Raw genomic sequence first — 72,089 nt, forward strand, 5'->3', positions numbered from 1 at the left:
AGGCCTGGCGTGCTGCGATTCATGGGGTCGCAAAGAGTCGGACACAACTGAGCGACTGAACTGAACTGAGTGTACATGAGTCAGGGCTCTGAGCATGGCTTAGCTTGGTGCCTCTGGCTCAAGATGTCTTATAATGTTGCAGCCAAACTGTTGGCTGGGACTGAGGTCTTATTCTCAAGTGGGGAGTTGGGGCAACAGAGTTCCACTTTCAAGCTGATTTCCATGGTTGCTCGCAGACCTCTGTTCTTTTCCACCCAGGCTGGCTTCCTAAATGCCCTTGTTATCTAAGATAACAAGATAGAAAGAGAGAGAGGGACAGAGAATCCAAGACCGAGAGAGGAACAGAGAGAGAATCCAAGACCAAGATAGAAATCAGTCTTTTATAACCTAACCTTCTAAGTTACACCCATCACTTCGGTTGTATTATTTTCATTTGAAGTGAGCCAGTGAATCCAGCTCACACTCAAGGGGAAGGGATTATACAAGAACTTGAATACCATACCAAGAGGCTGAGGGGTCCACCCTGTAAAGTTCTCCTTCAATTCAGTTCAGTTCAGTCGCTCAGTCATGTCCGACTCTTTGCGACCCCATGAATCACAGCATGCCAGGCCTCCCTGTCCATCACCAACTCCCAGAGTTCACTCAGACTCACGTCCATCGAGTCCGTGATGCCATCCAGCCATCTCATCCTCGGTTGTGCCCTTCTCCTCCTGCCCCCAATCCCTCCCAGCATCAGAGCCTTTTCCAATGAGTCAACTCTTCGCATGAGGTGGCCAGAGTACTGGAGTTTCAGCTTTAGCATCATTCCTTCCAAAGAAATCCCAGGGCTGATCTCCTTCAGAATGGACTGGTTGGATCTCCTTGCATTCCAAGGGACTCTCAAGAGTCTTCTCCAACACCACAGTTCAAAAGCATCAATTCTTCGGCTCTCAGTTTTCTTCACAGTCCAACTCTCACATCCATACATGACTACTGGAAAAACCATAGCCTTGACTAGATGGACCTTAGTCAGCAAAGTAATGTCTCTGCTTTTGAATATGCTATCTAAGTTGGTCATAACTTTTCTTCTTAGGGGGACTGAAAGCCAGTTAAGTATGGAGACATATTTAGGTTGGTAATATTTTAGAGGATTTTGAAAGTTAGATAACATAATTAAAAGCCAGAAAGAATAGCTATCATTGTAATTTTTTGCAAAAAGTAATTAGACAGCTTAAAGAGTTGCGCGGACAGAAAACAGGAATCAACAAAAGGTAAAAAAGTAAGAGTAAGAGAAAACTAATAAAACATTTAAGTACAAATGTAAATGTACAGCTTAAATACTGATTTTCATTGATCTCTTTTGTTCTCCTCTTGTGTATTACAGAGGGGTTATCCAGTTGTATGCTTGCTGGGAATGTCATTTGCATCCATCCGGAATATGACTGTGTACCCGAGTCAGTGAACAGTATTCCCTGGGACCACTCAGTTTATCTTACCAGTATTTAGGGGTGATGTGGAGAGTGACATTTCCTTTTAATGAGAGTACCATGTGTAATTTATAGTTTTTGAAGTATTTTACCTGTAACGTAAAATTTATTCATAGAGAGTACTGAAGGTATTTCCTAGTTGGAAAAACAAAATCCATGAGCTGTTAAAGCATTTGCCTTTTATCAAGGGAAAAATCTTGATCCAACCAGATTTGCCAACTATTATTAAACATATTTAAAGTTTTGAAGTAACTGAAATACTTAAATGCCTCAAGTCTGGGTTCCCAGGCTTACTCCACCCTTACCACTTTTCCAGATTATAATGAACTGGAGATAAAACAAGACTTGGTCCTCTACTGAGTTTCCCAGATAAAGTTTTTCAACCAATATTTTTGTAAATTTAGAACAAATTTGTCCCTGTTGTTTGGATTATTTTTTGTTATAAAGGTATTAAAGGTCAAGAAATATTAATAGTTTTGGATAACATCAACAAGTGTGAGAATTGTTTAAAATAACCCTTCTCTTTACCTTCCTCTCTCTGTCAGTATGGGGCCAATTTGTGGCAATTGAATATGTCTTTATTTACAAATTAGACTAAACAACTTTTTGTTTTTGTATTAATGAATGTAAAACCAGTGAGGGCTACTTCCTTATATAATAGATACTTTTTTAAGTTTTAAAAGTGGTATCTTTAGTGTAGGCTTTAATTTTATAAATTGAAATTTGCTTTAGATGTTAGATTGTCTTTAAGAAGCAATTAAATTTCTTTTTAAGGTTTTGGCTGGAGCATCTGAGAAAACCTCTTTGCTTTCATAGCTTTGACAACAATATTTTAGTAGCAATATTTTTCTTTAAATAGCCCAAATATTTAAAGTGTAAGACACAAAATACTTTCTCTTTTTTAGAAATATTTGGGTTTCTCTTATTTACATATACATTTTTAATCTTTATTAGCCAGTCAGGACAGAGCGTCATTAGATTTTGAGATATGTAGTAACAGATACAGGGCTTCCTGGGTGGGACAGTGGTACAGAATATGCCTGCCAGTGCAGGAGATGCAAGAGAGGTGGGTTCCATCCCTGGGTCAGGAGGATCCTTTAGAGTAGGAAATGGCAACCCGCTACAATATTCCTGCCTGGAGAATCCCAGGGATGGAGGAGCCTGGTGGGCTACAGTCCATGGGGTCTCAAAGAGTCAGACACGACTGAGCACAGATGCAATAATAGATAAAACCTGTGTTCTGATTAATATGGTGGATTACACTGATTGATTTTCAAATGTTAAACTAGTCTTACATTCCTGAGATAAACCCTATTTAGACATGATGGATTATAATTTACATATATAAATATCTGGACTTGCTAGGATTTTAAGGATTTTTGCATCTGTGTTCACAAGGGATATTGAGCTGTAATTTTTTGTTAAGTTATTGTCAGGTTTTGATGCCAGGGTTTTACTGGTCTAACGAAACTAGTTAGGAAGTTCTCTCCATTTTCTGAAAGAGCTTCTGTGAAACTGACATTATTTCATCCTTAAATGTTTAATAGAATTCACCTGGGAAACCACTGGGGGCCTTTAGTTTCCTCTGTGGGAAGCTTTTCATAATGAATTTCACTTGTTCAGTAGATAACACAGCTATGGCAGGCAGCTTCTAAAATGGTTCCTGTAGCAGAAAATAATCTGTCTCTCAGCTCTCAATTCACTCTTCTTGCTTTTTAAGAATGGACAGAATTCCTTTACGCATCTCTCCTTTGCAGTAAGCGCAATAAACTTTTCAGTAGTGGGCACTGGAGGAGGAGGGGCTGTGGTCAGCGGTACGGCCATAAGGACATCCAGTGGAGTTCTTCCCCAGACATGGGCCCAGCACATGTTATCCTGCAACCTCCCTCTGGTCTAGCACTAAGAGAGCCTGCAGCCCTCTCAACAGGGAAGTCAGTGCCCTAAAGGGCTCCTGCCTGCATTGGCAGCCAAAGGCTTCCTGTCTGCACTGGCGCCAGTTTTCCTCTGCAGGCTCGCTTGCAGTCCAGAACCTTGCTTTTTGCTTGCCAGGAACCAATCCCAGGCTGGGCAAACCAGCAAACTTTTCTGCCCAGTGGGCTGAACTTCACGGACTCCAATGAGGTCTGCCCCCCAGCCTTCAAAAGAGATCCCCTTTCCAAGTGTGTCCTTCATTTTTTCCACCAATGCATGCTCACCGTTTTATTCTTAAAAAAAAAAAACAAACTGGGACTTCCCTGGTGGTCCAGTGGCTAAGACTCCATGCTCCCAATGCAGGGGACCTGGGATTAATCCCTGGCCAGGGAACCAGATCCCACATGCTGGAACTAACAGTTTGCATGCCACCCCGAAGATTGAAGATACCATGTGTCACAACTAAGAGCCAGTGCAACCAAATACATGAATAAACATTTTTTTTTAAATCTATTTGGAAAACTTAAGTAAGATTAAACTAGGAGGACAAGTTTGTCCTTCCTTAGCTACTCTCCCTAAGCCATAAGGTACCATATGGAATTTTCGTTAATATTATAGTCACTCACTGACTAGATTGTAATAATTCTTTTGTATCATACAGCCTCTCTATGGTTTTTACCTCCTGATGGGAGTAGAGAAGTCATCAGGTCCGGTGCACACAGAGGTGAGGGGATCACACCAGAATATGATTACCAGAAGGTCTGGGTCTTTGGGAGCTATATCAGTCCCTGAGTGTGGTCTGGACCTAGTGATTTGTTTCTAAGGAATAATGACAAAACTGATGGGATGTTGCTAAGATTCAGTTCAGTTCAGTTCAGTTCAGTCGTGTCCTTGCAACCCCATGGATTGCAGCACGCCAGGCTTCCCGGTCCATCACCAACTCCCAGAGCTTGCTCAAACTCACATCCATCAAGTCAGTGATGCCATACAACCATCTCATCTTCTGTCGTCCCCTTCTCGTCCTGCCTTCAATCTTTCCCAGCATCAGGGTCTTTTCTAAGGAGTCAGTTCTTTGCATCAGGTGGCCAAAGTATTGGAACTTCAGCTTCCGCATCAGTCCTTCCAATGAATATTCAGGACTGATTTCCTTCAGGATGGACTGGGTTGATCTCCTTGAAGTCCAAGGGACTCTCAAGAGTCTTCTCCAACACCACAGAGTTCAAAAGTATCAATTCTTCAGCACTCAGCTTTCTTTATAGTCCAACTCTCACTGCCATACATGACTACTGGAAAAACCATAGCTTTGACTAGAGACCTTTAATCTCTCTGCTTTTTAATATGCTGTCTAGGTTGGTCATAGCTTTTCTTCCAAGGAGCAAGCATCTTTTAACTTCACGGCTGCAGTCACCATCTGCAATGATTTTGGAGCCCAAGAAAATAGTCTTTCACTATTTCCTCTTGTTTCCCCATCTATTTGCCATGAAATGATGGGACAGACGCCATGATCTTAGTTTTTTGAATGTTGAGTTTTTAAGGCAACTTTTTCACTCTCCTCTTTCACTAAGAGGCTCTTTAGTGGCTCAGATGGTAAAGCGTCTACCTACAATGCAGAAGACCCAGGTTCGATCCCCGGGTTGGGAAGACCCTCTGGATAAGGAAATGACAATCCACTCCAGTACTCTTGCCTGGAAAATCCCATGGACAGAGGAGCGTGGTAGGCTACAGTACACGGGGTCACAGAGAGTCGGATACGACTGAGCGACTTCACTTTCACTTTCATTCTTCTTTGCTTTCTGCCCTAAGGGTGGTGGCATCTTCGCATCTGAGGTTATTGCTGTTTCTCCCGGCAATCTTGATTCCAGTTTGTGCTTCATCCAGCCTGGCATTTTGCATAATGTACTCTGCATATAAGTTAAATAAGCTTCCATGATTAGGTTATAAAAGACTGTGACCCCACTGCTCCTTCCAAAATATTTGCAATAATGCTCCCATTCATTATTAGCCTATGAAATCACACAGCCCATAAAAACTAACCATGCCTTATTTCGAGGCCTCTTGCCCTTCTAAGATGGCCCACACCGTCTGTGGAGTGTGTTTCTCTCTAAATAAATCCACTTCTTACCTATCAAAAAAAAAAATTGTGACTCTTTATAGCTCACGCCACCTGGCCCCACCACCTACTTATTCCGGGCTCTTTTGGTCTGCTGAGCCAAGCTACCATTTATTTGATTGTCATCTCGCCTACAGAGAGGCTCAAGATGCACAAAACTGAGGGCAAGCTTCAGCCAATCAAAAGCTGAGGCCTCATTCCAACATTCAGGAGGAACGTGAGATGACTACAGAGCCAGTTAAGACCTAGACTGCAACCCCGAATTTGTGAGAGAGATCCAGAGCAGGGTACTCCTCTAAGTTACATGCAGACTCCTGACCTACAGAAACTATGAAATAATGTTGTGTTAAGCCACTAAATTTGAGGATGCTCTTATTATAATAGGTAACTAATAAAAGAATTATTCCAGTTTTCTTTTTTCATCCTGTATCTGTTTTGGTAAATCGTATTTTGCAGGAATTTGTCCATTTTTAAGTTAAAACCATATAGTTTAATTTATTCATTTCCTTCCGAAGTAGACCAAGTACACTAATCTACTTGGTCAAGAAATACTTCAGAAACAGAAAAAAAAGAAAAAAATATCCCCACAAAGACATGTACACAGATGTTCATAGCAGCTTTATTTGTAATAGTGAGAAAATCACTCAAATGCTCTCCAATGGGTGAATGTTTAAACAAAATGTGGTATGTCCATACCATGGTATACTTACTCAGCTATAAAAAGAAGAAATTACTAAGACATGCAACAATTTGGATGGTTCTCAGGGGAATCAGGCTGCGTGAACAAAGCCAATCTCCAAAGGGTATATTCTACATAATTTCACTTATATATATAAAGGGATAGGTAACATGAGGGATCACTGAGATGACAGAACAATTTTTTTTCAGTTCTGTTATCAAGAACTGTGGTGGGTCCACAGACCTACATGTGATAAAACTGAATAGAAATACACACACACACACCACACACACACACACACACACACACACACACACAAAATGAATGCATGTGAAAGCTGGTGAAATCTGAAAAAGTCCCATAGGTTGTGACTAATATCAATTTCCTGGTTTTGGTATAGTCTAGTTACATAAGAGACTACCACTGGGGGAACTGTATGAAGAGTACATGGGTACTCTATTATTTTTTGCAAATTCCTGTGAATCTATAATTATTTCAGGATATCAAGTTTAGAAACAAACTAGCAAAAAACTTCAGTTGATCTCATCCAGTCTCTTAGGTTAAAATATCTGTTTTAAATAGCACTCTGACCCTCACCCCCATTACTCTTCATATCATTTTCAGTGAGGTTGACTTTTAAGCAAAGACCTGAAGAAAGTGAGAGATCTAGTGAAGATTCTGACAGGCGTCAGGAAAGCCTTCTAACCTGAGAGGACAGCATGGGTAAAGGCTGTACGATGGGAGCAGGCCTGGATGGCCTGCTGAAGAAATCAGTAACCAAAGCGGCTGGAGCACAGTGAGTAAAATATCAAAAAAAAGGGTCTGGCTTTCACCCTGAGATGAGCAGCATTTGGAGGGTTTTAGGCACAAGAGTGAAGAGATCAAGCTGACATTTTAACTGATTTCTCTAGCTGTTGTGGGAAGAACAAACTAAAGGGAGGCAAGGAGGAAAACAGGAGGCTGTCACAGTCCAGGTGAGTGGTAACTGTGACTTGGACCTCTGTGGTGAGAAGTGGTCAAATTCTGGGTATCTGTTTTGGAGGCAGGCTGACAGGCTTTGCTGCTGGACTAGGACGAGTAGTCAAGGGAGAAATAACTGAAACGGGGAAGACTTGGAGGTACAGTTTGGGAGTTTCAGATTTGGACATGTTAATATATCTGAGATATTTACTAGAGATCTAGTTAAGATGTTCGGCAGATGGCCCTATCTAAAACTGTTCACAGTACTTACACTATAACCTAAGTTTCATGAAGTAAGGGATGAATTCAATCCTGTATCCCTAATGCCCAGTTTTTAGAAGATTCTCAAAAATGTATTTGTTGCATGAGTCTATCTGTAAACTACCTGAGCCTGAACACTTGATGATGGATATTTATCAAATGCACTTGGGCTAAGACAGGCTCCAAACCCATTTCATTCATGATGGCAGTGGTTCCCAACTGTTCCGCACATTGGCAACACCTGGGGAGCTTCAAAAGTAGCAGTGCCTTAATCCCACCTCCTCAGACTGTTTTAATTGGTCTGGGGTGTGTTCTGAGCTTTGGGATTTATTTAGACGCCCAGGTGACTGCAATATACAGGTAAATTTGGAACCACTGCACTATGGACTTCTCAATTATAAAAAAAACAAGTCTTTGTTAAACTGCATGATAATTACTTCAATAGGTGTTAATTATAAAGAAAATAAAATCTTGGGATTTCATTTCCTTCACTAAGTTTCCCCTCCTTTCCTCTCGTTTGAGTCAACTATCCATGGTTCTTCCCCTTCTTCCTGACTCAGGGCTTATACAAAATCACCTATTTCACCAATATTGATGTTTTCAGCAATGAGGTCTGGGATTCTAAGCCAGATTTAATCCATGATAACGTGGAGATGTTCTCCTTTTCAAATCCATCTCTTTTCCTCCATCCTTGCTTAGGCCATGCTCTAAACCCTTCTTACCTGGACTGTTGACTTGTTTCCCTGCTGGTCAATCTCCAGCTTCACCTAACACTACTGCCAAAGTTATCTAAAACCTCAAATTGATCAGATCATCTAACTTCCAAGACTCCCTAAGTCTCTTTAGTATTCAGTGTCCTTCACAGAGGTCCCCAATTACCTCATCTAGCTAGGTGACCATGGGCAAATTCTCTAAGGTCTCTGCCTCAGTTTTCTCATCTGTAAAATGGTGAAAATAATGGTCCTAGATGATATTATACCTATAGCACTTAGAACTGTGTCTGGAACATATTAAGTGCTACAAGATTTGGTTAAGCTATTCCTCAAACACTCCTTCCACTGTTTAACACTTATGGCTGAAATAGGTGCCAACCATCACCACCTCTGGAAGGTAGAATAAGACTTGAATCAGAATTCTGACTCTATTACTTTCTAGTTTTAAGGTCTTGGGCAAGTTTCTTAACATCTCAAATATAAAACAGGGCTCATAATATTTACAGTGAAGGACTATTAGGATACAGAGTGGGTTGGTGTGAAGATAGAGTAGGTACTTGGGTGTTTTCTCCCATTTAGGTCTGGATGGTGAAATATTATTGAGCCTGTGAAGTCTAGCCTGAGGTAATTTCGCAAAGAAGCAATTCCTCTGGCTCACTATCACTACCATTCACCCCATCATTTCCCTTCTGGAGTCTCCATATCCCTTATACTAGAAAATAGCTCACTGAGCTGGTTATTCAGATTTGTTTTTCCCATGTTCCAGGCTGAGAGCTTCAAGAGAAAGGGCTAGTTTGTTTCACTGACGTCCAACCTTACTGATCAGCACAGACAGGGAGTTAAAATTCATCAGTTGAGTCAATGAGTAAAACTATTCAAGGCCCAGTAAAAATGGTGTCTAGATCCACTGAGGCCATTCTCTGTTACATTCTGAGATTTCCCTGGACAGTCTTCATACTTCTTTAGTATACTACTTTAGATTCATTATTTGTGTATTTAGTCTATTTTCTCCATTAGATTGTGAACTGCTGGCATTATCTATGGCCTCATCTTCCATACAGAAAATACTCTACATTGAATGAATAAAGTGACTGATTGAATTAAGGAGTATTTCAACCTCCCTGGCCTAATCTACTTCTTTCAGATCCTTACCAGTGATGAATGCATGAGGCAGGTGATTATTTAAATCTCAAAGAGTATCCTGGTAGCTTGGTGAAACCAAAAAATTTGCCAATGAAGTCAAGATAACTAAAATGCACTATAAACTTAATATTGACACTAAACAACTTTTAAGGTGGACAAATAATTTTATTTTGTGCATGCAAATACATGTCAAGTACTGCAAACTTGTTCCATCAATTTTCTCTCAAACACTGGAAATCATGATGCTCTATTCTGTGAACAGCCAAAGCTAATATCTCTTCACTTCAGTGCTACAGCAAAAACACACAGAATTCACTCTTTGCTATTCACTATCATCACAACCCTCATTGTTCCATCTCTGCCCTCCCCCCATATACAGGCCTTATGAATCCTAGCCTTCCCCTGTTTAATCCTATTTCTATAGCACAAAGGGAAACATTACAATTTGGAAAATTCAAATTGAAATAAATGGAATAGAATTTATTCCCATATATATTCCCCATTTCATTGTACAGAATTATTTTAAATTATAGTTTTAAATAGAAGCTGAGTATATGCCTTAAAAATGAGCATTAAATCCATCTTAGAGATGGTGCCTGCTTTTTACATGATGGGTGTACACCATCTTTTAATTTCATTTACATTTCAATCGAACAATAGATTTGCAAAGAAAATGTCTAATACAGACGTAAAAATATTCACACTAGAGCTTCACAATCGGTTGTACAATTGACAAACAGGCCTCTTTTCCCAAACTTTCCAGCTAAGCAAATTTATAAAATGTAATCAATGCAACAAGAAAAAACGTTTCTCTTTCACTTCCAGGGAAAAGAATATGCAATAAACAGTATAAATGCAGACAGCAGTTGCTGCAAGCTAACCACGATACTCCCAAGTGGCTGTACAGTGGATATGTGCAGTACAAATAAAAGCCACATGTGTTGTATCACAACTACAGTATAATTGTTTGCCCAGCTAAGAGAATGCATGCACGTCCATGCCTTGGGTTATAAAGTGAGGCCTAATTCTTGACAGATTGATGGAATATATGCAAATGACCTTGGCTTTTGGCAGTACTAAGTGCAGCCAGTGTCTGTGTTCCACTGGTTTAAGGAGATTTAAAATTTTTTTATTAAAAAAAAGAAAAAAACTGCCAATTTCAGACTTCGGGGAATAACTGCTCTTGGAGTAAAAATAGGACTCCACTCAAATGTGGGCTGTTCTGATTGGTGGCCTTGACTCCTTGTATTCCCTTGCCAGCAAAGGGATACAAAGAAACCGCTAGTATAAAGGAATGACTAGCAAATTTATTCAATTTATTCCGAAGATGAGATACTCCTTGAGCATGTGCATTTGTGTTCTGCTTGCAGAAGGGGTTCTTATGTAGGAGTTACAGCAAGTGATCCCAACAACACTCTTCATTCACTAAGACACAAGGAAATTTCTTCCAGAAAAGCAATACACAGTTGCAAATGCAACTTTCCCCTTGAATTAGTCACCAATACTAGTGACAGTCTGCTCAGAAAATGAATCTAGCAACTAGGGAAGAAATATTCAGATTCAAAGCTGTAATCACATGCTCAATCTGATCATTACAAACTCCACGCCTGTTAACAAGACAACATGGGCTTTAACATCTAAAATGTACAAGCAAGCTAGATGGTTTTTAAAACAAATTTTCAAATGTTTAAATGATCCCATTTTAAATTCCTACAAATTATTGTGCATCCTGTAATTTTCTCAAAGCAACATGCAAAACTGAGATGTGCTTTATAAACTTAGAATCAACTTGAAATTTGAGTTGAAAAGTGACCAGATCCACACAAATAGAAAATTTCATTTCTAGTATAGGAGGTTTTGTTTATTATTCTGAGAGTAAACAGCTACTAGGAAAAGTATCAGTGCTACTGACCCACCGAAGTACCTCCTCTTGAAAATTACGATGCACAACTTTCACACATGACGCTGGTTTATTAGATGGTATTGAAAGTCATGGCAGAAAAGCAAAGGAATCTGCTTTGTTCAGGTACCAACTAGACAAAATACTTCAGTAACGTTCTCAGGATTAATGAGGTGAGATGGGACCATAAGGAAAGAACTACTGATGCTACATCACAGTATCTGAATGAGGCACATGAACTTCAGAATGTGACTCAGAAGTTTTAAAAAACACAAAAAGTCAAAACAAAACAAAAAAAACCCCACCGTTTCCCCACTTTCCAGACCTCAGGCTACTTTTTCCTAATTAGACCACATACCACATATGCAGTTTAGTTGACATTACAAACTTCCTCTCCTATTGCTTTATATCTTTTGATTTCAAATATATGTACATCATAAACATGCTGGTAAAAGGGTCAAATGTCAGGGAATATCCCCAATATAAAAGTCATACTCTAGGTCTGATTTGTGATTTTTTTCCTCTATGATACCATTAGGTACCTTTCAGAAGAAGGATCAGATAAACTGCTCTTTCTTCTCAAGTGGCAGAGAACCAATGTCTTTACTACACATTTACTTCACGCCATGAGAAACAGAAGATGGTCACTAAAGGATGCAATACAGAATCATCCCTACACAGAAACCGTTCCTATGCTGCTAGTGAGGAAGAGAGCAAGTTTTTAAGAACAGGGAATTACTGTTTTATGGGATCACCTGCTGCAAGACAAGCATTATTTTAATATAAGTGTTCTGAGACATACCAATAAAGTTGGCAGGTATATACATACACTGATGCAAATGTAATTTCACTGGACAAGTAGGCAAACACCTAAGCAGTTTATCCCAACCCCCTCCAGCAGAGCACAACCAAGTTTCAAAACTTCAATTTTAAAATTAAAAAGATAAGGTTAAATACACAAGATCAATTTATGTAGTATATATTCACCCTCAGAACGTGCTGAAGATGTTTTGCGTAGTTCTGTTGCACAGAGGGTTCTTTCCCTGAGGGCACATAAGGAGCTCTCAAACTGTTAATAGGTCTCTATTTTGTAACAAAATAGCAATTTTAAAATCTTAAAAAAAAATACATTACCTTCAACATGGAAGATCTCACTATTTAAATATCCATGAAATAGACATACTGGTTTGCATATCCTTTTTGGAAATACAAACAGCAAATAAAGTACATTGGAAGCATTTCAAATGTAATAAGCGCATATTTTATAGAAAGGTTCTGATATAAATTATATAACAATCACGTTCCTGTAATATCCTAGGCTAATTCATAATGTCGGAAATAAGTTAATGTAACATGGTTTAAAACTCTTGTTCCTATTCATTTCAGGTTACAGAGTGAAATAAATAAAATGTCTTTGTAGGGACAGGGGCACTGGCCATGGCAAAAAGGTACAGTACTAACCAAAGGAAACTAAGTCAAGGCTACTGTGCTGTTATGCTACAAACAAACACCTTCATACATCTGAGTATTAAATAAATGTGTAAGATCTTCCATACTGACACCAGAATATCAAAACTACCCCTTTGTTTCTCAGGTATATTTACAACTTATCAGTCACCTTATGAGCATGTTCATTAAGACAGGTATCAAACACCAGTATTTACTCATTCTGATCAAGAAATTTCAGGGAAATGTCAACCCTCCCGCCCCTGGAAATGTGCACAAAACTTTTTATCAAAATCTTATCTGATACAATGCTGTGGTTTTGTAAAACAACTAAATAGCTCAGACGACCAATAACATGATCCTGTTTAAGCATCTTGCTAGCAGGAAAAGCCCTTACATACAGTACACCTGGTGAAAGATCAGCTTGGCTTAAAATATTCCAGTACAATTTTCAGAGTAAACAACTTCACAGAAGTTAATTAAAAAATAATAATAAAAGTCAAACTAATCTGAAAGAAATAAGAGGGGGAAAAACAAAGACACAAACTATAGGTAAGATCACCAGGAAGGAATGCCCAGCTTTTGTTTTCAAATGTTGACTGAAATTTAGGTTTCAGTAAAATATCTCCCACAAATCTGGAGCACAGCTGGTTGAACATACTGCATACTTTCAGATGCCAAGTCAAAACACTTTTCAGTCACATTTTAGCAGGGCAGCAATCATTCATGTTTTAAGTATGAATAAAGGTTAGCCAATATTCTATTATTACATGGTTCATAGCCTTATCAACCTAACAGAAAACAAGGAAAATTAAACCCCAACATGAAGTAACAATAAACAATAGTTAACCAAGATAATGCAATGAACATCAAAATTAATTAAATTAAAAACCCAGCAATAACCATCTTGTTAGTCAGTGCAAACGCTACATACAGGGTTTTCTCAAAAAAGCTGAAAGCACCTGATTCTTTTGCCAAGTCATCAGATTCAATAATGTACAGGCTTAAATCTGCATTTTAAAAAACTGCCATTACATTAGTGCATAATTTATCAAAATTGTAAAAACGATTCTGCATAACTTAGGAGAATTTAATATCTAGTACATCAGCTGAAAGACTTAGGCACTTGGTTATATATTTAATTACTTACTTCAACAAGTAGCCTGTGTATAAATATTAACAAAGCAGAAACTATTCTTGAAAAATGGAAAATTGAAAAAAAAGTTAAATGCTACAGATAAAAGCACTGCACCACACTCCTACATATAATGCAGTAAAGAAAGCTAGTATATAACCCTGTAAAATTCTATGGTAAGAACGTCTAACTCCACTCTTCAAAATTTAAAAAAAAAAAAGAGGAAAAAAAATCCATGCAAAGTCCCATGAAAAAGATAAATAAAGCAGCTGGAATGAGATGGAAATTTCTCTCAGTGAAACATAAAATAGAAATAAATAAGTTAATTAAGTCTACTTTCACTAGATGTATCATTGTAGGATCCTGCTAGTTTAATAACTGAGTTGTTAATTTTCTATAGAAGCCATTTAAAATAGGAAATGGCTCAGTTACTGCACCGGATTGCTACAAACTCATAAAAAGCTGCTTGAAGCTTAAGTTAAATGTCCAAATTCCAATCACTTCTGGAAAGTGAACGTGTTACCCTAGTAAAGTAAATTTTCTTTTTTTTCATAATGCTAATGCAAGAGGGCTTAAAGTATCAAAGAGTCCACAGGAAATGGATGCCCCCAGTAATATCTTTTTTTTTAAAAAAAATATACATTATATAATATATATTATATATATAAAAAGCTAGTGTAAATGCTTCCATGGTATGGTCACAAATTTGAAAGATGAACCTCCTTTCAGCTATTAACCATCTTCCCATTTGCAACAGATTTTAAAAAGTCGTTTTTATCTTCAGACATAACATGAGTTTTCAGAATGAGGTTGCCAACACTGACAGATGTGGTGATGGGTAGGCCACTCGCATTGCTGATGGACACTGGGAGTGGCTGGCTAAAGCAAGAAGTTACCGGCAGAATTGTTTTTTGCTCTTCCCTGCAAGAAAAAAAATGACATTGAAAACAAATTAGCTTCCAGTGAAAACCTTTAAGAGTAAACCATGCATGCTGAATAAAAGCTATAACACACTTTAATAGCCCCTAGAAACAGCATGTCTTTTTCACTAAAACGTTATCAGAGGTCACTAAAAAAAAAATCCCATTTTTAAAAAATTTTAATAAAAAAATAGAAGATTGGTTCATTTAAGGCCAACAAACTGTCAAGTTCAAGATAAACCCATATTTTTGGCAGTAATTATACTAAAGATCGAGAATATCCTAACATGACTTTTAAAAAGGGAAACCCTTTATTTAGGTTTTAATTCTGCATTTTGTAGTTTTGATGCTTGCCTATCAGACAGAGAAAGTAAAATCTGATTGTTGTTCAGTCGCTAAGTCATGTCTGACTCTTTGTGAGCCCAAGAGCGGCAGCATGCCAGGCCTCCCTGTCCTTCACTATCACCCTGAGTTTGCTCAAACTCATGTCCAGAGTCAGTGATGACATCCAACCATCTCATCCTCCTGATGCTCAAGTATAAAAATAAACATTGATCCCAATAAAAAGCAAGTTTCAGGCTACTAACATGGAGCACTTTCATAGTGGAAATTTACCTCTGCTCTCCTAAAAATCCAGACTGACCAAATCCAGACTGACCAAATCATTGCCTTATTACATAAGGTTTTCCCCTCATAGGATAAAATAAAAAATGAATTTAATGGTGTATCTATTTTTCTTTAAATATTCATGGCTTATGCCCAGTGGTTATGAATCTTACATCTAACACTCACAGAATCACACGGTCTTCACCTAAACTCTGTCTCTTCTGCTCCAGAGGCTCCTCTTGGTGCTGCTGGACTGGATGCCCATTCTCTACTGCTGTTCCATTCAGCAACTGATCATTCTGAGAACTGATACCAAGCTGTATGTCCAGGATCTCCTACGAAAATAAAATGTTAATCCTTCGGGAGGAATGTGTTGTGTACTTTAATTTCCAATGGAGTAAAGCCTCCTGGATATCTAATTGTGGTACTTACTTCAATCTGTTCACCTTGTCCATCAGGTTCATCAGTATCAAGTGCTGACAGCTCTAACTCAATATCCCTATCAGGCTTAGTATCAGCTGCATCTTCCGTATAATCACTCTGTGATTAAGAAAAATACTGATTTCATATCTGTGGAAACTGGGGCTTCCCTTTTAAATGAAAATGGGAATCTCAATGACTGATATAAGAAAAGAAATCTGGGATTACAATTTTATTGAAGGGAAAGTCGCTCAGTCGTGTCCGACTCTTTGCGACCCCATGGACTATAGCCTACCAGGCTTCTCAGTCCATGGGATTTTCCAGGCAAGAGTACTGGAGTGGGTTGCCATTTCCTTCTCCAGGGGATCTTCCCGACTCAGGGATCGAACCCGGGTCTCCCGCATTGCAGGCAGAGGCTTTACCCACTGAGCCACCAGGGAAGCTACCGTTAAATTTTAAAAGCAATCATCTACCAGAAAAAGCCATGCTAAGCAATGACATAAAATGCACTAAACAATGGCATAAAACAACATGCAGCAGCAGCAAACAGCAAATATACTAGGGATGAAGCTGAGAGGGTCAGTGTACTTACCTCTCCATTTCTCAGTTCAATTTCCTTGCTGAGAAGATTTAATGTGAGGTGACGGCCTTCATCCAGGGAATTCCACTTCTGTTGCATAGCCAGAGCATTGGCCTCCCTCTGAAGAAGCAGTGAGTTACTCTTGGCCTAGAGGGGGAAAAAGAAAAGGAGTCAGCTGCCAACCTTTAGCTTTTAAATGTCATTCTTTTTAAAAAAATAAACTCAAAGCTGACTGACACAGAGCCTACCTGCTGAAGTTCAATGCTCAAAAGGTCTCCAGTACTGGAATGCTTTCTATGACCAGATAAATCGGTAACAATGAATCTGTCCCTTTAAAGAGAAATTTGTTTACTATTACAAAATGAAGCAACTAAAGAAGTAATGACTATATAATAACTATATACTATATATGTTTTACATAACAGATCAACCCTGAAAGTTTCAATCATTATTCCAGATGTAAACTTTTTTCAGAAATTCATCATATAGTTAACACTAGCAAAGCACAGTTTATGAATAACTGGGACTTTGATCTGTACTTTGGGAATATAGACAAGTCTGAGAATAGAGAATCCTAAAGAATTAAGAGCAACATTACCGTTCAATATAATGTGCTGATGATGTAGCCTCATTACCATATGAACTCCACCTTGAATCAACAGCATTGACATAAGGTACATAATCTGTAGAAAGAAACAATGATCAGAAAAGTGAAAAATTAGATACAGATGTGAATGTATACTTTCCCCCAAAAATCCACATTTATCTAGCTAGCCATGCTCTCCTGGCTAAGCTGTTTAACTCTAGGTTTACAGTGGTTGTTAAATGAGACACATGTTCTGTATCTAACAGAGTGAGGATTATAAAGCACAGTGCTAGAACATACCAGGTGAAGTATTAATGATACGGATTACCTGATACACTGATGGGCTTGGTTGCACTTCCTTGGGAAGCAGTGGCCTGGACAGGGTCCGTGGTATGGTAACCAGTACGGGAAGATCTAGAAATCGCACCCCATTTTGAGATGATGGGTCCATCACTAAAAGGAATTATTGGATCTTCTTCTTTTGTCCTTCTCTGAGTTTCAAATAAATGCACTCTTCTCTTAACATCCCCACTGTCCAGGTCCTGTATAAATAAAAGAAAATAGATCGTGGGCAATTACTTCAGCTAATAATACAAGTAAAAGCTTTCAAAAAACATGGAATTAGGTTCTCTGATAAATTTGACATTAACTGTGTATCTCAGTGATAATCCAACATCTATTTTTAAAACACTCCACTATGTTCAAATAATTTAAACACTAGGTGCAATTTATTTCGGACTTACCTACATATCACTGCTGCTTACAGATGAGTTACGGTATATAGCAACAAAATGAAGACGAACGCTTTCAATGATTCTAAAATTTGAATCAACATGCATAACCCTTGCCCCCCAAATCATACCATTAATACCGCATTTGAATTAGCAATCACATCTCTGGGCTCTGAATCAATGGCATTTATACAAGAACCGATGGTGCCACAAGACCAGGGAGAATAATGGGAAAGATGATCTTCTTCAAATTTTGTGCCACTCACATTTTCAGAGAACTGGTTAAAAGAAGAACAAAAAATAAAAGCAAAGGCAATTGATAACAAATTTAAATTACAAACTTGTAACTAATATAAAGTAACTTATAGAATTCACAACACTTTATAGTAAATAATTAAACATTCAATAACTAATATAAAAACTGTAATAAGTTACAAATAGTACGTATTTATATTACATCTTAACAGGAAACAGAATGCCTTCTCTTTTTCACTTTGTCCTTTAAGAATTCATAAGGAACCCCGGAGTGACACTACCCAGAATAAAAAACAATTTACAGCATGCCTCTAACATGGTACAAAGTGCTCCAAAAAATGAAAAAAAGCAAAAGAAAACACACACATACATAAACACATACATAGAAATACATTTTCGTATTAAGCAAGTGGCAACACTCTTCTCAAGATGGTTAGCTGCTTTGAAGAAGTCTAATTTTGATGAGATAAATTTGGATCGGGATTGGTTCAAGATGGCAGAGTAGAAGGACATGCGCTCATCTCCTCCTGCGAGAGCACTGAAATTGCAACTAGGTGTTAAACAAACATCGACTGGAGGATGCTAGAACCCGTGAAAAAAAGATACCTTACACGTCCAAAGACAAAGGAGAAACCACATCGATGTGGTAGGAAGGGTACAATCACAATAAAATCAAATCCCATACCAGCCAGATGAGTGACCCACAAACTGGTTAACAATAATACCAAAGAAGTTCTCCCACAATTGTGAAGATTCTGAGCCCCAGGTCAGGCTTACCAGCCTGGGGATCTGACAAAGGGACTGGGAAGATGAATTTAAAAATTCAAATTTATGGATGGAAAAATATGCCATCTAGGGTTTTTAAAAAATATGTCTACTTTAAAAATTCAACAGTTACGGATGGAAAAATATGATGTCTAGGATTACTTCAAAATAATCCAGTAGGAAGAGGGGCTACAAATGAATCAAGATTGGCTGAGTTGATAACTGTATAATGGATACATGGAGTTTATTACTATTCTCCTTTTGCATATGTTGAAATTTTAAAGATTTAATTAAAAGATTAGAAAAAAATTTTATTAGTATCTCTAGGGATAGGGAATAAACCAGATGAATCAAAGAAAAATTAACAGTTTGCTCTAAATGTAACAGTATGGAAAACAGGGTACATTAAAACAATCCTGGTGCAAAACCTGTCTTGAAATTATAATAATAATTAACAGTGATTTAAAACACCATGAATAATATAGTAGTCATTTCTGCACTTCTCGTGAAGTAGGGAAGAAATGCCTCAGACAGACCAGAATTCAAATCCAAGCTATTTATAGGCTGAATTTATTACTTGGGCAAATTACTTAACTTCTCTGAGTAGGATTCCTAACCTGTAAAATATGGGTAATACCTGCCCCCTAAGGATTTTGTAAGAATTAAATAACATGTAAATGCTTAGCACAGTGCCTGGCCAAGTAAGTGCTCAATAAATGGTGGGTATAAATCTTATTTATCAATAAAATCTATAAAAATAAGGAGAACTACACTGCTGGAAAGACTTGAATTCTTGGTGGAAAAGGACTGTGATTTGTTAGCGGTCTTCAGTGTCACAATGCCTGGCCATAGAGCTTACATACTCAATGTTTATTGAATTAAACTCAACTGCCACCAAACCAATGCAAAATATCCAACACACTTATCCCTAGCTTGAATGAGTGCTCTGAAGTCAGTCGTCTGACCTGTCCCTGCAACATCAAGTGATTAAAACCTTTCTTTCTTACATCAGTGCGAAAGTCTACACTGAATAGAGGAGAAGGTGGTGTTGGTGACTGTGTTGCCACAGGAAGAGTTGAAGAGACAAGAGGTGCTTTCTGAGTGTGGTACTGTGCCCACTGCTCTGGCTTTCTTCTTATCTGCTCCTCGCAACTGGTCTTCAAATGACCACAAGGTTCCTAAGGGGGGATAAAAGAAACAATCTTAATCATCTAGGGAGCAGTAAATAAATTTAACTATGCTCTGTGGAAATAATGTGAACATTTATTATACTGTTGGGACAAAAAAGAATACAGAAGGGAAGTCCCCCTAGCCTATTCTCCATACACTTAAACAAAAGGGTTTAAATAATGTTAAGAGTAAAATCTGAGCACTCACTTTTCTGGTTTAGGAAAATTGTACGTATATATGTGGGGATAGTAAAGACAGGCCCTGTCTTTGTATCTTGAAGATTTCTTTTTATTTTCTGATCAGTTTCGTATCCAAACATAACATTTATTGAGCATGTATATGCATCAGGTCCAAGTCTAAGAGCTTTTTCTGATTTAATCCTCGCAACAGCCTTATGAGGTAGGTACTACTATTATTTCCATCAAAAGTGAAAAACCTGACATAGAGAAGTCAAGTAAATTCCACTGAGTTACACAATTAGTAAGTGGAGGAGCCAGGATATACCCAAATGTTGTAACATCACACACTAGACTCTTAACCACTATGCTGTGCTAGCATTCCTAGTTCCATTATCACTTACCCTTGGTAAAGGCACAGTTGTCCTTGGCTCACTTGGTGGCTGACAAGCCACTGAATAATACCCATCTAATGAGTTATATCTTTCCCGCAAAGACGTCTGATACACAGATGAGTGCATCACATCCATTGGAGGTAAAGAATTGCTTCTAATAATGTCATCTCGTTGGTACATAGGTGGGCGCCAGATGCGCCTGCTGTCGTACACAGGAGCATACATTCCAGAAGGTACTGGGGGAACTGGTCCATACGGCTGCGGAGGAGGATGTTGGTAAGGAGAAGAATTCATTCGATCTCGAGGGGAAAATGTACTGTAATGATCGGCATATGGCATGGAAGCAGGTGGGAGGGAGGACTCTGGAACATTACTGGACCTCACAAAGCGAGGAACACAGGGAGCCACACCAGCTGGTACCGTTGGAGGTGGTGGGTAGTATCCTTGAAAATTGGAAAGAGGAATATTTAATGTAATTTTAGTAAAATTTAACATCTTATAATGGTTTAAGTCTAAAGCAGCCTTTAATGTGGGAAAATAACTTAAGTTTTGAATTTTAGTTACCCCAGGATTAGAAAAATACTATGTGCTTTCAAGACTCCACTATATCAAAATCTCCTTAACATTCAACATTTTGTTAAACTGCACCTTAAAAACATACAATGAACTTTTAACAGATGCCTGGTAAGTTTCCTTCGAGGACAGGTATTGCCACAGGTGTTGGTTTAAGTAGTTAGTTAGATCATTGATTCTTAACCTTTTGGGGAGCACAGTTTAAAAACATCCTTCATAATCTATATAAGCTGTGTGCTGTCCTTCCAAAATTATACTTTAAGTGTATACAAACCAAACATTTAGTACATTATTTCCGAGGATATACAAAACTCGCTAATGCTCACCCAAGAACCCCATATTTGATTCATAGGACTGAGAAATCTTAAAACTATTGGTCATAGATTCTTAAGACAGGAAGAAAATTTAAGGGTCATGCAGTCCAAAGGATTAATTTTTTTAATGTAGATATTCTAGCTAGCTATAAATGACTCACCGATTTATTACAACAAATGTTATATTGTAGTTTCTTTTTCTTAGAATTATCTAAAATCACTTACCAGTTTGTGGGTACTGTGGGACTTCAAAGGGTATCTGAGTCCTTGGATCTTGAAAATACTGAATGTTCTCAGAATGCTGAGGATATACTGGTACTCTAGTGATAAATGGGCTGGATTTTGGAGGCACAGAATTCAGCTCTGTTCCAGCATTAGTGGGCCCAGCTGAGGTAGCCGCTACATTACTTACAGGAGTCTTAGGTGGAGAGCCAATTTTACTAGAGAGAAAATTTAACAAATGCAAATGATAAATCACTGCCTATGTCTGTTAAGTCTTCATCAGTAGGAATTTTTCATAAAATTATATAGTGACCACTGACAGACAACGCTTCAGGTTTTCCAGGTGACAAATAAGGCAATGAATTTCACTGCTACCTTACACTATTAGTTCACAAGATTATAGTAAAAGATCTCATATTTTGGTGAGGGTGAAAAATAAAAAACTAAACAAAAAACACAAATTTCAGGTAGGACTGTTCTATTAAGAGTTAAGATTAACTGAAATGTAAACTAAACAAAGAAAGGCCACTTTCGTCCATTTTGTTAACTGCTAGATCCCTAGGACTGTAAACATTTGTGGCATATAGAAGGCACTCAGTAATATTTGTCAGACAAATGGAAAAGTTCCTGCCACACAGTAGGTAGTCAGTAAATATCTGCTGGACAAACAGAATACCAATAAAACAGTTACTCATTAAACTGATGCAAAACACATAAGCTTTCTTTTACTTAAAAAAAAGAAAACACAAATGACTCTTTTTGTTGAGTCACCACGCGATCAGTTCCAGAGGATCTTACCATGGCTTCTTACATCCTCTGAAGAAGTCAAACTCTGGCAGAGAGAAGATACGTGGTGGTAACTGAAGAAAAAGATCTTGTTAATGATGCAGGAATTCAATACACTGCATCTCAAACTAAAGAAGCCCTATTAAAGGAACAGTTTTATAAACAACAAGGAATATGGGGTGCCTTTACGTCTAGTTGAGATTAATCTAGAAGATGCTTACTTTTACGTGTATTTGTGCATCAAAATGTAGAAAATAACTAAGAAACTGTAGGTAAGAATAGTAAGTACAAACAGCTTAGACGTTACAGGTTTTTAGTGCTGGGCTTACTCTGAAGTTCAATAAAGGCAAGAAGGAAAATAATTAGGATTTCCTCATAACAACAGTAAGTCAATTCAGTCACTAAGTCGGGTCCGATTCTGTGTGACCCCATGGACTGCAGCACGTCAGGCTTCCCTGTCCATCACCAACTCCTGGAGCCTACTCAAACCCATGTCCATTGAGTCGGTGATGCCATCCAACCATCTCATCCTCTGTCATCCCCTTCTCCTCCTGCCCTCTATCTTTCCCAGCATCAGGGTCTTTTCAAATGAGTCACTTCTCTGAATCAGGTGGCCAAAGTTTTGGAGCTTCAGCATCAGACCTTCCAATGAATACTCAGGATTGATCTCCTTTAGGATGGACTGGTTGGATCTCCTTGCGGTCCAAGGGACTCTCAAGAGTTTTCTCCAACAGCACAGATCAAAAGCATCAATTCTTTGGTGCTCAGCTTTCTTTACAGTCCAACTCTCACATCCATACATGACTACTGGAAAACCATAGCTTTCAAAAGATGGACATTCGTTGGCAAAGTAATATCTTTAATATCTCTGCTTTTTAATATGCTGTATAGGTTGGTCATAACTTTCCTTCCAAGGAGCAAGAGTCTTTTAATTTCATGGCTGTAGTCACCATCTGTAGTGATTTTGGAGCCCAAAAAAATAGTCTGTCTCTGTTTCCATTGATCCCCCATCTATTTCCCATGAACTGATGGGAACAGATGCCATGATTTTAGTTTTCTGAATGTTAAGTTTTAAGCCAACTATTTCTCTCTCCTCTTTCACTTTCATCAAGAGGATCTTTAGTTCTTCGCTTTCTCCTATAAGGGTGGTGTCATCTGCATATCTGAGGTTATTGGTATTTCTCCCAGCAATCGTGATTCCAGCTTGTGCTTCATCCAGCCTGGCATCTCGAATGATGTACTTTGCATATAAATTAACTAAGCAGGGTGACAAAATACAGCCTTGATGTACTCCTTCCCCGATTTGGAACCAATCTGTTGTTCCATGTCCAGTTCTAACTGTTGCTTCTTGACCCGCACACAGATTTCTCAGGAGGCAGGTGAAGTGGTCTGGTATTCCCATCTCTTTAAGAATTTTCCACGGTTTGTTGTGATGCACACAGCAATTACTAAGCATATTCTATGCAATATGCTAAGTGCTTTACACAGATTATCTGGTTTTCCATATCAGAATGTCACATACCATAAAATCTGGTTAAGTACTTTTCGAATGGCAAATTCTTTGACTGCAGGAAAAAGGCACGCAAATTCATGACAAGGTTCAAGCTCAGGTAAGTTCAGTCATGCAGTCGTGTCTGACTCTTTGTGACCCCACAGACTGCAGCGTGCCAGACTTCCCTGTCCATCCATTCCCGGAGTTTACCCAAACTCATGTCCATTGAGTTGGTGATGCAACCATCTTATCCTCTGTCATCCCCTTCTCCTCCCACCTTCAATCTTTCCCAGCGTCAGTGTTTTCAAACGAGTCAACTCTTCGCAAGAGGTGGCCAAAGTACTGGAGTTTCAGCTTTAGCATCATTCCTTCCAAAGAACACCCAGAACTGATCTCCTTCAGAATGGACTGGTTGGATCTCCTTGCAGTCCAAGGGACTCTCAAGAGTCTTCTCCAACACCACAGTTCAAAAGCATCAATTCTTTGGCACTCAGCTTTCTTTATAGCCCAACTCTTACATCCATACATGACTACTGGAAAAACCATAGCCTTGACTAGACAGACCTTCGTTGGCAAAGTAATGTCTCTGCTTTTTAATATGCTGTACAGGTTGGTCAAAACTTTTCTTCCAAGGAGCAAGCATCTTTTAATTTCATGGCTGGAATCACCATCTGCAGTGATTTTGGATCCCCAAAATATAAAGTCTGTCACTGTTACCATTGTTTCCCCATCTATTTGCCATGAAGTGATGGAACCGGATGCCATGATCTTAGTTTTTTGAACATTGAGTTTTAAGCCAACTTTTTCACTCTCCTTTTTCACTTTCATCAAGAGGCTCTTTAGTTCTTCCCTTTCTGACATAAGGGTGGTGTCATCTGCATAACTGAGGTTACTGATATTTCTCCTGGCAATCTTGATTCTAGCTTGTGCTTCATCCAGCCCAGCATTTCATATGATGTACTCTGCATGTAAGTTAAATAAGCAGGGTGACAATATCCACCCTTGAAATACTCCTTTCCCAATTTGGAACCAGTCTGTTCCATGTCCAGTTCTAACTGTTGCCTTTTGAACTGCATACAGATTTCTCAGGAGGCAGGTTAAGGTGGTCTGGTATTCCCATCTCTAAGAATTTTCCACAGTTTGCTGGATCCACACAGTCACAGGCTTTGACGTCGTCAATGAAGCAGAAGTAGACATTTTTCTGAAACTCTCCTGCTTTTTCTGATCCAACGGATGTCTGGTTCCTCTGGTTCCTCTTTTTCTGATCCAGAGGATCTCTGGTTCCTCTACTTTTTCTAAATCCAGCTTGAAAAATGTGGTAGTTCACAGTTCACATATTGTTGAAGCATGGCTTGGAGAATTTTGAGCATTACTTTGCTAGCATGTGAGATGAGTGCAACTGTGTGTTAGTTTGAACATTCTTTAGCATTGTGTTTTTGGGAGATTGGAATGAAAACTGACCTTTTCCAGTCCTGTGGCCACTGCTGAGTTTTCCAAATTTGCTGGCCCACTGAGTGCAGCACTTTAAAAGCATCATCTTTTAGGACTGAAAAAGCTCAACTGGAATTCCATCACCTCCACTAGCTTTGTTCATAGTGATGCTTCCTAAGGCCACTTGACTTTGCATTCCAGGATGTCTGATTCTAGACAAGGTTCAAAGCCATATGAAATCATGCAAGCTATCCCAAAAATTCATATTTAAGGAAAAATCTAACTTTCCATCTCATTCTGGCCAGATAGCTAGATTACTATAGCTACACTCTAGATGAGTTTCAGGATTCCAGGCCCTCCTTCACAGTAGACCCTCTTCAGTTCAGTTCAGTTGCTTGGTCGTGTCCAACTCTGCGACCCCATGGACTGCAGCACGTCAGGCTTCCCTGTCCATCACCAACTCCCGGAGCTGGCTCAAACTCATATCCACTGAGTTGGTGATGCCATGCAACATCTCATCCTCTGTTGTCCCCTTTCCCTGCCTTCAATCTTTCCCAGCATCAGGGTCTTTTCCAATGAATCAGTTCTTCACATCATGTGGCCAAAGTATTGGAGTTCCAGCTTCAGCATCAGTCCTTCCAATGAATATTCAGGACTGATTTCCTTTAGGAGTGACCTGTTTGATCTCCTTGCAGCCCCTCTTAAAGACTACATGCTTTTGTCTGAGCTGCTTTTTCCATTGACAAGACCCTTCCTTCCTAACTAGTCATACTTTTGGAATGGTTCAGGTGTCATCACCTTACCACTGAAAAATTTTCCACAATTAACCTCAGAAAGAATTATTACTATTTTTCATGTTTTAGTAACACTTGGAACACAACTCTGCTGCAGTACCTTTCAGCATATATTATATCTGTTTACATCTGTTTCCGAAGCTACACTGGAAGACACTGAGAGGTAGGGAGTATATTTAGTTCATTTTCATTAACTATGCCAACTGGCCTGATATGTGGCACACAGGAGAAGATTTACAATTTTTGAATCAATGAATAAATGATTTATTTACTTAGATTTTCTTATTTTTGAAAGTTTTTAAACACTGAGACATAATTTACCCTTGCAAAGTGTACAATTCAGTGATTTCTGGTATAGTCCCAAGGTATATTTACCATCACCATTATCTTATTCTGCAGAAGCATTTTCATCACCTCTCTAAGAAACTATTCATTAGCATCTATTTCCCATTCCCTTGTTCCCCCAGCCACAGCCTCTAGCAACTACTTATCTACTTTCTGTCTCCTATGGATTTGCCTATTCTGGACATTCACATAAATGGAATTCTACCATAATGGCTTTTGTATCTAGCTTCTTTCACTTAACATAATGTTTTCAAGGTTCATCCATATTGTAGTATGTACTAGTACCTTACTCTTTCATGGTTGAGTGACATTATGGTTTTACAACTTTACCTTGCCAAAATTTTCAAAAGCTCATTTCCTAAGCATGTTTAACACAAGGTATCCATAATCTGGTGCCAAGGTACACATCTAAATCTCCTTCCCATACTTCTCCCAGTAATATAATATTTCCCTGTTCTTTGATCCAACTCCAATATTGCTTCACTTATGTAAATGCTGTCTCCCCCATTATGTCGTAAGTTTCTTAAAGGCACAGGTATACATCTCATGTATTTTCAAGAGTGCCAAAAGCAGAGCTCAGAATTAGTGTATAAGTAACATTTGCTAAACTAGACAATGTTCTCCATCTCTTCCAAGATCTCTCTGAGGGAAGACTATAAGAATCATTTAATAAATTTCCCTATCACATGGTAACTACAGAAATAAACAGTATAAATGTCTACCTATCCATTTATTATTTGAAATCACTAGAAATTTACTGTGTGCCTAGCATAATGCTTTTTCCCTATATGGCATACAATAGATACTGACAGACTATTTACGGGCAACATAATTTGAGTGTGTTTTACCTCAGACTTTAAGCCACTAAAGAATACAAAAGCCTGAGACATTAGAGGTGGAAGTAACGTTTCAGATAATGTGAAATTTTTAAAACTTTTTTCTTAAAGTACCAAAACCTTTCTACCAAAGTAAGTCTTATGCTGAAATCCCAAAACAATAACAACAGATGCAGATATTTAGTGAGTGCTATGTGGCAGGCACTGATCAAAGCATACTACAGTATTAAGTCATTTCAGTTCTCACAATCAACATACCAGGTAGGTAGTATCATTATATCAATTTTATGGATGAGTGAACTGAAGATGACAGATTAAGTAACTGGCCTAAGATCAAACAGCTAGAGAAGAGTGAGCCAAAATGAACCCACAGAATCTGGCTTCAAAGATTTCTCTCTTAACAACTACGCACCATTACAGAGCACAAAGTTGAACTGTTCTAATCAAAACAGGGGCTGGAGGCTCAAGCATCTCACCTGCTTACGTTTCTACTTAGTTCCTTTCTGGCACCTCTATGGACTCAATCCTAAAGTTCAAGGAAATAAGGTATGAAAAATTCAATTCTGGTTCCATTTCTTCAGCTTACAGTTGAAGAAAACACCCATAGTTGAAGTGAATTTCCAAGGTCAGAGGGCTATTCAATTGCAGAGCCAGGACTAGAATTCAAACTTTTTTTTGGTATTTAGTGCTATCTCTACTACATGAAATAATCTGCATAAAAATTCTGATTACCTGCTTTCCCTCAGGATAAATAAAAATACTCAGGCAATTATAAACAGGCTAAATTACTCCGGTAAACATTTTTACCTACTACTTACTTTTCAGTTACAGACTCTACTGAAGGCCCAGCAGCACTCTGGCCATTGGCGCCAACCTTCCCCACTTTCTTCACAGTCTCCAGAGCTCTTAAGGTACTGTCAGTACTACGTGGAATTAGCTGGGAAACACTGTTTTCTGCATTTGAAATTCCATTTGTACTTGGAACAATTTTCCCCGTTGTTTCAGTACTTCCTATGACAGAAATGACATTTCCGGCTGTGGTTGTGACAGTGTTGTTTACACCAACTTTATTTAGAAGAGGAAACGTTCTTACAGTTGCATTGATCTTTTTGTTCCTTAATCGATACCTGTTTCAAAAACAATAAACATATCAGTAAATATTTCACTCTTACCCTAAGTTAAAAAAAAAGGCAGGGTGGGGGGGAGGTGGGCAATGGGAAAAAAATTTCAAGGAAGGAACAGCTTTGAAAAAACCTTTATTCAGCTAAATATCAAATACTATCAAACTCAATTATAATAGCTGGCACATTAAAATGTTATCTCTTATATACATATGTATACATACAACACATATATTTAGGCACACAATTAATATAGCAAGAAAAGTACACATGTATTCACAAAACATTCTGAGGGAGTAGGAAGAGATCTTTCTGAAAAACTCTGTATACCTGGAATACAAAGTACACTATGTAAAAAATGAAAGGAACCAACATCAAATTTAGTTGGGAATGTAGATGAAAAGGTATGCAAGATTTGAAAGAATTCTCTATTGTTACCAAGTTGTTAAAGCATCAGATAATTTTAAAGAGATTAAAAAATCCAAAACTCATTCTTAAATTCCAAGATATATAAATTTAGTATTATATTTTTCAGATTAGCTTATGACTAAAGTATAAAGTATTTGGGTTAAAGATTTTTCTGATTTTAAAGATCTTTCTTTAAAAAAGTTTTTCTGATATTAAATTTGGGGCTGATATAACACTCTAATACATAAAGCAATTTGGTCCTGGATTCAATTTAAGAAAATTTATATCCACTTGTACAACAAAAATTTCATTATAGTCCTAGTGAATGTTCCTGCCAATACTTTAACGTGGTAAACAACTATGTTACATGAATAGAAAGATGACTATACACATATGGGGCCATAATTACATATAACTAAATTAATCTGATACCAATGTTATACATAACCAAACATATGGTAATTAAATACAAACAGTGTTGGTGATGAGCAATGCCTTCACAAAAGCTTCCCTTTTAGTCTTTTAGTATCTATAAACAGCTTCATTATTCAATCCTTCTCCCCCTCTCTCCCATACTCACATGCTGACAGAAAAAGCAAAGCTCAGTAAAGACAAGTATTCCCAGACCAGACTGGCTAAAGGTGGAGTGACAGAATACAAAGTTAAAATAAAAGCAATAGGTTGTGGCCAGTTTACACATATCACCTTACAGATCTGGGGAACCAATCATTACTTCTTGAAGAAGGAGGGTAACAGGCAAACCTATATTTTAAAAAGGCAATTTGGTGGCATGGAGGGGCCTGCGCTTTCCTTAACATACTGCTCTGAAACCTGCTCTGCATTCTTCACCTCAGGGGTTCACCTGCACAAAATGCCCAGCTGCTCCCTGTTTTCCTTTCTCAAAGGATAAAGCTCAGATATCCTTAAGATTGCTCTTGTAGGTGAAAAATAAAGTTTTAACTGTGGGTCTCTTAAAAGAGAGAAGTGATGAGAAATAAAACCTTAACAAAAGAAAGTAAAGTAAAAGATAAATAGGGATGCATACTGGACTTCTAGCATCCAGGCAGCATCTGGACCTTACAGATGAAAAAGTCAACTACTTTCTATTCTTTCAAAGCCATCAAGGAGCCCCCACAAGCATTTGCTCCCTGCCTTACCAAGTTTAGAATCCATTATCTACCATTAATTCCTACCTTAAACTCCCTTGGCCCAATTACCTTGTTGAACTCACCTGGTAAAGCCCCAATCCAATTTGTTACTTATTCTCTTATTCTGTGCCTGCTCAAGTAGGTGACTGTTGCTAGAGAAAATCATGCAATCATGCTGAGTAGATTCATTTCAAAATTATGATCAATCACTTAAAATGGCCAAGCAATACATTAATATACTTCTCTACTTAAGTTTCATACATCTAACATCCTCTTCCCTTTCACTCTCCATAGCCCCATCATAGCTGATGATACTGCCTCCCACTTAACAGAGAAAAGATGACACCAGAGGAGAGTTACTTATCTTTCCACCAATTCCACCAACCCTCCTGCTTCTGTAACTACACATTCCATGTAAAATAAGGGATGAAGAGCTACTGTTCTGAACTAGGGTCAATCTTTCCACTCGCACCCCAGGCCCAAGCCCATTTGCCTTCTCAAAGACTTTATTCCTATAATCATCTTTTCTTCTCCAGTCCATCAACACTTCATTCAGGTGTCTGATTAAATGTCAGTCTCTGGGATCCCTTTCCAGACAATCTCATCTAAAATACCTCCCCTTTTCAGTCATTCTCTTTCTCCTTGTTACTTTTCTTCATAGTACCAATCAGTACCAGGTATTATGTTTTCTACGTTGGTCTTGTCTACTACAGTGTAAGCCCCATGAGAGTAAGGATTTTGCCTTTTATATTCATCGGTCTTTAGCATAGTGCCTGGTGCACACTAGGTGTTCTATAAATATTTGCTATACGAATGTGGAGTAAGCCTTAAACTTCACATGGCCAAGAAAACTACTGATTTTCTACCCCCAAGCATTTCTTATCTCAGTAAAAGACATCACTTAGTAACGAAGGCCCCAAACCTTGGAGTCATCTTTGCTTCTCCTCTTTTCTTTATACCTCACATTCGATTCATTAGTCAAATCAGCTCTACTTCTAAAATATATCCCAAGTCTGGCTATTTGTCATCATCTCAATTACTATAATCCTAGTACCAAGCTACTAATCTCATGCCTGAACCACTGCAGCAGTCCACCATGTAGTTACCAGAGTAACATTTTTAAGACAAAATTAATATCCCATTGTTCCATTTGAATAAAACACTAAAATGGCTTCCAAAATAAAAGGCAAACTCTTTGCCAGTGTCCACCAAGCCTGTATGATCTACCCTTGCCTAACCTGTCCAACATTATCTTTCTCCATTCTCATTCTCTATCCTCCCACCACACTGGTCATCTTTATGGTTCCTGAACTTGTTTCCATCTCAAGCCAATTTTGTTTCCACCTCAGACTTTATAGCATTTTAACAGTAGCTAAAATTATCTGTTTACATGTTTAATGTTTCTCTTTTACCACTAGAAGTATCTCAAAGAAGTACCTAGTACTTAACCATTTTTAAATATATTTGTTGAGATGGCTGACCTCAGGCTTTTGTCACTCTCCAGAATGCAGTAATCCTTGAGAAAAGGATTCTGATACCCTATACTCTAAAATATATTCATACAAATATTAAGAGAGATCTGGGGCATTTGTTTGGTTAGAGATATGTACAATAGAGAAAGCAGGCTGGAGTAAAAAAATTAAGTTAAACGAATATTTGCATTCGAATTCTTCCTGGTACAATATGCGAGTTAAGAAAAAGGATCCATCCTCAAAAAGTCTGAGTTGGGTAGCAACATGCATTTTTTTTAACCAACGGGATAATGACATCTTCCACTTCCTCAATCCTTTGTATTATCCTGTTTCTCCTTCTTTTTATTTAAGAGCAACAGAGTATGAAACTGGTTGGAAATATAAACTGTAGATTATCTACTCTTTCAACATAAACATACTGAGTTTACATGTCAGATACTTGTTAGGAAAATATAAAGATGAATACCCATAAATAAATGAAGTCCAGTGAAAATACACACAGTAAGTAAATAACTGCAACACAGTAAGCAAACTGGTAGTTATAAAGTTACCACGTATAGGGTACTACAGAAGCACAGTGAAGGTAGCAACTAACGCGCCTGGAAGTCACAGAGGTTTTCAGATGGAAGATGCTATTTGAGTACAATCAGGAATAGGAGCTCTCCAAACAGAGAAAAGGAGAGTATATGATACAGAGTGAACACATGTACAAAGGAAAGAAGAACGAAAGGAAGTGTATAGTAGTAAACTGGATGTACCTTAAAAAAGTAACATAAAAGGTGGAGTAAGGCTGGAAAGCAAGACTGGGCCCAGAACCAGCAATAATATACTGAGAACCAATTAAGAATTTAAAGCAGAAGATGGACATGATTATACACTTACTTGCAAAATAAAATCTTGGTTGAGATGCATGTAAAAAGCTACATAGCGTAAAACGGACAAACTGGGTAAACATACACATGTAAAACATTAAACACTGCACCTGGCACAAAATTTAACCAATTAATTTGGCTTATTTTTACTACTACTATTTAAGTTCAGGCAAGAAATAATAAAGTTCTAAAGTAGGACTGGAGATAAAGAATAGGAAGCCAATTTTAAGATGGAAAATGGATGTTCAGGTGGGCACCAGTTCTGAGAATAATGGCAATGAAATCACACAATTTCTTCTCCAACTTTTTTAAGTTTAAGGGCTTCCCAAAGGAGGTCTCCTAAATGGGGAGCACTGCAAGATGAGGTAAAAAAGGTAAGCCAGGGGACTGCCCTGGCTGTCCAGTGCTTAGAACTCTGTGCTTCCAATGTAGTTGGCGCAGGTTTGAATGCTGGTTGGAGAACTAAGATTCTACATACAGCATGGTGTGGGGCTAGCCACCCCACAAAAAGTAGGCATAAAGTAGATGACACAGAGACTTGCAGGCCACAGAGTAGATTTTATATCTTTATCAACGGGGATTCCTAAGCTTCTCATTATCTGCAATGAGCCTTAAATGCAAAGTTCCCCCTATTTTGTCGGGAATAATGGGGTTGAGGGTAGACAACCACAGCTATAAGATAACTAATTAGGAGGCAACTATGAATCAAGAAAAGGGGATGACAGGTTAGACTATAACGACAGAAAGAACAAGTAAGAGTCAAGACACATACAGGAAGCCGAACTGACAGACTTGACTAAGACAAGCAAGCAAAAGCTGACAAAGATTATTCCAATAGCATGGCATATATAACTGACTGGACAGAGTACACTTGGGGAGAGTAGACAGACGGTTATACAAGAGAAGACATCAATATATGAGGAGAAAATTAGCTCAAATTGGATTTAAAGTATCTAAAAACAAAAGAGAGATGTCCATTAACAGTTGATATGCAGGCAAGATATTCAGTAGAAAGGCTGGAATCAATTTTTGGTGAGATCTCAATGATGAATGTTTTGGTTAAAAAACAAAACAAAAACTTGGACAACATTTATTACAGTTTATCTCCATTTACTTTTATGTCTGGGTAAGTGGACATAGAAAAAGGGATTACGTATAGGACAAGAAAGAGGGAAAAGAATGTTAAAAAGACCAAAAGCCCATAAAAAGAAAATGTATCTGCTTTACCATTTTACCTGAGACTCAGCTGTTAACCTCAATAGAACCTGAGTAAGACAGACTCCAAGCATAAGAATATCTTCATTCTGCACAGGTGCTTAGCAGAAACATGGATTCTAGCTCTACAACGGTCTAAAATTAGATTCCTGAATAAGGTTCTAAATCACATTTTAACTATGCTGCCAGAAGCAACAAGGTATGGTTTCAAAAGTAAAGGTTATGTTTCAACCTAAAGAATTCCATGATGTGGACTTAACTGCATCTTTAAAACTCAACACAAACTTTGACTCTATGTGACTCTTTCATGACGACCAAAAATTAAATCCAAATAAAATAGAGTTCTCTTAACTTACTTTTCAAGCTCTTCCTGAGAATGGGCAAAAGTACAATTTGTTCCTCGTGGACACCCTCCTTGTTGTCGCAAATCTCGACACATGCTGGTCTTGTATTTGCTGTTTGGCTGAGGCTACAAAAAGAAAATCAATATGCGGATAAATGAAGATGTCAGCTCTCCCTGGCTCCTCGGGACGCCAGAATTCTATGAAGACACCTTTGATTCCTTTCGATTAGACAATTCTCGTGCTGACGCAACTACCACTGCCCTGTTTCCTGTTATGAGTTACATGGCATAATCACGGGCTGACATTTTAGATGTTCCTTCTGAGGACCATCAGGAACTAGTTCAAATGCTGCATTACTTATCTGTCAACAAAATGGCCACAAACATAAAAGGTTTTTTCATCAAAATTCATTGATGTCTCATAATTATATCAAATCAAGCAAACAATGTCAAAAAGCATTAAAAAAGCTGTAAGCTTTGTCCACTTAAACGTTCTCAGGAAAAGGAATAATACAACTTACTCTAGAAGTTAAAATTTAAGAAACACTAATTTTACTTGTCAACTTCAGAGTACAACTTTCTTCCAAGGGTTGGTGCTAAGTTCATACAAATAATGAAGCAAAATATTAAAATATCATGACTGCTATAATTTGCATCAAACTCTAAGACATCATTGTTATTTCTGTGACCTTAAGATGAAACATTCATCTTTTAGCTAATATTTGAATATTATAATGTCTTCTAATAGAATAAGGACAGTAGAGTGGAAAGATCACTTTGGAGTAGACTTGATCCCAGTTCTGTCACTTACTGCCACCATGATCTTAGATATGTTATTTAACCTCTTTCAACTTCAACTTGGGGACAGCAACTGCCTTGCAGGTGGCTATGGGGATTAGAAATAATCTATGTAAAATATTGAGACTGGCTCATAGTAACTTAATAAATGGATGTTATTATTAGAATAAAGGGTTTTACCTTAAATAACTCCTTCAAAAGTACATTGAAAATACTTTATTTCCACACATTTACAAATATGAGCTCACTGGAATGGCAACAAATGAGAATAAAGTGACAATTTCCCCAAATTAAGAAAAAATCAGGCAAAATATCTGGATGAAATCACATCTATAGCCAGTCAAAAAAACTTGCCATGAACTCATATTCAAGATAGTCCCCAAACTATTGCTGTACTATGAATTATTTATGGGGTACACTAAAACAAGTTTCTCTCAAAAGAACAGAGAATAAAAACTTATGTGACACGGCTGTCACATAAGGAGTCCATTAACCAAACAGGCTGTTAAGATGTTCAGCATGCTCCATTAGAAATAAGAGCAGTCAGAAGAGAAATAACTTTACTTACCTGAGGTGTCTCATGGCCTTTTCTACTATAATTTTGTATGAAGTCTACTAGGCCATGAACCACTGTTTTAACAGCTACCATTGCATTTTCTAGCTGCTCCCAAGTTGGTGAAACAGCATCTAAAATAGTCCAAGAGGATGAGATGAGGAAAAAAAATTCGTTAGCAGTAAATCTCTTGTGTATAAGAAGTCATTTTTTAAAAAGCATAAGCAATTATATTCTCACATACCTGGATTAGGGTCTATGTTTGCAAGAAGCTCTAAGTGAGGCCTCAATCTATTTAAGTTAGCTGGGTCACCTGTTCGTTGCAAAACAATTGTCAATTCCTGAACACTCTTTGCAAAGGATTCTGGAGACTGCAGCTAACATAAAAACAAAATGAAAAGGTTTTTACAACACATCTATATTCAAATGCTTTTATTCAGTCAACATACTGAATAGGTTTTCAAGTGTCTTCAGATTCCACAGTAGGAGTATCAATGATGAATTAAATTTTCACCTCAGAATCTGCCCTATGAAATTCATCATTAGACACTTAGAAAACTTATTTATTAGCTATCTGGTGTCAGAATACAGATAAATGACAGACTTGGTAAGCTAGGCTGTTTTTATGTCAATAGCTGTATTTGCTTCCCTATCGCCACCCTTAGTTTATTCAGAAAGTTAGAAAACAATAAAAAAGAAAGAAATGATATCTATGAGATATTTGTATGTAAAAACAGGAATCTCCCAACTGGTTTTCTCTTCAGTTCCCTCAGAAGATTCAAATATTCATCAAGATTAACAACAATGTAAAATTAGCATCTCTAATTTCACAAACCTTATCAATGATCGACTGCATGTGTGATTTATGCGCCAAGTCACCATACAGAAGTGAGGACCATTGCTCAGGTGAAATACGGAGTCCTGCTTCCATAGCAATATGAACAATTTGGGCATCATGTTCTCTGCGTAAAGCCTCATAACTGCGGAATTCCTCCTTTAGCTGCATCAGGGAAGAGTCTTCATCCCGTTTGGTAACCTAAAAATAGAAAGGAGGAAAAAAAAACCCATCAGATTTGCTTTGCTCTCACCACTCCCCCAACCAACCTTTTCTTTATTTTAGAAGGGGGAGGTACCTATAGCCTATCAGATACGACATGAAGAAGGTACAAAAAAATACTCTACTTACTAAAAATCCTTAGAAGACACTATCTAGGACTTTCACAGTCGGAGAGAAGTCAGGGCCTGTCTTAAAAGCTCAAAGGACAGAATAACTCTTCTGTGAGGGGCTAATGTTAACTGGTGATATTAAATTGAGGCCAATCCTCATTTACCTCCCCCAAAACACTAGGGTCCTTAAGAACTACACTAAATCTGTACTCTAGAAATGGAATAACAAAACCGAAATAACAGCACATCTGTTTACAATATGGTTTACTGTGTATTTTAAGCCCACTGATGAGACCTACTGCTTAGAAAAAAAAATTATTTTCCAAATATTACTGCTCATTGACAATGCACCTGGTAACTCAAGAGCTCTGATGGAAATGTACAAGAGTAATGTTTTCATGCCTGATAACACAAGTTCCACTCTGCAGCCCATGGATCAAGGAGTAATTCTGACTTTCATGCCTTATTATTTAGGAGATACATTTCATAAGGCTATCGCGGCCATAGATAGTAATTCCTTTGATGGTTCAGGGCAAAGTAGACTGAAAACCTGTTTAAAGGATTCACCATTCTAGATGCCACTAAGAATATTCGTGATTCATGGGAATAGGTTAAAATATCAACATTAACAGGAACTCAGAAGATTTCAGCTCTCATGGATGACTCTGAAGGATTCATGACTTTAGTGGAGGAAGTAAGTGCAGACATGGTAGAAAAAGCAAAAGAACAAGAATTGAAGTGGATCCTAAATATGTGACTGAATTATTGCAATCTCACGATAAAACTTTAATGGAGTTGCTTAAGATAAGCAAAGAAAGTGGTTTCTTAAGATAGAATCTATTCCTGGTGAAGATGCTGTGAAGACTGTTGAGATGATAATAAAAGGATTTAGAACAATACATAAACTTAGTTGAAAAAGGAGCAGCGAGGTTTGAGAGAATTCACTTCAATTCTGAAAGAAGTTCTGCTGTGGGTAAGCTGCATGCCACAGAGAAATTATCTGTGAAAGGAAGACCCAATTCACGGGGCAAGCTGCGCTGCTGTTTTAAGAAATTGCAACAGGCACTCCAACCTCCAGCAAGTACCACCCTGGTCAGTTAGTCATCAACAATGATGTAAGGAAGAATTATTAATCTAAAACACAGAAAAAAGAAACCTAAAAGACCAGAGGGTGGGAACACTCATCCAACCACCAGGGTACAGAGTGCCTCTTGGGTAGTATGAAGATCTATCCACCTGAACTGTAAAGATGTATGTATTGTAAGTGGCTTGCAGAGCCTGGCAAGCTCATATTTTCACCATCAATTAACCTGTTACCTCATATTAAGCAGTGCACACACACACCAAAAAACCTCTTTCTGCTTATATCTTTGTCACTCTTGAGCTATAAAATCAGCAAAATAGCTTAAATAAGCCTTGGTTTCAAATCCAGAAGTTTTACTTTTATAGAAGCCAATGGGCCTTTCTATTCCAAGTCCTTGGTCCCTTTGCTCAAGACCTCACCAGCAACCTATATTCCTGTGTCATGCAGAAACTTTAAGGATTCAGCCTTCTTTCCATGTCTCTCAGTACCTGTCATCACCCATAAGCCTACATGACAAGGAAACTACATTTTGAAATAGCTTAGGGTTCATCCCTACCCTCTTTGACAAAAACCCTATTATCTAAATGCACAGTGGGCAATTCTCGACTTTTACTCTCCTGTTGTCCCCCCAGGACAACATATGGGCTACCCTCAGTTTAAAGGCTTTAATCTAAACACAACAGAGAAAGAGATAAAAATAATAATGGGGAAGTTAAAACATTTGCTTTCTTTTATTAAGTTTTCAGTATGGTTCCTGACTCTCTTTTAAGGTGATAAATACAAATTAATTAGGCTTCTTCAGTTCATTTTTACTATTCCAAGAGTCAAGTTTACCAAACTTGTTTCCTCATAGTGTTGCTGATACCTTCACATTATGTGTTCTTACACCCACGCATAGCAATATTATACATCTACAGTATTAACAGATGCAATAAATACAGAAGGAAAAGTCTCCTTTATCTCTTTTATTTCTGGGGCCTCTAGACCATTCCAGGCATGCAATGTTTAGATGGTTGCTTGCTACTTACCTTAAAACAAGAAGCTCGATACAGTAGTTGCACAACATGACCAATACTTGTTTTCGATGCCTGAGGAAATCTTGGTTCTAGTCTTTGCACAACAAAAAGTACCAGAACTTTCCTTGAGAGAGCAGAACCATCTTCTAATGCCAGTAACACCAACTTCAAAGCCTCTTCTTGCATAGCTGTAAGTAAAGAACATGAGTTCATGATAAATGAGGAGCCCTGCAGATCATGCCTGTCACAGTCTTGTTTGGATATTAGCTTATGGTGGTTCATTATCTCCAGTACGCAAATACTTAGCACAAAGAGAGAACATCACACATAGACAAATATAGTTTACTTAGTAATCAAGCAAAAGACGTGTCCTACTAAACAACCAATCAAAATACAAGCAAACAGGTTTTAAACAAAATATATCCTCTATAGCTTTGTAATAGTCAACTAGATAATCATAATGTTGAAGTGAAAAAGGTTCTTATTTATAAAATTCACAGAGCTACTCTGACAAATAACATGTGAAGGACACACAGTAGTCTTAAAATAAATAGTAATTTTTTTTATAACTTGAGACTGTTGCTTGTCTGTCAGAATTATTTTGCATATAATTTAAAAGTGGTATTAGCCACTGGATGCAATACCTAAAGGCATCAATTTGTGTTGCTTTCCAGTCAGGGAGGTAAAAGTATAATCTGAATCTAATCGTAAGGGGACATCAAAAAACCCCAAATTAAAAACATTCTATAAAATAACTGCCTGTATTCCTCAAGAATAGCAACATTAGACAAAGAAAGACTGAGGAATGGTACTATGTTAAAGAAGACTAAAAAGAGGTATGACAGTGTCTTCCCTGACAGTCTAATAGTTAAGACTCTGCGTTTCCACTGCAGAGAGTATGGGTTCAATCCCTGGTCAAGGAATAAAGATCCTGCATGTCACATAACGGCTGTGACAAATAAATACATGACATCATCTTAGACTCAATCATAAAATGAAAAAAATTAATGCCATAAAAGATATTTCTGTAATAACCAACAAAACTGGAATGTAAGTTTTAACAAATGTTAAATTTTCTGAATTTGATCAATGTATTGTTTTTAATAAAAAAAAAAGACAAGTGTAAGCAGTAAAGGGGGCATAAAATAGGCAACCTACTCTCAAATGGTTCAAAAAGGAGAGAAAGTGAACTATATAACAAATTTAGCAAAATATTACAAATGAGTGAATATGGATAAAGAGTACAAAAGAATTCTCTGCATTATCCTAGCAACTTTTTGGTAAAAAATATACTGGTTCTCAATGAAAACAATGGAAATGAAAGATCATCTAGAATCTAGATTAAAAATCAAAATCCTTTCTTTTTCAAAGTGAGACATCAAGGCTCAGAAAAGTTAAGTGACTTGCTCACAATCAGTAAGCCACAAAATTATAACTAGAAACAAGGACTTTCTAAAAATTGAGGTAAAATTCATATAACATAAAATTAACCATTTTAAAGTAAACAATTCACAATGTTGTAAAACCATCAACTCTATCTAGTTCTAAGACATCATCATCATCTGACAGGAACTCAATAACCATTAATCAGTCACTCCCCATACCTATGACCCCTACAGCCTCCAGCAACTACTAGCCTGATGTCTGGTTCTATGGACTGACGTTTGTGTATGCAGAATATGTGACCTATTCCCTGACTTCCTTCACTTAAAATAACATTTTCAAAGTTCATCCACATCGTGGTATGTATTGGTATCTCAATCCTTTCTATGGCTAAATAATACAGTATTTATAAATATACCACATATTGGTTATCCATTCATAAGAACTGATGGGATTGCTTCTACCTTTTGATTATTGTAACACTGCTATAAATATTCACACACAAATACTAGTTTGAATACCTGTTTTCAGTTCCTTTGGGTATAGACCTAGGAGTGGAAATGCCGGATCATAAGGTAATCCTACATTTAAAGTTCTGAGGAACCACCAAATTGTTTTTCCACAGGGGCTGCCTCATTTTACACTCCCAAGTTCCTAACATCCTCGATTAACACTTTTATTTTCCACTTTTAAAATTACGGACAACCTAGTGGATATGAAATGGTATCTCAATGTTGATTCTGATTTGCATTTCTTTAATGACTGATGACACTGAACATCTTTTCATGTACTTTTTCGCCATCTATGTATCTTCTATGTAGAAATATTTATTTAAGCCCTTGGCCCATTTTTAAATTGTGCTATTTATTATCTTTTTGTTGTTGAGTTTCAGAACACAGGATATTTGATAACTAGTCTAGTGCTTCTTAGGTTTCCATGGTGGCTCACTGTTAATCTGCCTGCAATGCAGGGGATGCGGGTCCCTGGGTCAGGAAGATTTGGAGAAGGAAATGGCAACCCACTCCATTATTCTTCCTGGAGAATCCCATGGACAGAGGAGGCTAGTTAGCTACAGTCCATGGGGTCACAAGAATCAGACACGATTTAGCGACTAAACCAACACACCACCTAGTGCTTCTTAGATAAGGTAAATAAACATGAGGAAATATCCACAGGTAGCATTCTCAAATGATATATAAATAGGGAAGATCCTCTGGAGAAGGAAATGGCCACCCACTCCAATACTCTTGCCTGGAAAATCCCATGGACGGAGGAGCGTGGTAGGCTACAGTCCATGGGGTTGCAAAGAGTCGGACACGACTGAGCAACTTCACATTCACTTTCTATGGATTTTCAAAATTATTTTTCAAGTTAACTTTGTATTATGTAAAATAAAACATATACAAAAGTAGAAATAACATGCATTCATAATACAGCTGCTGCCAGGAAGGGTTCATCTACTCATTACCCACTTCTCTAGTTTGTTCTAGCTGGAGTGGTTTGAAGTAAATCCAAGTTAACATAGCACTTTATCCTTAAATAATTCATTATGTATTTCTAACAGGTAAGCACTTAAAAAAATTAACATAACGCTATTACCATGTCTAAAAAAAGAAATATATTTCCTTGATATCATCTAATATCCAATCCATGCTGAATTTTCTCCCACTGTCTCAAAATTTCCTCTTACAGTTGGTTTCTTTGAGTAAGCAGCCAAAGTCCATAGGTAGCTTTTGGTCTGTATGTCTTCACGCTTAATAAGAAAAACCTATACTAGTTTCTCACCACTCTCCCACCCTCCCATTTAGAACAAAATAACTGATTGCAGAAACAATCATTTTTCTAAACAATATCCCACATTCTCAATTTCGCTAATTTTGCACTTTTTTTTTTTTTTTAATAGTATGCCTTAATCCTCCTTATTTCATGTAAACTAGAGACTTGATTAGATTTGGAATAAGATTTTACCTTTTGGGAGTTTTGGGGGGGCAAGCACACTTCTTATTCTGTGTGTCATATAGGTATATAAGACCTAGATGTCTCACTTCTAGGACTTCCCTGGTGGCTCAGACAGTTTTTAGTAATATCAAGACTCATCAGCGGGTTCAGGCCTTTTGCATTTACTAACTTTTCATCTACTGGTTTTAACAGCCAATAGTAATTCTTACCTAGACCCATTAATTCACCTGATGTGATTTTTCTAACTTTAACTTTTTTTTTCTAAATTTATTAGCTAGAACTCTACTAAAGGAGAAACTTACCCTCAAAATTCTGAGAAACTGTCCTTGAAAGTAACTTAAAAAGGCAGAATAAGCATGCTTGATTTTTTTCTATTCCTTTTCCAATTTTTAGCATAATATGCTGGTGGTGTAGCAACTGCCAAAAACAACCAATTAATTTTTTCTGTACTAACATTACAAGATCACGGATTTTTACACATTTTATGTTCTTTAATTCACTTTAGTCATTATTCATTTGGAAGTTCAAACTGTCCCACTTTTATCCAGTGGGAGCCTTTTCAAATTCTGTGTCCTTTTGACAAGATTCCGATGGTCTTTGACAGCTTTTTTACTTTCTAGCACAAGACTTCCCAGGCTCATCTTGTACTTTTTTTACCCTAGAACTGGCATAAGACATTTATTCAAAGAGCCCTACTTCTTTTTAGTATGAAATGCTATCTGGATGCTATGGCTATTCAATCCTTTCAAGCCTTTACAGTGTACAGTTAGGAAATACTTATTTTCTAGAAAAAGAAAAATAAATGAGTCTGTACTGATTTGCTAATTAAAATTTAAGGATGCAGGCGTTTTAAATAAATTCTTTGATTTCATACTTACATCTCTTTTTAAATGTCAAAATCTTCGTTTCCAATGGCATTAACAGAACTACTTGCTGCATCCTAATTCGTTTCAAAATAACATTATCAGTATGACTAGTGAATACAATCTAGGAGTATATATCATGCCAGAAATATAAAAATCAAAACACTGTGTTCTAGAATCACCTGAATTAATTCATTCCTGATGAATATACTGCCAAAATAACGTTTAGCTTTTTGTTTTTAGGCATTTTTTGTTCATTTTATTTAAATTCCTAAAACTCATATATTTACTAAAAATCGTTTTAAAATTACATAAAACCTTTACACAGGTGCAAAGTACAAATCAAGATACACTGAGAGAGGTCTAGCTTCTGGTCCTGTCTGGTTTCCCTCTGTTCTTCCTGACTACATGTTTATTACGTTGTAACTTTTCCTACCAATGTTCTTTGGAAAAATATAAACAAATAATTTGAAAATGGTTGTCTCTTCTTTTCCGAGATAAAAGTTCCCTTTCCTACAATAAGCACATTAGTCTGCACCTTGCTTATTTTCTAACGTAATGTATATTACGTTATCATAGGCAGCAGACTATACAGATTTTCCTCATTCCTTTCAACAGTTGCAGGGCAATCCACTGGAAGGATATGTAGCAGTTTACTAAGCCAGTCTCCTATTCAGACTTTCAAGTTCATTCCAGATGTCTGCTGTTATAAATAGTGCTTTATCAACTTTATACATTCTATATTTTTCACCGTATTTATGGGACAGATTGCTAGAAAAAGGACTGCTGGGCCAAAGAGTAGATGCGCAGATGATTTTGTAACATACTGACAAATTCCTCTCTCTATAGTTTGCCCCACTTTGCATTCCCACTATTACTGGATGAAAGTACCTGCTTTCCCACAGGCTTGACAACAAAGTTGTCAGACTTTTGAATCTGGCCAATCTGACAGGTGTGAAATGGTATTTCAGTGTCATTTTAATGTATATTTCTCTTAATATGAGAAAGACTGAGTATCTTTCTATATGTTTGAGGGCCATTTACATTACTTTTTCCCTTGAATTGTCTGTTTGCATTTTTTGTCAATTTTTTAATTGGGTGGTTGGTATTTTCCTTCTGAGTTTTTACAAGTACCTAATTATATATTGGGCTTTCCTGGTGGCTCAGACGGTAAAGAATTTGCCTGCAATACAGGAGACCTGGGATCAATCCCTGGATTAGGAAGATCCCCTGTAGGAGGACATGGCAATCCACTCCAATATTCTTGCCTGGAGAATAATCCTCATGGACAGAGGAACCTGACGGGCTACAGTCCATGGGGTTGCAGAGTCAGACATGACTGAGCAACTAACTACAACACAATTATATGTTAGTTATATAAGCCTCTTGTACGTGATATTATATAAATATTTCCCCAAGTTTCTCATTTTTTTTACTTTTCTTCAGTTCCGTTCAGTCGCTCAGTCATCTCCGACTCTTTGCGACCCCATGAATCGCAGCATGCCAGGCCTCCCTGTCCATCACCAACTCCCCGAGTTCACGCACTCATGTCCATCGAGTCGGTGATGCCATCGAGTCGGTGATACCATCCAGCCATCTCATCCTCTGTCGTCCCCTTCTCCTCCTGCCCCCAATCCCTCCCAGCATCAGGGTCTTTTCCAATAAGTCAACTCTTCGCATGAGGTGGCCAAAGTATTGCAGTTTCAGCTTCAGCATCAGTCCTTCCAATGAACACCCAGGGCTGATCTCCTTCAGAATGCACTGGTTGGATCTCCTTGCAGTCCAAGGGACTCTCAAGAGTCTTCTCCAACACCACAGTTCAAAAGCTTCAATTCTTCGGCGCTCAGCCTTCTTCACAGTCCAACTCTCACATCCATACATGACCACAGGAAAAACCATAGCCTTGACTAGACGGACCTTAGTCGAAAAGTAATGTCTCTGCTTTTGAATATGCTGTCTAGATTGGTCATAACTTTCCTTCCAAGGAGTAAGCGTCTTTTAATTTCATGGCTGCAGTCACCATCTGCAGTGATTTTGGAGCCTCCCAAAATAAAGTCTGACACTGTTTCCACTGTTTCCCCATCTATTTCCCATGAAGTGATGGGACCGGATGCCATGATCTTCGTTTTCTGAATGTTGAGCTTTAAGCCAACTTTTTCACTCTCCTCTTTCACTTTCATCAAGAGGCTTTTTAGTTCCTCTTCACTTTCTGCCATAAGGGTGATATCATCTGCATATCTGAGGTTATTGATATTTCTCCCGGCAATCTTGATTCCAGCTTGTGCTTCCTCCAGCCCACTGTTTCTCATGATGTACTCTGCATATAAGTTAAATAAGCAGGGTGACAATATACAGCCTTGACGTACTCCTTTTTCCTATTTGGAACCAGTCTGTTGTTCCATATCCAGTTCTAACTATTGCTTCCTGACCTGCATACAGATTTCTCAAGAGGCACGTCAGGTGGTCTGGTATTCCCATCTCTTTCAGAATGTTCCACAGTTAATTGTGATCCACACAGTCAAAGGCTTTGGCATAGTCAATAAAGCAGAAACAGATGTTTTTCTGGAACTCTCTTGCTTTTTCCATGATCCAGCAGATGTTGGCAATTTGATCTCTGGTTCCTCTGCCTTTTCTAAAACAAGCTTGAACATCTGGAAGTTCACGGTTCACGTATTGCTGAAGCCTGGCTTCGAGGATTTTGAGCATTACGTTACTAGTGTGTGAGATGAGTGCAATTGTGTGGTAGTTTGAGCATTCTTTGGCATTGCATTTCTTTGGGATTGGAATGAAAACTGACCTTTTCCAGTCCTGTGGCCACTGCTGAGTTTTCCAAATTTGCTGGCATATTGAGTGAAGCACTTTCACAGTATCATCTTTCATCTTACTTTTCATATGAGGCTTTATTATAATTTTTAAAATTATATAGTCAAATATCAATCTTTTCTGTAATTGCTTCTGGTTTCAGAGCCAAAGAAAAGAGTATTTCCTACTTCTGAGTTATAAAGAATTCACTCTTCTGTTCACATTTATTGTGGTTGAGTCACTCAGTTACACCTGACTCTTTTTAACCCCACAGACTGTAGCATATCAGGCTTCCCTGTCCTTCACTCTCTCCCACAGTTTGTTCAAACTCATGTCCACTGAGTTGGTAATGCCATCCAACCATCTCATCCTCTGTCATCCCATTCTCCTCCTGCCCTCAATCTTTCCCAGTTCAGGTCTTTTCCACTGAGTTGGCTTTTCTCATCAGGTGGCCAAAGTACTGAAGTTTCAGTTTCAGCGTCAGTCCTTCCAATTCAGGGTTGATCTCCTTTAGTATTAACTAGTTTAATCTCCCTGCTGTCAAAGGGACTCTCAGTTGAGTCTTTCTCAGCACCATGGTTTGAAGGCATCAATTCTTGCCCACAGCCATGGTCCAACTCTCAGAGTCATCCATACATGACTACTGGAAAAATCAGAGCTTTGACTATATGGACCTTTATCGGCTAAGTGATGTCTCTGCTTTTCAATACACTGTCTAAGTTTGTCAAAGCTCTTCTTAGAAGGAACAAGCATCTTTTAATTTCATAGCTGCAGTCACCATCCACAGTGATTTTGGAGCGCAAGAAAATAAAGTCTGTCACTGTTTCCATTTTTCCCCCATCCATCTATCATGAAGTGATGTAGCTGGATGCCAAGATCTTAGTTTTGTGAGTGTTGAGTTTGAAGTTTTTATTACTTATATAATTTATTTTTTAATCATAAGTATTTCTAACCTATTTAAAATTTATATAGCTAAGGAATATAAGAAATACATTCATGCAAAAAAAAAAAAAAAGAAATACATCCAATTTTATCTTTTTCCACGTCTATCCAGTAGTCCCAATGCCACTTAAAAAGTTTCCTTCACACAAATAAATTCTTCCTAGCCTATACAGTTCTAAATCAGAAAGGTAAAACGATAAGATATCACAGAAAAGTACTTCATAACCTTGGTATAGGTAAAGATTTTTTAAAAAAAGAATGCAGTTGATGGTAACTACAAAAGAAATATACTCTGGTGATTCTCATTTTTTCCAGTAATTTTTCTGCTTCCCAATTTTAAAGACAATCGTGAACTTTTAATTTTCTTCATAAACAGAAAGTTTATTTTTCCTTTACTTACTACGTGTGCAGTATTAGGCCTCTCTCCAATTCAGTGTTCTAATTTGTAAAGTTGTCACTGTGTCACTTAAAGACTGTTGAGAATTAAACAAGAAATTTATTCAAAAACACTATAGCACTCTTCATCATATACGTTATGATTAATAAAAACTAGTTGGGACTTCCCTGGTAGTCCAGTGGTTAAGAATCCACTTTCCAGTGCAGGGGACATGGGTTTGATCCCTGACAAGGGACTAAGATCCCACATGATGTGGGGCAACTTAAGCCCATGCTGCACCACAAGAAAAGCCTATATGCTGCAACTAGAGAAAACCTGTGTGCTGCAATGAAGACCCAGTGCAGCAAAGACAAACACGTCAAGCACCCCAAGGTAGGGTGGTTACTATAAAAATTTTAAAAAAAAGTTTATCTTTCATTATGTTAAAATTTGTATGTATAAATCAGAGCATTCTCACCTGCTCCTAGAAACTGGCACCCACTAGCCCTGATAGCCAATAAGACAGGGATCTACCTTACCTGGCCCTAGAAACTGGCATCCTCGAGCCCTGACAGCAGCCCACAGGTTGGCAGACAACTGCTGAGGGTTCTGGTGCTGTAATATTAGTTCCGTTACAGTCCTTTCTCCAAGTGAACGGGCTGCTCGTATGGCTCTTACACGACCTTCTTCCTCCACCAGTTGACAGTTCACAAGTGTCACTAGTTTCCTTTGCATTGGACGGCTCAGTGCACTCTGGTTCAAACTAGCTACACCTTCAAGAAAAAGGAAACTACAGTTTTTTTCAATTGAAATAAAAAAGTCAATTTCATTATCTATTTAATAATAATACCTAGTATTCAATTATTAAGCCACAATTCCTAATGAGTTCCTTATAAGGTACTTTCCTTTTTTGACAATCAATGTTCTGTCCCTGTTTATTACTATTCTGTGGTAACTGGAGTCTAAATTTTAATTGCCTCAAATTTTATTTGGGTATCCTGTTCTCTGGGTTATATGTGTCCCACAAAAGACAGCAATTTGGGTTTTTTTAGTCTATTCTTCATCTTTACAAAAACCATTGAAGATAAATTTGGAGATAAATAAATGAAAAGTTAAATCTAAAAGTAACAATGAACAACAGTTTTGTTTTGTCTTAATGTATACAAGACATTTAGAACACAGCTCCAGGACAATATCTTAAATCCAATTCCCTTTTCAACTAAAAGATACTGCTCCAGCAATTCTTCCCTCTCTCCTACATCAATTGTCCTCTTTCTACTTGATCATTTGCATCAACATACAGTAAGAACAGCATACTGTTATTTTATACATCTGAAAAATAAATCTTGGTATTCATCCCTTTATCACTACCCCTCTGCACCATGTCTTTCCTCCATTTTGTAGCAAATCCTCTAGTGTTGCCTATATTCACGATCTCCAAATCCTTGCTTTACAATCTTTAAAACCTACTCCAGTCATGTTTGTTCCACCATCACTTGACCAAAACTGCTCCTCATGACAAGACTTACCACCACTACGCTACATCTGTGGTCAATTCTCAATCCTTACCTTATTTGACCTTTCAATAGCACTCAACACAGATCACTCCTAACTCCTTTAAAAACATTCTTATTTGGCTTCTAGAACACCACTTTCTCTTAATTTTTTCCTTCCTTCATCTTTTCTAGTCTTCTTTGCTGATCTCAACCTTTTTTCTTGACTTCTTAATGTTAAATGGCTTAGAACCCAGTTCTTTTTTTCTATACTCACCACTTATGTGATCTCGTTCAGTCTTATTGCTTTAAATACAATTTATGCTAATGACTCCCCAAAATAACAGCTCCTATACCTAGTCCAAGCAAACACCCTCTTCCAACAACACAAGAGAAGACTTTACACATGGACATACCCAGATGGTCAACACCAAAATCAGATTGATTATATTCTTTGCAGCCAAAGATGGAGAAGCTCTATACAGTCAACAAAAACAAGACCACAAGCTGACTGTGGCTCAGATCATGAACTCCTTATTACCAAATTCAGACTTAAACTGAAGAAAGTAGGGAAAACCACTAGACCATTAAGGTATGACCTAAATCAAATCCCTTATGATTATACAGTGGAAGTGAGAAATAGATTTAAGGGCCTACATCTGATAGATAGAGTGCCTGATGAGCTATGGAATGAGGGTCGTGATTGTGACACTGTACAGGAGACAGGGATCAAGACCATCCCCATGGAAAAGAAATGCAAAAAAGCAAAATGGCTGTCTGGGGAGGCCTTACAAATAGCTGTGAAAAGAAGAGTAGCGAAAAGCAAAGAAGAAAAGGAAAGATATAAGCATCTGAATGCAGAGTTCCAAAGAATAGCAAGAAGAGATAAGAAAGCCTTCTTCAGCGATCAATGCAAAGAAATAGAGGAAAAGAACAGAATGAGAAAGACTAGAGATCTCTTCAGAGAAGGCAATGGCACCCCGCTCCAGTACTCTTGCCTGGAAAATCCCATGGATGGACGAGCCTGGTGGGCTGCAGTCCATGGGGTCGCGAAGAGTCGGACACGACTGTGCGACTTCACTTTCACTTTTCACTTTCATGCATTAGAGAAGGAAATGGCAACCCACTCCAGTGTTCTTGTCTGGAGAATCCCAGGCGGGGGGGAGCCTGGTGGACTGCTGTCTATGGGGTCACACAGAGTCGGACACGACTGAAGTGACTTAGCAGTAGCAGAAATCTCTCCAAGAAAATTAGAGATACCAAGGGAACGTTTCATGCAAAGATGGCCTCAATAAAGGACAGAAATGGTATGGACCTAACAGAAGCAGAAGATATTAAGAAGAGGTGGCAAGAATACACAGAAAAATTGTAGAGAAAAGATCTTCACGACCCAGATAATCACGAAGGTGTGATCACTTATCTAGAGCCAGATATCCTGGAATGTGAAGTCAAGTGGGCCTTAGAAAGCATCACTACGAACAAAGCTAGTGGAGGTGATGAAATTCCAGCTGAGCTATTTCAAATCCTGAAAGATGATGCTGTGAAAGTGCTGCACTCAATATGCCAGCAAATTTGGAAAACTCAGCAGTGGCCACAGGACTAGAAAAGGTCAGTTTTCATTCCAATCCCAAAGAAAGCCAATGCCAAAGAATGCTCAAACTACCACACAATTGCACTCATCTCACATGCTAGTAAAGTAATGCTCAGAATTCTCCAAGCCAGGATTCAGCAATACGTGAACCGTGAACTTCCAGATGTTCAAGCTGGTTTTAGAAAAGGCAGAGGAACCAGAGATCAAATTGCCAACATCTGCTGGATCATGGAAAAAGCAAGAGAGTTCCAGAAAAACATCTGTTTCTGCTTTATTGACTATGCCAAAGCCTTTGTGTGGATCACAATTAACTGTGGAACATTCTGAAAGAGATGGGAATACCAGACCACCTGACGTGCCTCTTGAGAAATCTGTATGCAGGTCAGGAAGCAATAGTTAGAACTGGATATGGAACAACAGACTGGTTCCAAATAGGAAAAAGGAGTACGTCAAGGCTGTATATTGTCACCCTGCTTATTTAACTTATATGCAGAGTACATCATGAGAAACAGTGGGCTGGAGGAAGCACAAGCTGGAAATCAAGATTGCCGGGAGAAATATCAATGACCTCGGATATGCAGATGATACCACCCTTATGGCAGAAAGTGAAGAGGAACTAAAAAGCCTCTTGATGAAAGTGAAAGAGGAGAGTGAAAAAGTTGGCTTAAAGCTCAACATTCAGAAAACGAAGATCATGGCATCCGGTCCCATCACTTCATGGGAAACAGATGGGGAAACAGTGTCAGACTTTATTTTGGGGGGCTCCAAAATCACTGCAGATGGTGACTGCAGTCATGAAATTAAAACATGCTTACTCCTTGGAAGAAAAGTTATGACCAACCTAGATAGCGTATTCAAAAGCAGAGACATTACTTTGCCGACTAAGGTCCGTCTAGTCAAGGCTATGGTTTTTCCTGTGGTCATGTATGGATGTGAGAGTTGGACTGTGAAGAAGGCTGAGCACCAAAGAATTGATGCTTTTGAACTGTGGTGTTGGAGAAGACTCTTGAGAGTCCCTTGGACTGCAAGGAGATCCAACCAGTCCGTTCTGAAGGAGATCAGCCCTGGGATTTCTTTGGAAGGACTGATGCTGAAGCTGAAACTGCAATACTCTGGCCACCTCATGCGAAGAGTTGACTCATTGGAAAAGACCCTGATGCTGGGAAGGATTGGGAGCAGGAGGAGAAGGGGACGACAGAGGATGAGATGGCTGGATGGCATCACTGACTCGATGGACGCGAGTCTGAGTAAACTCCGAGAGTTGGTGATGGACAGAGAGGCCTGGCGTGCTGCGATTCACAGGGTCGAAAAGAGTTGGACACGACTGAGCGACTGAACTGAACTGATCCCTAGTCCTTAACATACATTTACCAGCTACCCAATAGCATCCGAGTGAAGATTTGATATAATCAAATTCAACATAACCAAGACTGAAGTCTTGATCATCTTAGCTAAACCTGACTGACCTGCACCCTTGTGTAAGTTGATGGTAACTTCTCTTTCCAGGTGCTCAGGCCCCAAAACTCAAGAATCACACTTGACTCAGATCTTTGTCTCATGCCCCTCATCCAATAATTTAGGAAATCCTTTTGACTCTACCTCAAAAATCATCCAGACTATCTACTTTGCACTACCTCCACTGCTACTTACCCTGTCTAATTAGCCTATTAACCAATACCCTGGTCCAAACCCTGCCCTTCTGCACTGAATTCTCAACAGAGCAGCTAGGGTGACCCTTTTACCGTTAGTCAGATCATGTCATTCTCTGCTCAAAACCCTAGAGTAATTCCCCAATTTCACTCAGAGTAAAAGTTCAAGTCTTTAACAAGGGCTGCAAGTCTGTACATCATCTGGTCTCACCATTTCTTTTCTTCTACCCCATAATGCTTTCATCTATCCCATACCCTCACACACTCTGCTGCAGGCACACTTTCCTGTTGTTGTTCTTTGAAGACAATACACATGTCTTGGGGACTTTGCTATTTCCTCTGCCTGGAACAGTCTTTTCCCAGGAACCTATATGGTTAACTGCTTCATCTCTTTCATCTCAAGTTTAGAAGCTACCATCTTAACAAGGTCTACACTAATCACCTTGTTTAAAATTGCAACCCACCTTTTTCCCCTCGCTATGACATTTCTGATCCATTTAACTGTACTGTTTTCTTTCGACAGCAAATATCATTTATAACATACTATACAATGTTTTTACTATACTTGTTTATTATACTTTCTTTTTCCAGAACGTAAGTGCTATAAAGGCAGACATTTTAACTGCATGTTTTTAGTAAGTGCCTGGTACTGAGTACATGCTAAGTATCTGCTCCATGAATGAATGAGGTAGATAGGATATACTTCTCAAGGAAGTCACTAGGTCCAAAATATCCAACAGTGCAAAACATAGAGCTCATGCAAAATAAGTATTTCATTAATTCATTCACTCATCTTTATATTACACCTACAACCTGCTAGTTACTGAAGATGCAGTGATAAAACAGAATTCCATTTCTGTCACAGCACTTACTGAACTTCTTTGCCCATCTAATCAATGGACTGTGGGGTCCAAGAAGACCCTAGCCACTGTAAGTGCTCCTAAAATTTAATAAACGACTGAATAAATACATGAAATTGTCTTAGTAGGATTCATTAAAGCTAATATTCTGCTATAGCACCATTAGTTTAACATAAACAACGTTTAAATCTCAACATATCTGATGAATTCTTAAATTAATAGCAATACTATCTCCAAAAAATATATAACGTTCTCAGTCAAAAAGATGTCCATGTTCTCTCCAAGCAATCTCATTTTTCAAAACGAAAAATCATTTAATAGAGTATCAACATCAAGTATTTCAAAGTTAATGTATTACCAAGGCCTACTCACCCATAAAAATACTTACCTTTACCTCCACTTAGTGGTTTTAAGTAGAGCGCCAAATCTTCAACACATTTCTTTGCAACCTCATAGTGTTTGTTCTCACCTAAATTACTTAACTTTACTGACTGATGATCTGGTACCTAAAAATGAAAAAAAAAAAAAAAAAACAAAAACTGGAGAAATACATTCCTCTAATTCATGCAATTGTTAACTTTACATTTGATGATAATCTTGGTGAGCATAAACTTCTAATACAGACACATCAAACAAGTTTAAGTAAAATTAAAGCCAAGTACCTAGCCAAACTGCTTTCTAAAACCAAAGATATCATACTTAACAGTATGAATTGGGTGAATTACTGAGAGGGAAAAAAAGGTGGTAACTAATTGTACTGTATCCATGTTATTCCTTGGGGATAACAATGCTGTAACTCAGAAAAGTGCTAACAGTAAGAGAGGCTATAGAAAGTCATACAGGTTCTCTGTGTACTTCTTGCAATTAAAAAAAAAAAGGCATTTCAAAATAAAAAGTAGGAAAAAAGGGAGAACGTTCCCCCCTTAACACCTTCTTCCCATATAACTTACTATATTTTTTATGATCTGCCCCACCTTGTTCTCAGTGAAAGGTCAAAGCTTGGGTAAAATGTTGGTCGGCTCTTTAATTTCTACAAGTAATCTTTAATAAATTATTTAACTGTTTCAAGTCATGGTTTCTCTACCTAAAATATGAAGATGAAAATCCCTATCTAATTGTGCCATTTGGAAACTAAGTTCAATCCAACAAGTGTTTATATTCATGGAGTGCTTACCATGTGGCAAGCAGTTTTAGGCACTAGGCATCTATCAGTGAGCAAAACAGGCAAAACATTTCTTGCCATAGCTTACATTTTAGTAAAGAGAACACATGGCTGATAAATAAAAACTAAATAGCATGATAGAAGATGATCAGTAAAAGTTATACAGCAAAGATAAGGAGGGTTTTAGAGTATTGGAGGGGGACTGCAATTTGAACAAGGGTGGTCAGGATAGGCTTCCTTGTGAATCTTGACATCTGAATAAAGAAATGAGTATCTTAGTCAAAACAGCACTCAGTGCAAAAGCCCTCAGTTGGGAATATGTTTGGTGTATCTGGTTAGTAGGCCAGAGTAGCTTAAGCAGAAAGACTGAGGATAGTACAGGAGCTGAGGCTGAAAAGGTAACAGAAGTCACGTAAAGACCTGCAAGATAATTTAAGGACCAACTAGAGAACATTTTTAAGTAAAACACAATGTCTGACCTATATGCCATGTGCTTAGTCGTTCACTTGTGTCCAACTCTTTGCAACCCCAAGCACTGTAGCCTGCCAGGCCCCTCTGTCCATGGGGATGCTCTAGGCAGGAATACTGGAGTGGGTTGCCATGCCCTCCTCCAGGGGATCTTCACAACCTCGGGATCGAATCCAGGTCTCCCACACTGCAGGCGGATACCATCTGAGCCACCAAGGAAGCCCAAGAATGCTGGAGTGGGTAGCCTATCCCTTCTCCAGGGGAACTTCCCAACCCAGGAATTCAATCGGGTCTCCTGAATTGCAGGTGGATTCTTTACCAAGGAAGCTCCACCTGATCTATAGCAGATGCTAAATAAATGATAGCTTAGTCTTATTACATATAATCTACAGTATTTTAATTGGATCTAAGATGCCACTTCCTGCAAGAGGCACCATTATTTTATGCACCCTTAAGAAAAAAATTGCTAATTAAATTATGACACATTGTTGAATATAGATTCGTCTTGATTTCAGAGTCTAACTGGATTATAAACAGTGAAAAGAAATTGCTTTAAAAGAAAAACCTCAACTATCAAGACACTAAAAGAATGGAGTATTTTAATTCACAGAATTTTCTAAGAAGTGATTAATCAGAAAAATCCTTACTTTCTTGCTTTCAAATGTAGTACTAAAATTGTAGTATTAAAATATGTAGTACCTGATGTACAGAATTTCATCTTCCTCCTCACCTGTAAAATGGAATAATAACTACCTGAAGAGCTATGACAAGATAATAATAGATGTGGACTGTTTACCAGCATACCTAAAACGAAGTAAGCCCTTATTAATTAGAAATTATTATAAATCTAGGGTCTTGCTGATTCAGTAAAATGATAAATAAGAAATGTTATTTTTATAGCATATGCACATAAGCAGAAACTGCAGAATTTGATACTGACACTGTAAAAATTAGTTTTTTATATATCCATCTTATATATGTATATATACCTATATAGATCTATTTTCTTATTATAACATCATCCTAAAAGTCAAGCGAAGTTTTAAGGAAAATCAAAAAACCTCCACTTAAGGGTTCTATCTAGATGGTTGATCTCTGGCCAAAGCTTTGATTATATTTCTTTTCATATCACCTAATGACTAAATATTTATACATGCTTATACAAAAATGTTTATCCACCAAAATCACTTAAAAACATTAAGTGTTGACCACAGTAGTGAATACAAAGACATATACAACTAAATGGAATTTCTAGTTTTGCATAAAGATTTATGACATTATCTAAAGAAAATCATCTATGGAATAATACAAATAGGTATGCGGAGTATTTTTTATGCCTTGAATATCCCTAAACATATTTTGTATCCCATAATGAACAAAGTTCTATAATTATTACTTATATCAAATAAGTAAAATCCTGAAAGGTTACCTGGGCTCCAACTAACTGGAGAAGTGCGAAGTTGACAGGAAGCACATCAATGTCTGTGTTGATGGCAGTCTGGTCAAAAGGACAAGCTTTTCGGTGAAGTTTATTCAAGCAGGTCTTGCAAACAGTGTGTGAACAACCTAAACTGATGGGTTTGTGCACGTTCTCATCAAATTCATTATAGCAGATTGGACAGGACAGAAATTCTGTCCATTGAGCTGCCTGCACAGGCATTGTGGAAGCTGGATGCTCGGGTTAGCAGTCTAGCAGATCATTATTTTGCTGTGTAGTGTTTTGTAAGCTGGAAATGGACAAAAGTAAGAATTAACCACATATTCATCATTCACGTTTCAAGGGTTAACTGCTTAAGTCAACCATCACAGCTTCAAAATGTAAAAAAACACTTCTAAACAATTTGATACACTTTTAATATCTTTTCTTTACATCTATTTGCTGGATTAATTAAATTTCTGAAAACTTTGTGGCTAGAAACAATATCGTAACAGTGTTCCTTTCAACTAAACATATTTATATCAGTTGCTCATCAAAGCTTCCATGTATTTTTCTTAATGACCACATCAAATAAGCAGATTAACTTTCTATTAATAGTTTCATTTTTAGAATTTCATTTTGTAAAAATGAAATTTTAAAATTTTAGAATTTTTTAGAATTTTTACTATTTCATTTTTAGAATTAATTTAAGTGTTTCCTTTGGATATCTACTACCACCAAATGTATTATGATCCAAGAGTTAGTGAACTCTGGCAGTATTGATCCAAACACAATCACAATGAGTCAGGAGTGAAGGAACAGCTTTGCCACCTGAATGACCAAATCAGTTGAGGATTCAAGTCGGCAGCTTTGCAAAAGAGGAACTCTCTGGTAAGGACTTCACTATGAGGCTAAGGCACTAAAAAAGTATGAAAGAAAACTGTAATGACAAAGTTGTTTGTCCACAAATGAATAATGCCAACCTTAAAATAATAGTACCAAAGTTAAAAAAAAAAGAAAAGAAGAAATGACAAATCTTGAATTGAATGTGAAGTGAAGTGAAGTGGCTCAGTCATGTCAAACTCTTTGTGACCCCATGGACTGTACCCTACCAGGCTCCGCCGTCCATAGAATTTTTCAGGCAAGAATATTGGAGTGGGTTGCCATTTCCTTCTCCAGGAAATCTTCGCAACCCAGGGATCGAACCCAGGTCTCCCGCACTGCAGGCAAACGCTTTACTGTCTATGAGCCACCAGGGAAGCCTGGTGAATTGAAAGTAGTTCCCTATGATATTTTTGACAAAACATACCATTCAGTGATACACACACACACACACACACACACACACACACACACACACACATAAAACCAAAAACCATCAGGTCCAAGGAGCAAAATGTAGAAGAATAAAATAAATTCTTATCTAATAATTCTAAGTAGAAAAACAGCAAAATACAGTTGACCCTTGAACAACATAGGCTTGAACTACCCAGGTCCACTTACACATAGGTATTTTTCAACGGTAAACACTCAGTACTACATAGTACATCGTTGACTAAATCCACAGATGCAGAGGAACCACAGATAGGACGGACAAATATAATTTATATGTGGATTAATCCCAACATTATTCAAGGGTCAACTGCATAAATTTCTACCTTTATATATGCATATGATTAAAAGGTACATGGGGGAAAAAATGACAGTGATTCTTTTCTTATTCCTAAGATTAAAATGTTCTATAATTTTTAATAAACTAAAATATTCAGTATTAAAACATCTAATTTAAAATCTTTAGATATCTAACTTGAACACTACATTCACAAGCTTTCTTCATCTTCCAATTCAAAACTTACATAAGTCTGACAGAGGCTCTCTGGTGAACAAGAAATCTAGGTATTTAGGGCAATTAAACAGCCAATACTTTTATTTCATAAGAATGTTTACCAATACAAATATATGAGGACCACAAAAATTATGTTTAAAAATGTAATAAGATTCAGGATAGAAAAGTATATAACTGATTCTCAAATAACCCCACGCCCAAATGAAGTATTCTATTAATCTTTATTGTGCCTTTTATGTTCACAGAAACTAAGGTTTTAAAATGTATCTTGGTAAAAATGAAAGACCGAAGTTGCCAAGTAAAAAGCCCCCTACAAAAACTTTTCCTCAAACAGCTCCAATGTAAAGTATCTAATAACTTTATTTTCAAACTAGCCAAATCTTGCAAGTTATATTTATTTTACACATTACACTCTCACATTTCCACATCTATCAATGTTGTCAACCTTAAAAACAGTTTGCTTTCAACTTTAGAGAAGAGGACTAAGCAGGTGAACACATCACACCTTGAAACCATTCTCAACATTTTTAATGTTCAGTGTTCTGGACTGTGGAATTGTACAAGGAAAAGCCCTGTAAGGAAGAATGAATTTTATGTTAAATCTAGTACTGAGAGTCCTAATCTAGCTAATGACTTGAACTGATAAAATGTTTATCAAAGCAAGTCACTGCATCTATTTTTTTCATAATGACCACCTGTTTGGAAATGTTAATTCTGTGGGTTAGGGTATCATGGGCCACTGGGTAATAGGAAACTAGCAGCAAATACTCTTTCCTTATTTAGTTTTCCAAGATTATCCTGAAATGCTTTACATTAAAGTTAATGGGGGGGGGGGGGGTGAAAAGCCATTAAGTTTGAACTGAATTAACAATGCCATTTTCACCTACTAATTTTGAAGTGTTTCAAATTATTCCAGAATACACTTTATAGTTTTATAATATCCCATATGTGTTACTAGGTTTAAGAACACCAGATGTTTTCATGTAATTAATACTGAAAAATTTAATTTCTAGTAAAAATCAAATTAATATCTTTGAAAGAAAAAGAAAAAAATATGCCAAATTCTCCTTCTGTTATGTGTCAGATTCTAACTTTCTGACATAAAAATTAAAACTGAACTTTCCTTATAAGAAATGATTTGACCTTTTAAAATGTTTTTCCTCAGTACCACTGTAAATATATTCTAGATGCCTCGATTACAATAGACAAAATTTTGTCTAAAACACTAAAATGTTTAGTGATGACAAAATTGGCTTTTCATTCCTTTCAAAATCCCTTAGTACATGTCTACCTAGAAAATATTTTTATAATTATCAAAAATGATAAAGAGCCTACTGTTTTTATAATTTATTTTTTAAAAGTATCTAAATGAACCATGACAAGCTAAGATATACATAGCAATTTATTTGAATCTATGGAAATTTAAATTGCTAATAACATTTATATTTAATAGTGAAGTAAGTATCCATCCTAAAGATACTCCCCAAACACCTTAAATTGAGATAAGTGAAGTCGCTCAGTCGTGTCCAACTCTTTGCGACCCCATGGACTGTAGCCTACCAGGCTCCTTTGTCCATGGGAGTTTCCAAGCAATAGTACTGGAGTGGATTGCCATTTCCTTCTCCAGGGGATCTTCCCGACCCAGGGATCGAACCCAGGTCTCCCGCATTGTAGACAGACACTTTATCGTCTAAGAGATAAAATAGCTTTAAAAGCCCATACCTCTAGATATATAAAGGGACTACTTAATAAAAACAAGTTAAATTCAAATTAAACTATTTGTATTAATTTCAGTTACTAAAACTGAAGAAGAATAACAAGATAAAGCCTAGGAGTGAGAAACACTGAGAGAGACCTTAAACGAATTTTCACTCAAGTTTTCAGGCTATAAGTTCCTTGCTATGAATATAAACTCATAAAAAAGGAAGAATAATAGACATCTCTTGTATGATGCAAATTAGAAATTGTTTTACCACTTATCAGCTAAGTACTTTCATTTTCTGTTACTAGTCTACCATGATGTTATACAAGTAGTCCAGGACTACGAAACTCGATTTTAAAATACCAGGTTAAGGTTTATGCCTCATTCACTACTGTATAATAAAAAAAATAAAGCATTTTACAATTCTCTTTATGAAGATGTAAACATTAGGGCTCAGGTCTGTTAATTAACACATTCATTGTTTTCATTTTAGTTCACCCATGTGAGAAATTTAAGCTACTTTAATGCACTGTAACAGCACTTCTCAATTCAGAAACCTTAAAAACAGTAGTTCTGGACTTAAAAAAATTATATTTAAAGCATCATAGGTACAATTTAGATCTTACTCTATAAAACTAACAAAACCAATGAAAATAATCTCTAAGTTCTAAAACTCAGCATTCAAACATACGAAAAGAATTGAAAAAAAGGAACTGAATTACCATTTTAAAGACTGCTATTATATGTGCTTTAGTGTATGTTAGAAAAGACATGACCCAAGTTTTACTTCTAAAATCCACTATGTTATTGAACTCAGTTTTTTAATAAGTATGACATTTCACTTTCAACGCGTTCTATTAGAACAGTAAAAGGATAATTTTCTATTTTAATTAATATAACCAATAAAGTTTTACTACTTTAGTCATGACAACTTGAAAAACACTTTCTTGAGACAGAACTTACTCCCTTATGCCTATTAAACAATGACCACTGGATAACTTTACTCGTCACATCATCAAAGTCTTTAGCTTTTTGGTTATTCTGATTATAAGAAGATAATCTACCAGGAAATTTTTGGCTTTCATGTGTCTACTTCTATTCAGATGATTTATTTCTTGGAAGAGTAGGGATACTCTAGAACAGTACTGTCCAGTAGAAATATAATGTGAGTCACAAGTAACTTAAAATATCTAGTAGTCACAATAAGGCAGGGAAAAACACGTGAAATTAATTTTAATGATAATTTATTTAACCCAATTTATCCAAAATATCATTTCAACATGTAATCAATGTAAGAAATTATAAATTCTTTTTATTTTTTGGACGAAGTCTCAAAACCTAACATGTATTTTACATTTATGGAGCATCTCAATCCACACCAGCCACATTTCAAGTGCTCAAGTGCCACATGTAGCTATTAGCTAGTACTGGACAGTGCAACTCTAGAGTACTTACAAAGTAATAATCAAAACTAACTTTTATCAAAAATGTGAGGTTAAAGCAATATCTACACTTAGGAAGGTTTTCATAAAACTAAAAAACTTGAGGATCATAAAGATGTTACTTAACATTTATGAGGCTAGGTTTACAACATTATTTTAAATTTTCAGCTAGCTTTATTTTACTACATGCTTCCATTTTCCCATCAACAGAAAATGAAACTTCAATCTATTTCAAACAAAACTATAAACAAGTACTTATTATAATGAGATCTGATTGTAAGTTTATTTAGCCTTCTTTGATATTGCATGCAATGTGAAAGTTGTATTCCCGAATATAAAATTCCACGGAAACAAAAATGCTTTCCCTCCCAAAAGAATTTTTTTTTTCACTTTCTCAAACTGGAATACACAGCAAATTACAAAAGCACAAAGTGAAATAATTAAACATATGAACAAAGGACATAAGTCTTACATGTCAGGTTAACCCAACAGTAATAACAGATCAAGAATAACTCAGAGAATCCACTAATGAACATGACTGCAATTAAGTTCTCAAATAGGTGCACATTTGAATTATAACATCTGCTTTTTCATAAACATGTCTAAAATATATGTTTAATATTTTATCCTTCCACCTATTTTCCAAACTCTAAAAACTTGGAAAACGTCAATTTCCAAATCAACAAAAATGGCAATACTGAAAGATGGTCTTTGACAGGATGTAATGGCATCGACTTCTTCAAGAATTTAACGTGGAAGTAAACAACATAAGAAAAGGATGTTCTGCTAGAACAGTGGTGTAGCTCTTTAGACAGATTTTTAAAAATCCATGAACTTGTCTTACTGTTTCAAGAACCCACAACTAAATTTGTATGCTTAACTATAAACAGGCTGCACAAAAGCAACTAAAATATTTCTTTCTCTGGAGTGTATCAATTTAGTGTAGCAACATTAACTTTCTCAGGTTACTCAAAGTTCCTACCGGAACTTAAAAGTTTGACAAATACAAAAATGGAAAAAAGATTACTTAAACACTTTAGTTGGGATACAAAGTCATTCTAATCACAGCTAGTGGGATGAGAATAGAAATTAAAAAGAAGGGGCCTAGCTAAGGGGAGAGTAGGAATTAAAAGGGAACCTAGGTGGTTATTTAAAAAAAAAAAAAAAAGGAGGGTAGGAATCATGAAATGAGATCTACTTTAGGTCAGTGATTATTTGAGACTATTTTGATGTCAAGGTTCTGTCTGCCGGTATCTTAAACTGTTCTGTGATTCCAAGGATGGAAATGACAGCTACCTATCCCCATCTTCTCCCTTCCTGAAAGCTAAGAACAGAGAAAAGTAGAGCTGCTTCAGAGAAACAAAGATGCTTTCTACCATTCTTCTAAGATGGTGGAAGAGTCTCCTTAAGAGGCTTCCCCAAGAAGGAAAAATGAAACAGGGAAAGAAGAAAACCATAGCAGAATTCCCTGGCTGTTTCATGCCATTGCTCCGTCACCACCACTCTGCAACCACTCAGGTCGGGCCCTCTCCCTCCCAGGAGGTTAAGCCCTCCCAGGGCATTGTTTGGCCGGGGTCCCTATTTAACACTCAGTCGCTTCCACCATCCCTGCATCTCGGGAAGCCCCAGGGCGAAGAGCCGAAAAGCTAGGAGAGGACTTGGTTTCGAGGACCACCTCCAACCCCACTCTTACTAACTGGTGTAGAGAAGGGAGAAGGAAGCCTGCCCTTCGCTTGGATGGGTTCCTTAGGGGCTGAAGCGTCCCCCCGGCCGCTGTCGACGGGAGGTGGCCATTTGCGCCAGGCGCTAGGTACTAAAAAGCCCTACCGGGGCGAGGGGCCTCCTCCGGCCCGGGACTCCGGGCCCCGTCCGGGTGTCAGGTGCGGCCCTCAGTTACCAACCCTCGGAGCGTCGGAGACAACAACACAGAGGCCACGGGTTGAGACCAGTCTCCCGCCCGACCGCCGGGGACCCGAGGACCCGGGCTGGGGCCCGAGCCGCATCGTGCCCGCCCCCGCCCTACCTGAGGGGGCCCGGGTGGGGTCGCTAAGGGCCGCTCCCGGGGGCCCCGCGACCGCGCGGCTCGGCGACGGAGGCGCCTCGTCTCGCCGGGGCAGAGCTCGGCGGCGGCTTCACGACCTCAAACTCCATCGGGAGCTACAGGGACAGCCCCGTTGGCGGCGGCGGAGGCCGCGACGGGGCCTCCTCCTCCTCCCTCCGCCTCCGCCTCCTTCTCCTCCTCCCCCTCCTCACCACGGAGGCGGACCTGGAGGGATCCCGACCTAGCTCTCGCGAGAAGATACTCCCCACCTCACGCGAGATCACGCATGACCGGGAGTTGGGGAGGTGGAAGAGAAGAGTAGCAACCCCCGCCACCTGGACTGCGCATCCGCTTTCCTCTTGTAGACTGAACCACCCCTATCACGTGACCAGAGAACCCTGGAGGACTGTGGGAGGTGTTGTTAGGAGACCTGGCAAGCCAAAGGGGTTGATGGGAAACTCCCTGCACATTCATAATCGCCTCGAGCCAGCCTCTAGACTCTGGTTTGAGCCAGAGTCTGACTCACCTTGTGGAAGGTGTGGTATGGATAGAGCATAATCTGATGCATCTATATTATATTGTACTGACTCTCCCATAATCAAATGCTGACCGAATCCCCCAGGCGCTGCACCGAAGTGTCAAGCAAGCTCCCTATTTAAAAAATAAAAACAAGCATTCGTTTGCCTGGCATAAAACCTTATCTCTTTTTTTTAGAGAATTCGGAATCCTTCAGAAGCCGGCAGAAGTCAAAATTCAATCAGATTCTGGCATTACTATCTCAAATATTTGTTGAAGGATTTGTTCATGGTAAACTGTAAGGTAGAATTTATTGTTTTTATAGATGAAGAAGCAGGCTAGGAATAGAGATCAGGGAAATAACATTAATGGACCTGTGGCATTAGTACCATGTGGCAGGTCCTGAGTTAGGTAATAATTATTTTAATCTTACTATTTTGTTTCATGTCCTCATCTAAATATTCCTAAAAGATACAATGTACTCTTACTGTTGAGAAACTGAAAAACACAGATGAAGAAAATAGCCGTGAATTTTAATTAAACTTAGGGCACTATACAATGTGAAACCAGACATCCAACAAAAGTGTTTATGGAAGTGAGTGAAGTCGCTCAGTCATGTCCGACTTTTTGCGACCCCATGGACTGTAGCCCACCATGCTCTGTCCATGGGATTTTCCAGGCAAGAGTACTGGAGTGGGTTGGCATTTCCTTCTCCAGAGGATCTTCCTTACCCAGGGATCGAACCCACGTCTCCCGCATTGTAAGCAAGATGCTTTACCAACTGAGCCACCAGGGAAGTCCTGTTTATGGAAGTAAATCCCCACAAATTAGAAGACAGATGGAAAAGAACTTTATAAACTATAATGAATTTAAATGTATATGCTTATTATTGCCCAGATGACCAAAAAAAATCAGTGTTTTCAAAAAAATATTGGCCACAACAAAGATTTTCTTACATGCATTTTTATCCCTTTCATTCTCTTCTTTATGAAATTAATGCCAAACCAAGAGAAAGTTTCCCAACAATGATTCATTTGGTTCACTGTTTTCCATTCAACTAGAGATATATATGTATATATTTTTTTCATGCCACTCATCAGTGGTATGTGATGTGAGATTTTTCACAGGTGACCTGATCACAATCAAAATTTCAATTCCAATTCTCCTTCCCTAGCACCACCTACACCTGCTTTATTTTCTCCAATTCCATTTTTAAAATCTGACATAGTATATTGGTTTTAATTATTTGTTTAGTGTCTGTCTACCTTTGAAACTCCAATACTTTGGCCACCTGATGCAAAGAACTGACGCATTGCAAAAGACCCTGATGCTGGGAAAGACTGAGGGCAGGAGGAGAAGGGGACAACAGAGGATAAGATGGTTGGATGGCATCACTGACTCAATGGACATGGGTTTAGGTGGACTCCGGGAGCTGGTGATGGACAGGGAGGCCTGGTGTGCTGCAGTTCATGGAGTTGCAAAGAGTCCGACATGACTGAGCGACTGAACTGAACCTCCAGTACAATATGTTTCATGAGAGTAGGGATTTTGTCTGTATACCTAACTTCTAATACAGGTATACGTTGTAAGGACTAAGTATTTGTTGAATGACTAAATGAATATCCAGGAAAAATAGTTTCCTTCTTTACAATTCACAGATTAGACAACAGACAAAGCTCCCCATTCCCATTTCCAGTTTATTATTTCTTATGTAAACATATAGAATAGTTACATCCAGGGGAAAAGGGCAAGGATTTTCTTTTACACCAAACTAACAACTGTCTCTCCAAGATCTTTTATACATAAATCCAGTAAATGAAGAAGCTGAACCAAAACACTGCATACTTTTCCCATCATACCAGAAACCACAAAGAACTAAAAGTGAATGTTTTTGATGAATAAATTCAACATTTTACGTTGCCATACTTTACTCTGCATTTTAAAAAATGATTTCATTTTCCTGAAATTGTTTAGATACATCATGCAAGCATACACTCCCCCAGGAATGACCTGAGATCACTCTGTGCTAGTGAACAGGAATAAATAATAATAAATAACAACCATCACTTTCACAAAACAGCCCTGCCCCATAAGCAAGTCTCAAAGAGCTTACAAAAAATTTCACAAGAATTTTACAAGGCACACATAAAGCAAAAACATAGTACAACCATTACTTTTTTCAAACATCAAAGGTAGATACCAATTTCTAAAAAACAAAAAAGTTTATTTCTATTCTTTTACTCTCCCTCTCATCTCCATCCCTCCCCCACAAAACTTCATTCTAGGAAGCAAAAATAAGAGTACTTTAATCATAAAGTATTTCTGAAAGGAAAATGTTCTCATGCCTAAAAATGGCCAATCATAGGTCAAATGAGAAAGAAAACTGAACATTGTGCTATCAAATTCTCCAGTGGAAGAAAAAGTTTAATTCAGAAAAATTCTCCCTCCAATGGAGTACTCAAGTAGCAACATTCATAAAGACACAAAACTCTCCTCCCTGGCTTTTCCATCTTCTCTGTCCTTAGAAATTCAGGAAGATTTACATATAAAATCAAAGAATTTTAGACCTGGAAATGATCTTACTTTGTCAAAATCGAAGTTGTCATTTTACATATAAACTTATGGAAAGCTCAAGGAGAGGTGACCTACTACTGACCTGGATGTTATGAAGTTGTTTTTCTTATCCAATATGAGAGCTGGATTATTTAAAATCTTTCCCAGAGTTAAAAATCTATAAAGAATTTATTTTTCACAAAGCATCACAAAAAGGATACTTAACACTTATACAATCAACGTGATTCATCACAAAATACATTAAATGGTACAAAGTATATTACATTTTAAAATGTGAAAGGGCTTCCACAGAAACTAAAGTGAGTGAAGTCACTCAGTTGTGTCCAACTCTTTGCGACCCCATAGACTGTAGCCTACCAGGCTCCTCCATCCATGGGATTTTCCAGCAAGAGTACTGGAGTGGGCTGCCATTTCCTTCTCCAGAGGATCTTCCCGACCCAGGGATCAAACCTGGGTCTCCCGCATTGTAGGCGGATGCTTTACCAACTGAGCCACAAGGGAAGCCCTACAGAAACTAAACGTAGCAGAAATTCTATATAAAGCTCAGGTGAGTGGAGGAGGAACAGAACATCTTTAAATAAGATGTATCCAGTCAGGCTTCTTTACTAAAAGTAGTTCCTGTGTTTTAGAAAGTATGATTTGCCCTGCAGTTTGTTTAAATCTTGTTATAACAACAAAACATTTTGTATTACATGCAGACAGGGATATTACAAAGCCATGTCTCGTTGACACCATCTTAATATTACTCTCGATAAAATAACCACACATCCTGGTTTTGCTTTTGGCACATTTCTGAAAATATGGAATAAAACACTTAAGGAGGGCTTCTAATGTAAATCTGTGCTGCATGGTACCCCGCTATACTTCAGGTTGATGTGGAACCCTCCAGGGACCTCAAATCCCAGTATCTGGTCCTCTGCCTCAAGTAAATCAGACGTTGCCATTACTGCTCTGACTTATTCCAGGCCTGAGTGCCTTATCCTCCTCTTCTTATATAGAGGAAAGTTTCTTGGCTGGCGGGACCTGTTTCCTCACCAGGAATTGAACCTAGGCCATAACAGTGAGAGCTCAGAATCCTAACCATTCACTAGGCCACCAGGAAACTCCCAGGCGAGCCTGATCTGAAGGGAAGTGTCGGAAACCTCACTTGTTGGTCTCTGTGAGTTTGCTGTGCTGAATCCCTCTTGTGACTGTGGGCAGCAGAGGACTGTCTATTCCACATGGTGAGGTCATCCATGTATGTATAGTTGTGCACAGGAAGGGGTATGTTGATTCTAAGCAATAAACAACATCTTTCAAACTTTCAAGATAAATTTCCAAAGACTCACGTGGCCTATGGAAAAGGAAAAAACTGGAGTCTGGAATGGCTTTTTCTCAGGAACGGTTGACCTTTGAGGACATGGCCATTGAATTCCTTCAAGAGTGGGAATGCCTGGACTCTGCTTAGAGGGCCTTGTACAAGGCTGTGATGGCAGAGACCTGCAGGAACCTGATCTCTGTGGAGATCTTCTGATGGTTCTCATGACGACGACCCCACTATATTCATGGAGCTCCAAGAAATCACAGACAAGTAGTCAAAAGGGAAGAGCCAGATGAGGGAGCGCCTGGCAGTCCTCTCAACTCACGTGACAGAGCTGGAAGATCTGTACACTGCCAGAGAAGACCTCATCAAATCTAAGGAAGTGAGCACAAAACTGCAACGAGGTGTTCATGAAATTGAGGCTGAAAACCACCAGTTGCAGGAACTCCTGGAACTGGCAGAGCAGAAGCTGCAGCAGACCCTGTGGATAGCAGAGATGCTCCCCAAGGGGGAGGCAGAGTTGGTCAGAGAGTGGCCATGCTCTCCAAGGCAAAGCAGAGAGAAAAAATGAATGAGGAACATAATAAATGTCTGTTAGAACTGTTGATAAGTTTTCAGAATCTAAAAAAAGGCTTCAGCTTTATCTCAAAGAGAGAATGGTGGCTCTGGCAGAGAAGTCTCCTACGAGAAGTGGAAATTCAAAAAGGCAGTTAGAAGAAAGGCAGCATGACAGGGATCAACTAAGACCAAACCTGGAAACCTTGAGAGCTGAACAGGACCAGACGAGGCTTAGGGCTTTCCCTTCACAACCCGACTTGTGCAGGGTCCTAGATGCCAGGTTCCTCATGGCACACAGGCTTGCAGTGTGGAGATGCCCCCAGAAAAGCCGACTGCCAGTACTACATGAAAAGCCTTCAAAGCTTACAGTTTCATGAGGTACAGGATGACAGGAAGGCCATAAAGTGTGGAACCTCGGCTCCCTCCTCCCCATGGTCTCTTCAGCTGAACCAGCTGCACAAAGGGGCTCTGCTGGCCACAAGGACCTCAAGGACATGTGTAACTCAAAAGGCTTGCAGGATGGCCCTGAGCAACCCCAGCAATAGTTAACAGCAGCCAGGACTTGCTGCCCAAAGCCCCCAAGAAGAAGGCGTCAAGTCCTACTATCGGCCTCTAGTCCGGCAAGAAAGAAAAAGGCCAACCTGGACATCTTGGCAAGAAAGTCAAGAGGATGTAACTAAGGATTCTGCATGCCACAACCAACACTCCACATGCCACAACTAGAAGGTCTCATGTGCCTCACATAAGACCAGGTGCAGCCTAAATAAATTAACTTAAAAAAAAAAAAACACTAATAGCTTCAGTTCAATTGCTCAGTCATGTCCGACTCTTTGCAACCCCATGAACCGCAGCACACCAGGCGTCCCTGTCCATCAACAACTTCTGGAATTTACCCAAACTCATGTCCATTGAGTCAGTGATGCCAGCCAACCATCTCATCCTCTGTCGTCCCCTTCTCCTCCCGCCTTCAATCTTTCCCAGCATCAGAGTCTTTTCCAGTGAGTCAGCTCTTCACATCAGGTGGCTAAAGTATTGGAGTTACCCAAACCGTTCATCTAGTGATAGTAAGAAAACTAATATATACTGCCAATTCAACATTAAAAAAAAAAAAAAAGGAATGTACTGATACAGCAACATAGATGAATATCAAAGGCATTAAACTTGAGTGACAATAGCATCTCAAAAGGGAACATACTATAAGGTTCCATTCATGGTATTTCAGAAAAGGCAAAATTATAAAAATGGAGAACTGGTGCTTGGGTTTAGTGCTAGGAGGAGGAGTGACTACAAAGGCGAAGCATACAGAAGTCTTGGAGGGTGAAGGAATGTTCTGCATCCTGATTGCAGTGGTGGCTGCATAACTCTGTACATACAGAAACATTCATAGAACTGTACACCAAAAACAAGTCAATTTTACTGTATGTTAACAAGATAAATTTCAAGAAGAAAACATAACAAATACCTTAGAGCTTCATGCCATCGATATAATTTTACTGGCCACAAAGTTATTAAATGTCACCATATTAAATAAAATCAAGAAACCTGGGCCTAATTAAATCATTCTAAAATATATATACTAACAACTCATGGAAATACTATTGTAAGGAATATTAACTTTATGTATAAGGAAATTCTGCTACTTCCAAGTGAATTTGAATGCTGTTCCTTTACAGTTTAAAACAATAGGTATCATGGTATTTAGGTTAGAATTTCCAATACAGTTCATTAAAAAAAATTCACTAGCCCTACCTGTTGTTAAAATGACTAATAATGAATAATAGTATGCTTTAAATTTTTTTCATCTTCTCAGTATCCTAATTTATTAAAAGTTACAGTATCGTTGGATTGTACACCTATATCCATTATCTAGGGATCTGAAATCAGCATCTGGAAACACTGTTGGATCCTCTGTCAATAGAGTCAAGAATATTTAAGAGGAACACTATTTCTTGAGATAAACCAGAGACATATATAATGCATGAGACAAGACAGCATCCTATCAGCTTTATCATGTCTCCCACACTTTGGAACTGGTAGTACAAGTTCAGAAAGAATAACACGTGTGCTGCTGCTGCTGCTGCTGCTGTGTCGCTTGTCGTGTCCGACCCTGTTCGACCCCATAGACAGCAGCCCACCAGGCTCCCCCGTCCCTGGGATTCTCCAGGCAAGAACAATAGAGTGGGTTGCCATTTCCTTCTCCAATGCATGAAAGTGAAAAGTGAAAGAGAAGTCATAACACGTATAGGTAGACCAAAAATAAGATCTAAAGATAGGGGTTGAAATGCAATATTACAAATGCTGCATTTCTATAGAAAGACTTGCCCAACAGAATGATATTCAGCTTACATAATAAGGTGTGGTTCTAGTTACAGTAGGTTTTGCTTTTCCAGATCATGCCTGGGTAGTTTTTCACCACTGCTTCTGCCATGGAGAGAGGTTAAATGCTTTTTGAGGGCAGATTTGTGCTTGAAATCCATGTCACAACAGTGGCATTTGTATGGCCGATCCCCACTGTGTATATTCAAGTGGTCCTGAAGTGTGCTTTTCGCAGTAAATGTCTTCAGGCACACAGTACACTGAAAGGGCCGTATGCCCATGTGCCCTCGAATGTGCCTGTTGAGATTTTTCTTTTGTGTAAATGTTTTCCCACACTGTAAGCACAAGAACAACTTATGCATCTTAAGGTGGCGCAGATAGTTTTCAACGTGAAGAAACCCTCGAGGGCACCGGGGGCACTGGTGCCTCAGGGAAAAAGCGTCCTCTAGATTCTGAATCTCATTCACTGGACCATGATTTCCTTCAGTGTTCTCACAAAATAAGCCTTGATCTTGATTCCCAGGAACTTCTGTCACTCTGCTCTCAACTGTAGAATTGATCAGTGAATGCTGTGTTTCTGGGAAATACATGCTTGCTTTTGAAGAGGTACAAGGCTGTGAAAACTTTCCATTTTCTACACCCCCAGTACTGATAGATTCCACATGGAGGATACGAATTTCATTGTCTTTAAAACCCATGTCTACTGAAGACAGCTCTGGTGATCTCATTTCCTCTCTCTCTGCTGTCAAGCTCTCTACTGTAGACTGTAAAATGTTGCTTTCCTCTTCTTTAACATGGAAATCTATGTTTACAGGACTATCTTCTGAAATTTCAATGATCTCACAGTCTTTATCTGAATTTTCATCTTCATTCTTAACATCTGGATCAGAGGATTGACATAGGTCAACATGCTGATTGTTATTTTTCATAGAAAGATCAATTTCCAAATACTTTGACAAAGCTTCTGTGCACTTTTCCACAATGTGAACCATCTGAAGGTAACTGGCAGCAGTCAAATATTTCAAAAGCTCTTTCCTTTTAACTTCAAGTGCTCCAGTGTAGCAAGAGAGCAACAATTTTCTGCCAATTTCTGCACTCTGCAAGATGGTGATTCTGACATGTTTTGACTGCGTGAGTAAAAACTGATCTCTCATAAAGGTGGAGCAAGCAGCTAAAATCACCTTGTGCCCCTGGAACTCAGTGTCATTAATATAAATTGACACATCACAAAATAAATTCTGCTGCCTCAAGAGATTCATTTTCTGCAAGACTACATCTCCTTGTTGTTCAAACTGGAAGTGCAGAACATCAGACTCGGCAGCCATGGTCACAATCTAAGCAAAATAAAACATAAACATGGATGTAAGGATCGGAGTGGTTTTCCTACATTGTGATAGCAAAAAGAAATCATCCCCAAATCCTAACCCTAAATTAGGTAGAAGATAACTCAAATTCTAATCTGTGTGCTAAGACTGAACCCCTAGGGTAACCACCTCAAAATCCAGAAAAATAAAATGCATTTCTCTATGATCTTGTGGCACATTTTAAAAAATCTGTTCTTACAGCATTTTTTTTGTTCATTGTTCTACTTTTATTTGTACATTAAACATTTTTCATGGCAGACTGTTTATGTTACATACAGCATTTATTACATTGAATTGTACTCAACAGTTTTTATGTTTTTCTCTTTGGCTAAACTCTATGTGCCTTGTGGACAAGGACACTGTTAGGGGCCACTACTAAGTGGACTTAACAGTTTCCCAAATTAGAATCCTTAATATAATCACCAAACTTCCTAACTCCTCATCACCTGGACCTCCAGGTAAGCAGGTCCTTCCTTCTGCATACCTGGACCACTGCAGCCTCCTTGATGCCAGTCTCCTACATTACAAACTACCCTCCTAAAAGCCATCAGATTAACATCTTTTACAACTTTTAAAATTTTTGTATTTTTCTTTTCTGCTTTAAATCTTCCATGAGTCTCCTCCATCTGCAGGACAGTCTAACCTTCTTAGCAAATACAAGATCCTTCATTATTTGGCCTTCACCAACGTTATGGCTTTACCTTTCCTCAATCTCTTACATTGAAGCTGCTTTGATATTTAGATTTTCACCACTGCTCAGACAAGAAGACCCAATTACATCTTTGTACGTTATATTCGCGCTTCCAGCTAGTGATCTGGCATAAGGCTCAAATCAAATAAGACTTCTCCTCCCGTCTCCCGACAGAGTCAGTAGTATCCAGAACATCATGAAAAGGAGCCTAGTTCATTTGAGGTCCTGCAGCGAGCATGGTGGCCGGAACAGAGCAGAGGCAGCTGCGAGAGTATCTGTTGAACTGAACTCGGATCACACCGGCCTGGATGATCCTCTAGTTCGTGACACAGGTCTTCTCGAGCCAAGCCCGCCAGGACCAAGGTCCTGACGGCCAAGTGCCTGCAGCAGCATTTCAGCCACTCCCCGGTCGCGCCTCGCTGCTGCCCTCCTGCTCCCCTGCTTCCGCCTCAGGCT

General features: G+C 38.2%; 2 protein-coding genes and 1 non-coding gene across 3 annotated transcripts; all 3 read right to left on the reverse strand.

Moving 5' to 3' along the window:
* Positions 1–14,449: 14,449 nt before the first annotated feature.
* RC3H2 (ring finger and CCCH-type domains 2) lies at positions 14,450–55,526 on the reverse strand. The gene is made up of 20 exons (XM_052648631.1): positions 55,296–55,526; positions 52,625–52,742; positions 47,183–47,416; positions 38,331–38,506; positions 35,887–36,087; positions 35,296–35,428; positions 35,067–35,185; positions 33,714–33,826; positions 27,940–28,248; positions 21,441–21,655; positions 20,338–20,771; positions 19,595–19,765; positions 17,699–17,845; positions 17,165–17,378; positions 16,849–16,933; positions 16,499–16,580; positions 16,263–16,397; positions 15,683–15,790; positions 15,437–15,585; positions 14,450–14,645 (listed from the first exon to the last, which is right to left on the reverse strand). Exons 1-20 carry the CDS (start codon positions 55,524–55,526, stop codon positions 14,450–14,452), a joined length of 3,570 nt encoding a protein of 1,189 aa, XP_052504591.1.
* On the reverse strand, positions 35,506–35,616 carry LOC128057100 (small nucleolar RNA SNORD90). Its single transcript, XR_008200281.1, has one exon. It is a non-coding gene; the product is annotated as a small nucleolar RNA SNORD90 (small nucleolar RNA).
* Positions 55,527–69,623: 14,097 nt separating the features above from the next.
* ZBTB6 (zinc finger and BTB domain containing 6) lies at positions 69,624–70,903 on the reverse strand. Its single transcript, XM_052649508.1, has one exon. It carries the CDS (start codon positions 70,901–70,903, stop codon positions 69,629–69,631), a length of 1,275 nt encoding a protein of 424 aa, XP_052505468.1. The 3' UTR covers positions 69,624–69,628.
* Between the last annotated feature and the right edge of the window lie 1,186 nt (positions 70,904–72,089).

This window comes from Budorcas taxicolor, chromosome 11 (genome assembly GCF_023091745.1).
Source record: "Budorcas taxicolor isolate Tak-1 chromosome 11, Takin1.1, whole genome shotgun sequence".
Taxonomy (NCBI): Eukaryota; Metazoa; Chordata; class Mammalia; order Artiodactyla; family Bovidae; genus Budorcas; species Budorcas taxicolor.

Excerpts from the sequence above, each read along its gene's own strand:
- ZBTB6 (XM_052649508.1), bottom strand. The coding sequence starts at position 70,903 with ATGGCTGCCGAGTCTGATGTTCTGCACTTCCAGTTTGAACAACAAGGA.
- RC3H2 (XM_052648631.1), bottom strand. The coding sequence starts at position 55,526 with ATGCCTGTGCAGGCAGCTCAATGGACAGAATTTCTGTCCTGTCCAATC. Across the intron at positions 16,581-16,848 it reads TCAGCACATTATATTGAACG|GGACAGATTCATTGTTACCG; the intron begins GTAATGTTGCTC and ends TTCTCTTTAAAG. Across the intron at positions 16,398-16,498 it reads TGAGCATTGAACTTCAGCAG|GCCAAGAGTAACTCACTGCT; the intron begins GTAGGCTCTGTG and ends TTCCCCCTCTAG.